Source organism: Thermobia domestica, chromosome 6 (genome assembly GCF_964235325.1).
Source record: "Thermobia domestica chromosome 6, izTheDome1.hap1.1, whole genome shotgun sequence".
NCBI lineage: Eukaryota > Metazoa > Arthropoda > Insecta > Zygentoma > Lepismatidae > Thermobia > Thermobia domestica.
The window spans coordinates 9,064,775-9,130,774 of record NC_137459.1 but is presented as its reverse complement, the minus strand read 5'-3'; the positions used below and the strand labels follow the sequence as shown (position 1 = coordinate 9,130,774).

Below are 66,000 nucleotides of genomic sequence, written 5' to 3'. Positions count from 1 at the left end.
AAACAGCATCAGAAGTGTCACTGTTTCTCTCATCGACCCCGAAAATTTTGGATTCACCATTAATATTGGTCATTTTTCATTGTTTTTAAAATTTCTCTCCCCCTCCCCTACTTTGCATCGTCAAAGTGAATAGCCTAAAGTAATCCCTGCCCCTAAACTCATGTATGTTGAAAATTTGATTGAGATCGGTCGGGTGGTTCAAGAGTTATTAGGTTTTATATATCTGTCCCCTCTCCTCGCCCTCCCCTAAGGTCTACCGTCAAAGTGATATGATAAAAACCACCCCAGGCCCGAACATGATCCATATTGAAAATCTGATTAACATCGGTCAAGTGATTAAAGCGTGATGGAGTCACAAACACAGTCACTTTTATTTTTATTCTTTTTACATATATCTCCCCCCTCTCACTCCCCTAGGTTGTACCGTGAAAGTGAAATAATAAAATGATCCCAGGCCAGAACCTTATCTATGTTGAAAGTTTGAATAAGATAAGTCTGGTGGCTCAAGAGTTGTTAAGTTTCATTTATTTTTATAGATTTATCCCCTCCCCTCCACTAAGTTTTACAGTTAAAGTGATATGATAAAAACCACATCAGGTCCGAACCTCATCTATGTTGAATTTTTTTTAAAGATCGGTCGGGTGGTTTAAGCGTGATGAAGTCACAAAAATAGTCACTTTTATTTTTACTTTTTTGACATATCTCCTTCTCCCCCTCCCCTTCGTTGTGATGTAAAAGTGAAATGAAGAAAACATTCCAGGCCCGAACCTTATCTATATTGAAAGTTTGATCTAGATCGGTTGGGTGGTTCAAGAGTTATTAATTCACAAACATAGTCACTTTTATTTTTATATTTATTGATTTTTGTATATTTCCCCCTTCACCCCCTCCCCGACGTTGCTCCGTCAAAGTCAAATGATAAAAATCATACCAGTCCCAAACTTCACCTACATTGAAAATTTGATCAAGATCGGTCGGGTGGTTTAAGAGTTATTAAGTTTTATTTAATTTTTTCTGTGTCCCCCTCCTCCCCCTTCCCTAAGTTATATTGTCAAAATGAATAGCTAAAAGCACTCCCAGGCCAGAACCGCATCTAGGTTGAAAATTTGATCGAGATCTGTCGGGCGGTACAAGAGATTGAGAGTCACAAACATAGTCACTTTCAATTTTATAATATAGATAAATGAAAACGAAATTATTATTTTAGCGAAATAATGAAAGTGAAATTAGTGAACTTTTTAGTGAAATGATGTTTAAAAAAATGATATCTGAAACCATACAGTAAAGGGAACGGAAACAATCATTGTGAAAAGTTCCTAAAAATTGCTTCAAACCTTACCATTGTTTTCCTCTTGCATGGTTCATACAATGTCACTTTAAGTCTACGTACTGGGAAAAATATATTAAACGCCAAGCGTAGAACCTCTTAGCTCCTTTCCCCTTTCTTGCTCGCAACACACACTATTTTTTCCCAGTAGGCGCTCTGAAGTCGTGTAAAGTGGACGCTCGTGCAGCTTCGGAAGTTTTCACCGAAGAACTTCTGCACCGAAATATGAAACCTTAAAATGCATTATACGACGTTACACACTGTTATTGCAAGTAAAACAGCAATAAGTACCGCTGTTACCGCTTACTTCAGAAGTGAGGCTGAGAGCCTTTTACGTACATTTTTGAGATAGCAAAATTGCTGTAAGGAAAAGTATTTGTTCTTAGCAGGTAAATAGAACTGCAATACTGCAAATCATTACATCAAAATTGTTTCAAGCGACTCAGAACAAACTTCAAGCTGCCGCTTACTACACTTTTGGCATGAAATATTGTAATAATCATATTCATACAACATTTATTTGCTCCAGGCACGAAAATAATTTGGTGTTTGAAACAATATAGACTACAAGTCAGTTTCTTCGTTTCATCGGAAACATTTATGCAGTAAATACAAACGACTGAGTGTTACATACGACATTTTTGCCTCCAGCAAGTCGAATTACACCCGTGTAAGCGACATAGCTATCTCGGCAACGGTTAAAGATAGAAACATGGCGATTAGACCATTCGATGCGTCTTAAAATTCTGAGCCAAAAACTGCAAAAAAAAAGTCAATTTCGAAAAAGATGTCGCTTACTGCGTTAATGACGGAAAGGGGCGATATATAGAAGTTGTATATATTTGCTACCTCACGGATGCAAATAGAGATGCGGTACGGATGCGATAATTTAAATCCGCGCAGACCTCTAACAATAACTGCAATGCATATAGGCCCTTCTCACTCTTTTTCTTTCTCTTCTTTGAACAGCAGGATTCTTGGAAAACTTGATTTTCATACTCTCGAAAATATAGACATTTTTAAACAATAAAGACGACGTTGGCGAACACGGCTTGTCTAGGAACTATTTAGTGACATATTTTATTTTGAAATAAAGTACATGAAAGGCAATTGTTGTTTGTTCCGAGAAAAAAAAATACAAACATCAAAAAACATTGTCGGAACCCTTTGAGGGGGTGGGGTGCGGACCCTGTCCCCCTTCCCTTTGCCACTGGAACCAAGCCATATCAGGGTATACATTCTGACGACGATCGATTGAGCTTAAGCTAATTGAGTGGCTAGGGTGCAGGTTCCTCCTTAGATACTAGGAACAGGATGTTTTGTCTAGTGTTTTAGAACCATAGACACCAGGAGTGATATTATTGTCTTCTGGTTTAAATTTAATGTTAACCTCAAAAGCAGGCAACCCACAAAAATGGAAAATACAACTTCCCTTTCCTTTCAAAGAAACAAACAAGTATTCCACTTACCTTTTACCATTCAGGTGAAGTATTTAAAGGTGATCATCGGTCCCTTCCTCATTTTATTTAATATTTTTCAAAATTAATTTAAAGTCAAGGAATAGACCTGCAATCGCTCTGCATCATTATTTAGTACAAAGACGACTGCGTGTCCATAAAAAGAAAAAAAGCAGTGGGGGAGGCTTCTGTCCCCCACTAATACACATATTTTTGACGGAAGAGAAAAAGCTGCCCGTTAAAGGAGATTTCACTACATTAATAGAAATTAACTCGAGGTGAATTCATTTGACATATACATTTCGAAGAACTGAGTAAACATTGACCACAAAGCAAATGAGTATATACTCAATTTTGAGCTTATACTTGCATACTTCATAAGTTTCAAGTACAAAATGAAATCTTTTAAGTTTTATGTTCCACGTTATGGCGGTTAGGCTAAAGGAGACGGTGATGATGAGAAATTAATGAACTGATTGAATGAAGAAAGTGGGAGGAAACACACGAGCACGGTGTTCGTCCATCACAAAGTCCACACGGCGCGAGCTGGGATCGAACCAGGAACTCCAAGCACCAGAGGTGAACGCTCTACCACTGAGCCATCGCACCTCCATTCAAGTAAAAACACGAAGAGCGTCGCTGCTGAAAGAGACGTTATACTCAAAATCAACTCAACTCAACTGATCGTTTCAAGGTGCTACGTTAGGACTGTACGCTGAGTGAGGTAACAGTTCAACATCTTCCAAGTTATGGGTTTCTTCTTGGGTGATACGAGACCTATGGCAGAAAGCATTTTTCTGCTGCACCAACAACAAATGTTTGCGATTGATTATATATATATGTATGTATTAGGGAGGGGGGTCGAAAATCTACATTTGTATTCCACATATTGTCTGGACTTTATTATGCTACCCTGAATAAGGGAATGCAAAAGAACAGTTGTGCGACCCCCCTAACCCTCGCACGGCATATCCCCTTAGGAGTTGAAATGGTGATGTTCAAAAAATAATAATTATTATAGTATACAACAGATGACAAATAGGGACATTGGACTTTAGATGATTTGCGATATATGTCAGTTTAGCTAGTAGTGTGTCAGCGAACATTGCATTGTGCTGCCATCAATTGGAATTACCGTAAATGATTGCAACCTATTGCTCGTTGTATTGTAGCAACGGTAAGCGACCCGTTAACATTTCTAAATTCTTGCTGTTACCATTGTAATGGATTACTTTATTATGTGATACAGTAAACCCTCGTTAACGCGAATTCCAAGGGACTGAAAAATCAGGAGTTCGTGTTAAAAAAAAAAATTCGTGTTAACCGGGGACCCAAATTTTATTATTCGAATACATTTTCTGTATACATACGCACTACAGTATACAGACTATACATACCACTACAGTATATTATGTGTGTCAGAAAACTAGTGATGGTATCGAGACGAGACTGAGTAGTCTCGGTCTCGTCTCGATTTCGAAAAGCACGTCTCGGTTCCAAACTCGAGACGAGACCAAGACTATTCTCCGTCTTGATACCATCCACAGAATGGTATCGAGACGAGACTGAGACAGCTTCGGTTTCATCTCGATTTCAAGAAGCACGGCTCGCTCTCAACAGAGTTGGCGTGGGTCAATGAAAACTTGACCCACGACCCACTCTGACCCACCACCCACGGTGACCCACTCTGACCCACCACCCACGGTGACCCACTCTGACCCACCACCCACGGCGACCCACTCTGACCCACCACCCACCGTGACTCACCATGAACCACTCTCATCCACTTTGACCTACTCTGACTCACCAAATCCATCGTCAGCAACTCTGAACACCATCCACGGCCTCTTCTGAACTGACTAAAGAGTTTACACTTGTAATAAAACAAGACTGTGAAATTGACACTAATCGGAGTTTAATTTCTAGTCAATCGCTTAAGCACCACTCTCTGATCTGACCTTTACGATATAAAATTGTAAAGTGTTTGTCAGTGAGGAAATTGAAACAGTTCGAGGGGGGGGGGGAATTAGTGTGTGCCTAAAATATACTTGTACTAAGAGAGTATTCTTGCAAGTGTTAATTTCTGAACGCATTCCACAAGAAACTTCTATTCGCAGGAAAATACCCCTGTACAATATGGAAAAGGTTATGGTTTCTCAGTTCACAGTATTTTTCTCACCAAAGACTTGAAAAATCAGTTGTTCATAGTTTATAAAGGTGCTCGGGAACCCTATGTGAGAGCATCTCCATAAAGTATGCTCATAATTGTAATTTGGGTAATCACTAAAACACCACGTTAAATTTAAGTTACAAATATGCATAATTGCAATTATTATGAATATTTATTCCAAAGTAGTTTACCTAAAGCAAAGAAGAGACTTACTAAAAAGTAGGTACAAAGTTGAATAACGCAAATAAGCCATTAGTAATACAAGTATACATTTTCCGTAACTCGTAATTTTCCACCTTAAAACAAATCTGAAATCGGATTTATTTCCTGTTGGTAACTTTTTGGCAGTAAATCATCCGCAGTGGAATGATGTCCATCCTTCAGCCAAGATATAACTAGCTCGTCTACTTTGAGCTTGTCTAGCGGTGGGTCGTTAACATTGATGAACAACAAGTTAGACAGTGTTTGAGCATTTAATCTATTTCTAATATAAGTCGTATGTAAATTCATAAGGGGAAATTCCCGTTCGTACTCTGTCGTGGAAATTGATTCTGCAACTTCTACCCGATTTCTGCAACTTCTCATCGACAATCTACTTGTTAGACTTAGTCGGATAACGATTTTTCTTGGTCAGTTTTGAAATACTCAGCAAGAAGTATCATCTCTCTATCACCATACAGCATCTTTTCCATATCGACCATGTCAGTTGACAATGTCGACCCATGTAGAACAGAAACTTCATCTACCACGCTTTTGATAAGGAATCTTGTGCATAAATTATCAATTAAAGCCTGATAAACTGATGATTTCTTATTTGTTTATAAATTTAATTTTTGTAATTACGCATGAAGGTTTGATACCATTACCAAGTTCCCTCTCCCGTCCACTAGCGGATCCAGAAGGATCGTTTGGGAGGAGCGGTTCGCTTTGTCGAAGATGAGCATAGCTTCAAGGTGACCAGTATTTAATTTGCAAGAATGGGACTCATATGAATCCGGGGCTAGAAGGGGTTGTGAAAATAAAATTCCCAGATTCCACTTTGGGACCCGTTTTTTTTTTTTTTTTTTTTTTTTTTTTTTTTTTTTGTAATGGGAGTATTTTTTCTGTAGATTTAAATTAAATACGTACTTCCGTTTCGGAGACGTGACGGTGTCATGATTCAGTTCACACACAGTCGCCGCAACATATGAGATGCACTGTCTGGCACAGTACTTGCACAAAAGAAAAACTGTATTGACGATATCATTCATTTTAACGAAAGAGTGTACAATTTGCTTTAATCATTTATATTTTGAGTAGCTTGCGGGACAGCAGTTAGAAAAATTAATACAAAATTAATCTATCTCTATATTTGTGTGGGGTCCACGAAACATAGTATGCTTACAACAACAATAAAATTACCTAGGTATATTATACTAGCCTTCGTCTAGGTGGGGCTCGCCCCAGATCCCCAATCTGCTCGACATACGGCCGTAGCAAATGTTCCTACGTGGTACTGTGGCACAATATTTCGCGTTCTTCCTTCTGCCTTTCATATAGAATTGGATTGATCTAAGACTGTCACGAAATTCAAACACCTCCTAAGGCATTTTAATGAACCAGCCCCACCTTTTTTCCTCTCTTCTACGTTAAGTGAAAAAAAAAAAAAAAAACGTTCAAATAAATGTTGAATTATTTTAAATGAAAAATCAAACTACCAACTTTCATGTTTCTAACCGCAAGGGATCCCGAGATATGGCATCTTATACTACTACTACTAATAATAATAGTAATAATAATCCCACCCCTTTTCTTCCCTTCTAAGTAAAATATTTAAAAAAATGCTGCTATACGTATTGAATTACCTAGTATTTTAAGTGGAAAGTCCATATACGAAATTTCATGTTTCTAACCTTCAAAGATTCTTAGACATTGATATCTTAATATAATATTTGCAATCGCCGCCACTTTTTCTTTCCATCTTTTTTTCTCCGTTTTACTATATCAAAAAAAAAAAAAAAAAAGTTGAAACGCGTGTCAAATTATTTTAAATGAGAAATCCAAATGCCAAATTTCAAGTCTCTAGTCTTAGCGGATTCGAAGAGATGGCCATGTTATTAAAGTAATTTCCACCCCATTCTCCCTTCCTTTCTTCGAATTAAAAAAAAAAAAAAAATCCTTCCTTAGTAATACCCTACCTAACAAATCTTATCTACTGTTCTAATTTCAAGTTTCTAGCTTAAGTGTTTGGCCTGTACGAAGTTACTCACTCAGGATTTCGTCTTTTATGTATGAATTACAATAACAAGCTTGTGTTATTTCTCAAGAAAAGATGAAATGCCATTTGAAGTCATAATAAATCCCTGGTCCCTTCCTAATGTTTCCGTGTTGAACCCCAAAAGTCACGGCTCTCTTTGTTGATCTAGTAGCTAGCGAACGTATCTTTGATCTTTGATGCAAGGGGTTCTGTGGTTTGATTCAAGATGAGTGAGCATCGAACGCACTACAGTGGTTCAGATCCAACTTTAAACTCTAGTCCTCGTTCTGTAAAGCATCGCTTTTGGCAAACGACGTAAATACATACAGGGTTTGTCCGGAAAGTAATAGGACTGAGTCGATTTAAAAAAAAAATATTGAGCCAATCGTTACAATTCTTTAAAAACTTTCAAAATAGGCTCAATCTGCGTCGATGCAGCGCTGCCAGCGCGATTTCCAAGCATTGAAGGCGTCACGGAAGTCATTCTCCGGAATAGCCTTGAGAGCCGCGGTGCAAGTTGCTTGGATCCCCTCTGTCGTCTCAAAATGTTTGCCTTTCATCGGGCGTTTAAGGCGAGGAAACAAAAAGAAGTCCGGGGGGCCACATCTGGGCTGTAGGGCGGCTGCGGAAGCGTTGGGATGCTGGCCTTGGACAGGTAGCTGTTCACAAGAAAGGCGGTGTGAGCCGGGGCGTTGTCGTGGTGCAGCTTCCAGTCGGCTCCGATGTCTGGTCGGACCCGATTGACCCTTCGTTTGAGTCTCTTGAGCACTTTCACGTAAAACTTGGCGTTGACGGTTTGTCCAGGAGGAACAAATTCATGGTGGACGATGCCTTTGATGTCAAAAAAGACAATGAGCACTTTGGATTTGCTCATTCTTCCCTTTCTTGGGCCAGGAGACGCCGGCGTGTGCCACTCGGAAGATTGCCTCTTTGTCTCGGGATCATACTCAAAGATCCATGATTCGTCACCTGTGATTACGTTATTCAAAAATTGGGGGTCACTTTCACACATGTTCAAATTTTCTTGGCACAATTCCACTCGCCGCAATTTCTGGTCGTCAGTGAGCACTTTTGGGACAATCTTCGCGCACACCTTGCGCATGTTCAAATGCTCCGTCACAATTTCATGAACCACAGTTTTTGGTAAATTTAACATCTAGGCAATTAAACGAATACTTAGTCGACGGTCTGAGTTCAAAACTTCGCGCACACGAGTCACATTGTCGGTGTTTGTCGAAGTCGAAGGTCTTCCAGCACGGTCTTGATCGGCGACCTCTTCCTGGCCCTCCGAAAAGGCCTTGTGCCACTGAAACACACCACTTCTTGCTAAAGCATCATCTGGGTAAACCTGCTTGATCATATCAAACGTCTCTGTCGCAGATTTACCGAGTTTAACACAGAATTTAATCGCGTACCTCTGCTCTAACGAACGCTGCATTTTCGGCTTGCACCACTCACAGAAACACGTCGCGCGAAAAAGCCTGTCCTGACTCTCCGTGTGCTCGGAGACAACTGACCAGCCGCAACTAGGAACGCCCGCTAACGGATCCAGTCGGTGCGCGCACGCTACGAAGTACAGTCATGGCGGAATAAAATCAGTCCTATTACTTTCCGGACAAACCCTGTATTAATCAATCAACCAACTGAAAAGTCTCAGTTTCAGAGAGCTTTCCGGTAAGGAGCGCTGAAGATTCTATATTTCTCTTTATTCAAGGTAAAGGTACTTGAAGTTTCAGGACCCGAATTCCATTCCCATATCCTTTTTCTAGGACACAATTTTAAAATATACGTTTTTAGTTCAGTGGGCCGTCCTACCCTCTTTCTTCACATCTGTTCGTCCAACGAATGAATCATATTCTCGCTTCTTTGGGGCTTATGGTGACCGCCCCAAGGAACTAGGGAGAAAAGTATTCACAATTCAAATATGTCTGTATTAAGTACTATTAAGTACCACACATTTTGATTAGACTCTGCTATGCTTGTCACACATATTGGATCGGTCGGGAAAAAGACCATGTTAGTATTTCCCAATGATAAATGCTGAAAGTTCAAACAACCCTTTGGAGGGGGCGGTCGCCCCCTCCGCCCTCCTCGTGGATCCGCCAGTGCCCCCGTCTAGAAAGCGAAAACGAACGAGGTTTCTGGAAAGTATTCAGAGGTGAATGGGAATTTCCCTCCTTCTTCTCCTTCAATTACCACATTGCTGTTTGCCATGTGCCAAATTACAATGAATTTCAATTAAATTATCATAGTATAATTAATTCCTTGTTGAACAATCAATACTTTTCAGTGGAAAAAGGGATCAAATTTCAATGTTCCAAATCAAAGTAAGTAGACCAACGTAAAGGAAAAAAAGCGTAAAATTTTCCATACAATTATGCGTAAAATCCAAACATCAAATTTCCGTGTAATTAAGCTTACAGTACAAATTTTATGCCTATTTTCCTCACAACTTTATGGGTTGATTGCCCTGTGCTGTGAGCGCTCCATATAATAAACATAAGCTTCAGCAATTATTATAGCAGAAAGCAATGGATATATGGAGCCAAGCACTGTATTTTTTGTTTCTGATTTTTTTTCTTAAATAACATCGATCGTTTTCGATCATTTTTACAAACCAACTCACTACCAATTTTACACATATAGAAAGTGACCCCCCCACCCACATAAAGGAGAATTTAAAAAAATGCTAGGACACATTCTGTTTATTTTCAATAAACAGTTAATACACTGAATTTCAGCTCCGTAAGTTTAACGGCTTGCGAGATACTTTTTTTTTTTTTTTTTGAAAAATTCGGATCCTCACTACCTCCTTAGGATATTATGCATTATAATAAAAGCAACATAACATCCGAATTTGGATTAAGGCCTAACTATATACCAAAGGAATTTCATTTGACTTTTCAATTTGACCGTGATGATCAGGCACACATAGTTACATTCATTTTTTTATAAATAATTTTATATTACCGTAATTCAAAAATGTATTTTTTCCAGTAGTTAGCTCTAAAAACCCACAGGTCTCGAAAGCAAGTTGTAGTGTAAGTCCTATTGCTATTATTACTGTGCCTGAAGTTCTTTTTTCACTTGGTTAGATATACTCACCTCAGGTAAGTAGACAGAAACAAGTGGAAAAGAAAAGGAAATGAAGGTCTTGAAAGTAAAACGGTGACAAATTTACCAGTCTTCAGAAGATACTCTCTACAACGCAGTGAGCAGAGAGGGTCGGTAGATCATACTGAGTCGGTGGGTCGCAGTGGGTGGTGGGTCACAGTGGGCCGCATGCTGTTGACCCACTGACCCACTCCAACTCTGGGTCTCAAACTCGAGACGAGATCGAGATCGAGACTAGTTTTGGTCTCTGTACCATCCTCTCAAAACTGAAAACACTACAGTAAGTTTATTATCCTATCTTCGAAGACTTAAAAAAAGTTTACATTGCTACTACGTGATTTAAAACAGGCTATTGTGAAAATGATGACTTGTATGCAAATATTTTACTAATGTATTGAAATCAATATAATTCAGTTGCTTGCAAATGTCTTACATGAAAACGTATCCTAAGGTTAGTAGCTTAGGCTGCGTTTTATGGTTCTCATCATTGAAGCCAATAAATAGGCGATATTAAAGAAATATTCTTTAGATTTATTGTATATTATCCGAATTGGACGCGCGGAAATGATTTAACTCGATCTTGACTAGTGTTGCCCACGAGAAGAGACGTCTTGTTAAGTTTGAAGAAGTCTTGTCTCGATTCTCAAAGGATTCTTTTTCACTTCGTTTCAAAAAAATTCATCTTGTTCAGTAATTTTATATTCTTGACTTTTAAAAGTAATCTTGGTCAATTTTCACATTTAGCAATAAGAAATTTAAATGCTTTATTGGGATAAGTGTTAAATAATTAGCATTAATTAAAGATACATATCGCCCAGGTTTCTTAACCAATGTTCATATCGAAATCAGAGATCTGTAGCTAGGGTTAGTTCGTCTTCGACCATTTTCAGCCCTCCTGAAATTTTTACTTCTTTGTTGGTTGTATATCAGATAACTTTGCTTCTATGTTATTTTTGGTCTTCGGGTAATGAATCATAAAGGATAAAAGAAATATATTGTATTACCAATGGTAATAAAATAAAACTGCCACGTATTACTCTAACTGTATGTGAATTCTTCTACAAGAGCAAGCGTTATCATATTACAAAATAAAAACTTGCAATAAAATATATCAATATTTTAATTAACGCAAAAATAAATAGGGAAATTATTTTTAAATAGGAAATTATGTAAAAACATGCAATTCTATGTTCTCCTATCCGTGAATACAAATATTTTGAACAAGAAAAAAATTTAATTGAACAGTAACCAACCACAAATTTTATAAGGTGCATGATCTACGCAAATAAGAGAATATTAAAAACTATGGAGTACTGTCTTCCCTGGAAAAGTGCTACTCCTGATGTAAGTCAGAATCGTCTGTTGACGAATCTGTTTTTTCCACCAAAACTCTACTTGAGTTGACTGAAGATTTCTGTAACTGTCTTCAATATCCTCCACGTCCCTTGTGTAATTTCTCCAATTGTCAACTCTAATTCTGTTGAATACACTATTTAATAAAGACGCCAGTTTTGGTACGGGTTCGCCTTTCATCTTTTGGGATGCTATCGTCCGTTTTAATTGTGACCACACCATTTCAATTGGGTTAAGTACGCAATGATATGGAGGTAATCTTAAAACAACATGCCCATATGATGCTGCTAGTTCGTCTAATTGCGTACCTTTTCTTTTTCCGTTCGCAGGCAGTTGTTCATCAATAATTTGGAGAACGGGTATTATCGGGACTTAACTAGATATGGCACTATTGTAGATTCACATATAATTAAGAATAGTTTCTTTTCTCCACGAAATATTAGGCTTCGGATTAATTACACGACTATGGGAAGAGGCATTATACAAATATATAGAAGATACCTCCTCTAAGCGTTTTAGTATGGAGTTTTCAAACTAATGCTCGAAAATTTCTGCGTTTATTGTCCTATGATAATCGACAGGAGGAGCATCATTTTCTTGAGAGTTATAAATGAACTATCCACAAAAGCAAATCGGCCACCAAAGTGCATAATAACGATCGTTTCCCCTTTTTTGTCCGAAGTTGCAACTGTGCAATTGTCAAGAGTCGTCGGACAAATTTTTGATTTGGCACGTGTTGCTATCGTACAAAGTTTCGTCTAGGTATACGTCACAGTATCTTGCGGAACGGTGTCTCTAAGTAATAACTTCATTGGACTCAGATTTCGCGCTTTTTCTTGGCACTGATTTTTACGAAAACCCCATACTATGTAATGTTCTGATGGAATAAGGAAATTCATACTGTCTCGGATGTCTTCACAAATCATCACGTTTGTAATTAAAAAAAAAAAAAAAAAAAAAAAAAATGGAAGGGAGAGTCCCCCAAGTTCCAGTACTGAGAAAATTAACAATATTTTCCAGCGTACCTCACTTTAGAATAGTGAAGCAATAGGAGATTGGTTTACATCGGATAACGTCTTTTTCAGTTGGTTTGTCGCTAGCAGCATGATATCCACTTTTTATCCACCTGAAGGCATACTTTTCTGCATTGAAAGATGTATTGTCTGGCCCATTAACGTTTATGGAAAGAAGAGATTCGAGAGTTTTTACTGATAAATGGTTTCTACCGTCAGTATGCTGTAAGTTTAAGTTGGAAAAGCCTCTCTTACACTCTGCAGAAGAAACTGAAAGCAATTCTATGAACAATTTTTCGGGAAGCAATTCGCGACAGTAAACATACTAAAATAAATAAATAAATAAATAATCGCTACTAAACCATGAAGTTGAATCATTGCACTTCAAAACAGTTTATGGTTAAGAAAGGGAAAAATATCTTCCCAGGCTGGGAAGACTGAATTAAATCTGAAGACAGGGAAGTCAAAGTTTAGAAGGGGGGAAATTTCCAGGCTTCCCTGGCTACAAATAAATCCCTGAACCATACTACCTACCTTAAGTTGTATATTGTAGCACCAAAGACTCTTGCAGGAATTGAGAATGAATATTTACCCTTTTAGAGGCATTTACACTCTTCGTTTTTATTTATTTATTTATTTATTTTTTATGTCTATCTGAAGGAAAGAGGATCCTTTTAAAAAATGAAACCTTCGTTAGTTCAGTTTAGAAATCTGGCAGCATTGACGCCTTCGCGAACCCCAGTGAAGTTTGCGGTTGCTAAGCTACAGGGGGTAGAGGAAAGTTTTTCCTCTTCCAGGAGAAATAGTCGTTTATCCATGGCCCCGAGATTACTTGGGATACATGCCTTTATGTGAGTCATATTTAGAAATAATACAAAACTTCAATATGTACAACGTAAAACTTAAAAAAAAAAAAAAAAAAAAAAAACTTCAATATGTACACACTAAAACAACGGGAGAGAACATACGGATCTTTTATTTTTACACAAATTACATGGTAAAATTGAGTGTCCCAACCTTGCTTTGAAGGTTCAATTGCACGTCCCGTCAGGTAAAACTCGCATAGCAAATAGCAGTATATTTACTGCAAAAAGGTAAGAACAAATATCCTCGCTAAGTCTCTTAATGGAGGATGAGTGGTTCCTACAATGCAATTGAAAGGATATCTGCTATAGATGTTTTTGGAATGTCGGAAACAGTATATAGGAACAGACTTAAAAATATATGTGATAATGAAAAAAAAATGAAATCTGTGAGTTTTACGTCCCACGGTTATGCCGGTTAGGCTAAAGGAGACGGTGATGATGAGAGATGAAAGAAATGGTGGAATGAAGAAAGTGGGAGAAAATGGGAGAATCCCGAGAAAACCCACACACACGGTGTTTGTCCACCACAAAGTTCACTTGGCGGGGGCTGGGATCGAACCCGAGACCCCAAGCACGAGAGGTGAACGCTCTACCATTGAGCCACCGCGGCCCCATGATAATGAAAATGTATAACCTTGTTATATAACTGTGAGTAAATGCATTTCTAAGGAACAACACTGTAACTGGGCCTAGAGCCTGTTGTGTTGAATAAATAAATAAATGTGTGCATTTTTGCGATACAGCTCAGTGCCTAAATTCGTGATGAAAAAGTACCGGGGCCCTTCCTGGTTACCATATATATATAATGTGTGTGTGTGTGCGTGCGGTTTAGTCAAATCTTGTAACTTAAATTCCAGGCACTTCCATATTAAATAGAGTTGGGAAAAGTTGTGCAAATACAAATCAAACAAATTTCATGACAACATAGTATTTTCACATTTTTTATGTGAATAATATCAAAATAGCTGAACTTACCTCTTATAAGACAATGGATGCAGTTAAGTCACAGTAGTTTCCATAAAGCTTCCTTCGATTTGTCTTCTTCTGCCTCCTGTCTTTTGCAATTTGAGAGGGTGGTGTTTCTTCCTTGGGATATCCAGCGCTTAACGTACGGGAAGGGATCCCAGTGTGACAATGGCGGACCATTAATATTTATTATCATTAAAGATGACACACTTTCAACCGATAGCGCTTTTCTAGTTGGCGTGACATTATTCATTACACTGAAACCCCGCTCACATTCAGCATTGCTGACTGGTATCGTTTGCACACACTGCATTAGTACCTTCCTTCCCCCCCCCCCAGACCTGTTAAAGTACGAATTTTATCAACATTATTTCAAATGCGGAGAAAGTTTAAAAAAAAGCAACGAGAAAAGATCCGGGGCTTAGTCCCGGCACCCAAAAAAGTACTGGGGCCGAGCCCCGGCTGAATTTAACCACTGATACAGCTTGACAGATGAACAAGATCCCGGTGCACGGGCCATTCAAAATTCCATCACACACTGAGCATCACTTCGGTTCAAACAAATTCCCGTCTTTCACCACAGGTGTTGCGTCCTGACATGGGTCCAACCACTGAGTACTGGTGTCTGAAGTCCGATAGTAAATCCACTTTTCGTCTGACGTCACAATTCGTCTAATGAAACGTTGATCCATTGCATTGTTCAACATTTCTTTAGATACTCCCACTCTTCGTTATACCTGCAAAGGAATAAGATCGTGCGGGACGATCCGGCATCGACTCGCTACATCAACCATCCCTTCTGCGATGTTTTTGGGACTTCCTATCACGCATTCCGGCAGGTGGCAGCAGGGAATACCACTGGGTATTTAAGCAAGGAACAGGATGCGAAGTCTATCTTTTGGCCACCACATGGGGGAACCAAAAAGAAGAAATGGGTTTGCCATGGGAGTAAGTGGGTGAAATGCATTGAGTGTAACTTAGAATAGTGTACTATTGAATTATTGAGTGATATATCAATTCTGGACATTATGCTATTATGCGATATCGTTGTAGCTGAAGAGGATATTGGACCATCGCGGGTTAATCTGTGTGGCTGAAGGACACATAAGTCTCAGAAAATAATCATATTCTAATTATACATATCTGTACAGTCTGTACGAGGACATCGTTTGTAACTAATCAATTTTAATAGACGTTACAAGCTAACACTTTTTGAAACCACTTTGTTGACACCATGCACCACATGTGTTACTGTGGCTACGTGCACCCTCCCATCTGTTCTTCGGCAAACGCCAGGGTGACATCTGTACACCTTGCCAACGCTAGCCAATGTCTTTTATATGTTCGATTTTGTAGTACCCATCTCGGCAGTCAACATATGGGTGCTGGTGCTCAGATTCGCCTCCACAGCTTGGCATACAACCTCCATGTTATTGGTAGAATGTCTTCTTGCACGTTCTTTTTCAGACAAATCATAGTCACCCCTTCGTCACACAGATATTTCCTGCTGATTCACAGGCTGTGTGTCTCAGTTGAAACTCATGCAGCAAATGTCCATGTTAACCACAAATATTTCTAGGGGTACGCAAAGTTCATATTCTGATATGGCGGGAAACTTATGGGGAAACCCTGGTATTAGATGACTATACGTCGTGGTCCCTCCATTATACTTATGACTGTATATCAACTATAAAATAATAAATCTGAGAATCCGGGAAGTGTTGACATTGAAAGATGGCGTGAAATATTCCCATGTGACTAATGTGTACATAACTACGTGTTTCTTAGAATTCCCTGATTTTACAGAAACGAAATCATGGAACGTAGTAGGAAAGATTGATTTTATTTTATTTAAGCGTTCCTTTCAGCAGAGAAGACATATGAGACATGGGCCTACAGCTTAACGTGGGATCCGAACCACATGAACTCCCGGCCGTAGCAGGAAAGAAACCAAACCAAAAAATCGCGTTTGTTTTGCAGTAATGTAATGAGTAAACTCTTCCTATCTGAAATTTTGTTAGGATGAAAAAATCTGCTAGGCAATACGTGTATTTTTTGAAGCACGAAAAAGTCAAAGATATATATATATATATATATCTGTGGCTTGGGTCTAAAAGGGCCAATGTCACTTTTTGGCAAAAATGAGATGATCGTCAAACTTTAACGCCTATAAATGGACATTTTCTTTTGCAAGAAAACCAAATGTTAATATGAATGGTATATATTCCAAGCTACTTCGTGTTGATATTTGCTCTTCTTGCACAAGAAAACATCCATTTATAAACGTTAAAATTGAAGAGTATCTCATTTTTGCCAAAAAGTGACATTGGTCCTTTTAGACCCAAGCGACAGATATATATTAATTTACCGAAAAGAAAGAAAAACATTGTTAAGTATAGATATGTAACAACACAAATAAATACTGCAAACATTGCAACAATATATGTTAAGGTAAGGAATTTCACTTAAAACTTATTAGTAATGTTGACAGAAAAGGAAAGTGAACGGAACGAAGTTTAGTCACACTTACCAGGTACATTCGCGAAGTGTCCCCTCAGGATTGGTGTAAAATTGATTCAAATGCTGTTTCCCGTGTTCCAATATGTATTGTACTAATTTTAAGGGCCCGTACCGGTAATTTGCATACTTATGGGCCTTTATATATGCGAAAATCAATCATACATTACTATAGCACTCGGTACACAATATTGCTTTTAGTTTCTTTAGATGTAACTAGACATGAATGTGGATATATGAAAAACAAATTGGACCTCTGACACATGTTATCCATCCCGGTCGCCATCTTGGATTCAACTTTCGGTTTTTCAAATGGGAATAGGTGCAAGCTATACATCAAATTGATGTATAATTTTCTCGGAAATTCACTGGTGTAGTGAATTTTATCATAGCTTGTACTGTTTGAAAGGTATTGCATGTTAATGATAGAACGTATACGCCTACGTCCTTCCGGAAAGCTCTTTCGGAAGGACATTTTACACAGCCGCCGTCTTGCCAGTCGTACCAACATGACTTTTTCTGCGCTACAACTGGAGTTCATGTTCTTTCCACCAGGAGAACCTTCTGTCCTGCTGAAGTACACAAAGTACTCTAATTTACAGATAAACATGATAGGACTTTTAGGACGCAACGTCCTGCCGGAAGGATGTTGTACGTTCTATCATTAAAGCCCTCCAGGCACTTTGCGAATAGACATTGCAGAGTAATATCACTTACTCTTATGTTTTTGATGTTGACAAATCAACTTCTAACTGGAAAAATACTGTAGGTATAAACAAATTCTTTACAACATTGGTGTCATAATCTTATTACATTTCTGTGAGTGGCTATTATTACTTCCATGTTATACTATAACAAGGACTATTGTATTATGGTCAAAATACCTAACGTAAATCCAGATCCGACCAGATTTGGTGAAGACCTACCATTTCCGTATTGACGTCAGTGTGTCTATATGTATGTACGTTCAGAGAATATTTCGTCAACGATAAATCACGTAAAAGATTACATATACACACGGGGCCCCGCACAGCTTTCTACTTGGTTCAATATCCGTGAAGTGCCTGACATTTAACATGCAATACCTTGCAAACGGTACAAGCTACGGTAAAACTCACTACACCAATGAATTTCCGAGAAAATTTTACATGAATTTGGTGTGTCACTTGGATCTATTCCCATTCGAAAAACCGAAAGTTGAATCCAATATGGTGGCCGGGGTGGGTAACATGTTTCAGAGAAGCAGTACTTGATCTAATTTGTTTTTCATATATCCACATTCATATCCAGTTACATCTAAAGAAACTAAAAGCAATTTTGTGTCCGATCGTTATTGTAGTGTATGATTGAATTCCGGATATATGAGGGCCCATAAATATGTAAATCACCGGTATGGACCGCTAAAATTAGTACAATACACATTGGGCCGCGGAGAACTTTGCATTTGAATCAATTTTACAGTAATTCCGAGGGACACTTCGCGAATGCACTTTTAAGAATTTTCAACATCAGAAGAGGGAATTTGAATAAATGATAAAAGTAGTTCTTCCATTACATTAAAAGCAACCATCGAAACTTCTATTTTAGACTCTAGATTCTTATACAATGAAGAAGTCATATATATATATATATATATATATATATATACATAATACAAACAGAATTTTATTACCCAGGTAGTTAGCACCCAGATTGATTTCAAACATTTGCAGCATTTCGCACAAGCTGTTTCAAGCTTGATCGATGTTCAATTTTCAAGGAATCATCAGTGCAGAGAATATTAAAACACAACCAACTCTTCTAGACAGAGAATGGAATGATAGTCATTAACCACTGACATATTCTATTACATCCCAACTCTCAAAAGTCCCCGAGAATACGGGAAATAAGTATTTAATTGTTTTCCTTTCTTTACATATATAAAAAAATCACATTTCGTGAAACCTGCCCATAAGAGCTTTACACACACAACTTTCTGTAGTTTACAGGTAGGAATATTCTGTACAAAAACAATTTGCATTGGTCATAGTTGAGTTTTCTTACTTTCCTGAATTAACAGTACCGTAATTAAACTATTAAATAACTGGTGTCTAGTTTACAAGTCACATACACTGGGAGTTAATACATATACGTACTGTATATGAAAAAAAAATAACCATTTTTAATACCAAATTATATAATACAGCATTTCACAATAAAATGTTCATTTATTCGATATGACTTGTAGAAAATGAAGCTGTGAAAACGGCGTTATATTTATGGCACGTAAGTATGGTTTTAACTCTTCAAGCAAAATGCAAAGAGTTCTCCTGCTTGAACAAAACGATGGAATGTAGAAAGATAACAATAAAAGTACAATTAAATTTGCTTTGAAACACACTTTTAACGTTGCGTACAAGATTTTATACAACTATAAATGAAAACCAAATTGACAAGGTAATACACGACTCTTATAAAAATTAGTTATGCAACAATTTCGACACTATGCAAGTGTCTTCATTCAGATAAATAAAAATGCTATATCATTTTTATAATTTCTGTAAGAATGTTAACATTTCAAATTCCAATTTGGACCTTTACCATCACACACACAAAATTCATTTTTTTCCCCGTTCTGTTCAAGTCATGCCTCACCATAGAATAGCAATCCGAAAAAAGACAGAAACCTACGACAAAATACTGCTTTAAAAATTCAACAATTCATTTAGAGAATGACTGAACACATGGTTTGTCCCAGTTGTTCAAAGTTTCAAGTTTGTATCAGAGATGGTTGAAAATAGTAACTTTAACAGCAATTCTTGATTCGCCTCAAATTCATGTTAAGTTGAGAAATACTTATTCAAGTTTTCACTAATTGCCGTTGAAACTTTACTGAAGTGCAATTTACTGGCCACATACAAAAACGGGAGTCCCAGCGAAAGTAACGACCCCAATGAACTATTTATGCTTAATTGTGCAATCCCATATTATTAGAGAACCCATTTTCGGTTTTAGTAGGGGGTCTGAACCCTTTATCACCATTACTCCCTTATCTGAGCTAGAATTTTTAAAATACAAAGGCGGAATACCTTCTTTGTCTCACTAAAGCCTTTCTTAATACCTAAGCATCAAAGCCTGATTGGATGCCGAGCTTTCAGACACATGATGGATTATTTTTTAATATGACTACGTCTGAGGGTTGAGAGCAGAACTGTACCAATTTGTCACTTAAAGAATCAAGGATTCACCTTTATCTACCATAAATTTTAAATTCGAAACTTTCGTATCTTAAAACCGTACGAAACGGGCTTCTACAGGGTGTCCAATATACAATGCAACCCGGAGTTTGGGATAGTAGAACTTTTGAACCTGAAGTGATACACAAATAATGGTTATACCAAAATAAAGCCTTGTTCATGCATATATTTTTAAACTAGGAAGCAACTATTGAAATACAGTAGGAATCACAGTGTGTTGCCAAGTGTAACCGAAGGTGTAAATCAATTTTTTTGCAAAACATATAAATTGACTCATAACTCATACGTATGGATGTTCTGTCGTTAATTTTCAGTTTGTTTAGTTGGAGTAGCTTGGAAACTATGGAGCAGAAAAAAGAATTTTTCATTTCCACCGATAACTAATCGGATGAGACCTCTGTAAGGGGGAACTAGGAAAATCGTAGTTTTCATAAATTAACACACTGAATTGGCAACCTTGCTGATGTTTCAGTGAATCAAAAGGTGTGTTAAGTATCTGTGTACATTATGCAATTCCTGAAAACAATTAAAAACAAACTTTGAAATTATCATGATAAAATTTTTACTTACATGCACTCGGCAACACTGCTATTCATTTCTATGGGGCTAGTTAAAGCAAGAGGTATACAAGAACAATTCTTGAACTATTCAAGACCTGGAAACGAACATTTGCAGTGCTATTGAGAACATTAACACGTCTAATCTTCGTAAAGTTGCTGCGAACCTGGTGAAACGTGTGAACCAATGTTTGAATCAAAACAGGGGACACTCCCAGCATCCGCTGTAGAGCTGGTAACTCATTTCTGATAGTAGCAGTGTTGCTGGGTTCATGTAAGTAAACGTTTTATCATGATAATTTCAAAGTTTGTTTTTCATTGTTTTCAGGAATTGCATAATGTAGACAGATCTTTAACACACCTTTTGATGCACGGAAACATTAGCAGGGTTGCCAATTCAGATTGTTAATTTATGAAAACTACGATTTCCCTAGTTCCCCCTCACGGAGGAATGAAAAATTTTTTTTCTGCTCCATAGTTTCCAAGCTACTCCAACTAAAACTGAAAATTAACGACAGAACATCCATACGTATCAGTTATGAGTCAATTTACATGTTTTTGCAAAAAACTTCAGTTACATCTGGCAACACTCTGTGGTTCCTGGTGTACTTCAATCGTTGCTTCCTAGTTTAAAAATATATGCATGAACAAGGCTTCATTTTGGTATAACCATTATTTGTGTATCACTTCAGGTTCAAAAGTTCTACTATCCCAAACTCCGGGTTGAGTTGTATATTGGACACCCTGTATAACCTGTCATAAATATCTTAGCTATATAGCATGGCATCAATTTCGGTCACGAATATAGTGGTCCACCCTTTCCACTTCTCAATCCCTAATCTAAACAGAAAATGCAATTATGCTTTAAGTACAAGTATCTCAGACAGACGTCATGTATTTGCGTAAAGCGTACTTTTTTTTTTTTTTTTTTGACGGGGGGACAACCCACAGTCACATATATGAGATTAGGACACAAGCTATTATTTAACATGGTTTTCTTCTAATCTTTTAAACATCACAGAAGGAATTAACATTTTCTAAATTTAAAGTGAATAATGTGCGTTTTAAGTCTAAAATTATGTCATCACGTGATAATGACATATTAAATTCCACCTCCATTGTTACAGAAAATTATATTAATAAATATAGTCCTACTTCATCTTAACAAGTGACCTTTTTCTGCCCCGAGTTATTTATTGATGGTCTTACTCTATGAACATCTGATTCTATGCGGTTATGAACGGAGATAGAAGGATGCGCCCATGAATGCATTTATTGTGCCTGAGAACTCAAAAGAGTGATACGCAACCTTACACACCCGCTGGAAGTAACTGATTATTGCTTCCAACGGAACAATGGAACTCCACGTGACGAGAGGTATCATTTTTTATTCCAGTCTGAGAAGAGGACAACTCCTGTTGAAACATGAAAGAATAGGGTCGATCATAGAGCTTTGATCTCTCCAGGTTATTCTTTCAGCAATGACAACCATGACACATGTATGGAAAGAAATAACTGAATGCACCTGTCTGCCTCTTCATTACCTGACTACTCCTTTGAGTAGAAAAAAATGTATCTCTGAGTCATGGCCCAAGAGAAAAAGGCAAAAAAAAAAAAAAAAAAAAAAAAAAAAAAAAAAAAAAAAAAAAAATCAGTATACGAGCTGCTGAAATGATGGTAATTTCAACTTTCCTATTGTCAAGTGTTCTTCTGCCGCTGTGGTACTTTGATTACACGGTCTTCGGCATTATAATGGAATTCTTTTACACGAGCATTCACTATCACTAAAATAAAAGAATCCAATAATACTTTAAGTCGAAGGCAAGCATCTAAGTTTTGAAATAACTTTGAGAGTTAACAAATAATATAATTAAAACTTACATTAATTATTTTCTTTATTAAAAAAAAAAATTCGTTAACAAACGACTGTTCTTTATTGCTACTTAAAAGTAAATTAATTATGCATATATATATATATATACACAAGTATATCAGTTGAATATTAGATAGTTTCTAACGTCTGACACTCGTGAACAACAAAAGTTACTTCAAAACGAATGGACTAGATAGAAATGCTTTCGATACATTTTCTACTTCGCAATTATGTTTTTAAACTAGCCTTTGGCTAGTCTTAATTATGCATATACCTGTAAACAGTTTCTTTTTACAATAATATGAATTAAAATAATTCGTATAAATAAACTAATAAGTGAAATTATTTTTTTAAAAAATATACATATCTTTTACACCTTATCTTTACCACCAGTGTCCATTAAGATGGCAATATGGAGTTCGTTTAATATACAGGAGATAATAACTAATTTCAACATATAAATATATTTTCGCTTTACGTCTATTATTTACTGAAGAATCCTCCATTAATAGTTCATATTACAATCATATCTACAATTAAATTGAACGATATTGATATTTTCTAAGCAAACTTAGTGTTTCTTTCAAAAGACACATGCTTGCAATCAAGTAAAACGGTATGCACTTTGTTATTATCATGTATGCTATGTATCATATATGTCATTATCATATATATATATATAAACGGAACAAGAGGTATAAGTACTGTATGTACAAATTATGCAAAATAATAGAAACGAAAGATAATACTTCCTTAATATTGCCGTAACTGTTCTTAATCAATTACCTACGATCGTTTTAAAATTAAGGCAAGTCATTTATTGTGTGCGGCGGATAATTCATTTTGACTTAAAAGTTATCGAATACACAAGCTTATCGGGAAACACGTTCTTTATTGTTTAGATGAGATGGAAATACCATTTTGAAACCTGCTACTTGCGGTGAAAACTCCAGAAATATGCAGAGAACATCAAAGATTAGACAGTCTAATTTTATGCCTAGTTCTAGCTAGGAGTTTAGGAAGTAAGTTATATTGTCTGATGAGCAAGGAAGCTGTTTATAATACTAACGAAGATTTATTTTTTTAAGTGATATTCTGAATTTGTAAGCAATGGTATACACATTAAATTCATATCTCGTTCGCTTGCGGAGAGCATTATTACACAAGAATGATTAAAAGATTGCGATCTTGGCCAAGAATTTGTCAGAGGTCTCAAAATTTTTGAACGGCCCCTAAATCAAGTTTTAGTATTGTCTACGGAATAAGCACATCATACTGAGTTAAGTGATAGTTTGGGTTTAGCTACATTATATGTAGTTCTCCGTACAAGAAAATCTTTAATTGAAATATACTGGATGTTTTGATCTAAAAACACAGTAAAGGTAATTGATAGGTTAAAAAAAGATAGCCTGGTTAGCTTGTCCTTTTGAAATCTTTGTTTTGATACAGCTGCCCGCAAAGCAACGAAATGTGAGGTTTATCTGTTATATTGCTCACAAGAAAGTTTCAACACACAAGACTGGAAGTGCACCTCAATTTCCTATTTCTAACTCCGAACCACAAATAGCTGCCATCAAATTAACTTTAATTTCACATATCATTTACAATTTTTAGAGAAAGCCATCACCTAAAACTTAAATAATTGTTAACAATTCACATGAAAGCATAACTTATGTAATGTGAGTTTTGTTCGATATATATCATATACATTGGTCCTGTTCTGCAGAATTAATCGCTGTACCATATTTTGTAGAACATATTCAAGAGACAGAATAGAATTTTGATTAAACACACGAAGAAATGAATATTAATTACTGCCAAAATAAATTGATCTGCCACACAACAACTACACAATATACCTATAACTATACATAAATAAATTTCTCTCTTTTAAAAATAAGAACAAATGAGAAACCGGTATTCTGCCTTACAGACAGGTTTCACTGAGCAATTCAATCAAAATAACTTAACAGAATCCCAGCATCCAACAGGTACAGATCAATTAAATAAAAAGTACAACAGAACAATTAAAGACCAAAATTCACGAGAAAAAAACAAATAGTTGTTGTTCACCTCCGAATGTTAAGGCACCAAATTAGAAGCAATTTTTCAACCTTTTTCTGAAATTTAATCCCACGAAGAACTTCTTCGCTTGTTTCTTCTTTTCGATGAACTTCTGTCCTCTTCATCGGTTGAATCACCATCATTGTGTTTCCGCCCTCGACGGTATCTTTCGTCCTTGCGACTTCTCTCACCTTCTCTATGTGGCTTTTCCTTATATTTATCTTTCGCTTTCCCTTGTTTACTATCCGTTTGACTCTTGCCTGACTCGGAACTTTTTTCACTCCTCTTTCGCCCATCGGAATCTACTTCCTCTTTCTTCGCTTTTTCCTCACTTTTCGGTTTGACCTTGGAAGCCTCCGCTTGCTTTTCACTGTTAGGAGTGGTGGGCTTCTCAGCTTCTTCCATTTTTACTTCGATCCTAAAGCTCGGAGGTAAAGCACTCCTAGCAACCCCAGCAGCAAGTCTCAGCTTCTCCTCTTCTCGCATGATTTCTTCAATCGCCAACACCTTTTTCTCTTCCTTCTTACGGCGCTTTTTTAATTCATCTGCCTCCTTATTTGCTGTATCCACTACGGGTTTCGTCACTTTTGTGGGTATCTTATTCTGCTTAGCCATTGAAAAGGAAAGCAGTCGTTTCTTGGCCTGAAGCTTTCCTAACAGTACAGTCTTCGTTGGTATCACTGGTTCAGGCTCTGTAGCAGTGGGTTGTAGATCCTCTGAGGAGCTCTCTTTCTCTGCTTCGGGCTCCGTTTTCACTTCACTTGTTCCTCCCTCTTGATCGTTGCAGACACTTTCATCAACGTTACTTCCCATGGTAGGGGTGGTTGAAGAATCTGTTCCTTGTTCAACTATAGTTTGATTATTTTCTTCTGACTGATCTGTAGCCGAAGACTGGATTTGAGGCTGCTGCGTATTTGAGTCTGTCACACTGTCATACGGAGGTACACTTTGGAATGCCGACGGGGGCTGCAACACAGGTGGATGAGTACTAAGATTGGGTCCACCGGGAAACGCTAGTATAGACTCAGTTGAAGTAGCTGGGCTATGAGAAGACTCGAAGCTTTGCGTTGAAGATGGCGTAGGGACTCCACGATCTCCAAGCATGTCAGAGAAATTTACAGGCGGAGGAGGCCTCATAAGAAAATCTTGATTCAATGGATGCTTCCCTAAATTGGGAGGGTATGGAGGGAAGCTGGGTAACGGAGGTGGCGGCCTAGATAAGTCAGGATGAAACGGCATCACTCTGGGCCGAAAGTTCCTCTCTTGTGGGAAAAAATTTGGAGGTGGCTTTGAAAAGTCTATGGAATTAACATTGAACCGCGGTGGGTTCACCAATGGCGGTGGCAATAATGGTGGTGGCGGCGGTGGTGGTGGTAGAGGCGGCGGAGGTGATGTTTGACACAACAGTGGCGGCGGAGGAGGAGGGGGACAAAGAGGCATCACTTTCGCTGGCGATTGGGAAGCCGATTCACTTAACTCAGACACTGTCCCAACGAATGGTTGGATACTAGGTCTCTCTAACACACTATCATTCAACCCCACTCTCTTATTTTGTGCCTCTTTACTTTCATCCATTAATGGACACAACTTGTTTTCAGATGCCACTTCGTACTCCGCCATTAGTACATCCGATGGAGTGTATTCATTGCCATGTAACGGCTGGGTCACACCGGACGAAACATCACTACTAACACTTCCTTGATTTGAATGAATGGTCTCTTTATCATTGCCTGGACGATTCGTCAAACGCATAAGTTCTACTCTCATATCTACATCTTTCGAGGGTAGGCCTATATCTCCATCTGTAGATTCTGTAGATTCTGTGGATTGCACACTTTCTCTCATGTCCACATCCTTACACAGAACAGTATGTCGCATGTCAACATCTTTATATTCAGTGTTCCCCCTAAAATCTTCGTCCTCATATGCACGATTGCATTTATCCATCTCTTCCTGCTTTCTTGTTCCTTCATCTTCTGGGAATGATGCCGATTCACTTTCTTCATCAGACGCGTAATGTTTGTAAGAGTCTTGCACGTTTGTAACTCGAAACTCGCGGTCTTTATTGTTCCTAAACACTGTCAATTCCTCATCATCCGCACTAGAAACACTTTGAACTACACCACTGACAGTATTTGATTCCTTGTATCCAGATAAATGTAAGTGTATTTGACTAGCATTTCTGGCATTATTCAATGAATTGGTGGAATTGGAGAACACGTCATCACGATTCTCTGAAGCACAATCAACATTTTGGTTTTTCCGAAAGCTGTCATTTGGATGGTATTCACGACTAGAATCAATTTTGGGTAGTCTATCACGTGGCAAAGGAGAAAAGCGTGATTCATGTCCAGTATAGTGCTTGAAAGAACTACCAGACACATTTGTACGAGAAGAAGACGTGTTACCTACACTTTTAACTTGAGCAGAATTTCTAGAATCGCCATAATATTCTGAAGGGTCACTAAAAGAGCGTGAAACTCTTTGAGAGTCGGGCGAATCGTTCTGATTGGAATATTGAGGAGCATTATACTGTCCATAGCGATTGGAAAATGCGGATCCCTTGTTTGACTGAGCTGACTGTCTACTAAAAGAGAGATTCCGTTTTGGGGATGAATGTGTGTCCCCAAAACTTTGTCCATGATCATGCTCCACTTGTTGATAATTATCGTGGTACCTTTGAGCACGAGGCAAATTGGCTCCGGACCACGATACGCTACTTTTGCGCCACGGCTGAGAAGGCGAATCTTGAGGCTTTCTACGAAAGAAAAGCGCGTTACAGTCTTCACGAGAGTTGGCTTCTAATGTATTACGATTTGGATTCCAGTAATCACTTTGATCTCCGTAGTTTGACGTATCACGATTCCATCCCCTACCAGTGATTTCACGACGCACTGTACTCTCATTCTTATACTCATTAACATCAGGGACTGACTGCATATCATTCGAACCTTCCTTCATTGGTCTTTCAGTCCAAGCAGTGTCCTTCATTTCATCACACGCAAAAGATGCCATCCCACCTGGAAAGAGAAACGATCGGTATTAGAATTCCTTCTAAATCAAGAGAGTACACTACAATGTTATTTATAAGAATAATAATAAGCATGAAATAGAAAATTAATATGTAGTACAATTCTATTCGGGGGAAGAAAGTGTATTTCTTAAGAGAGAAACTAGCACACTTTTAAATATTTTGGGCAAAGTCAGTAGTAAAGCTTTTCTATTTCAACTGTGTCCCTTCTAGCGCTGCTGTCGATGTGTTTTCCTATACCTCGCTTCAACGAGGAAGGACAAGTTGCTGCGACCAAGATCTTTCAATTGTTGGATGCAGAAGCGTTGCCACAATGAATTATTTTACAAACTTCGCTGTGCTCTGTCTTGTTAGCCATTCTAAGTAGCCTACGATCTTCACTCGTCAAGATCAAGCGACTGAATGACAAATTGGCAACACAGCTGACGTCATTCACTTCCTTTCCCTACGCAAAAGGCGGGTTTCATCCGTCAGAGGTAGCGGGCGTGGGGCCGAAGTATGTTTCGCATATTTTCCGAGGGGACACCTGAGACAGATAGGCTCTAGTACTATGAACATGTTAACAATAATCATGTAAAGTTGTATGAAGATAATTTTAAATTTTTTACAGGTGATTTCAAATAACTGTAACGGAAAATTATGGTTCAGTCAAACGGAAACTTGATTGACAAATAGCGCACAATTGCTCTGAAAGATTGCAACAATGATACACATGGTTTCAAAGCCGACCAATAAATAACAAACACTAAGTTGAAACGCTACACGAGGGTGGAGCAGTAGTGTTAAAATGCCGCCACTGTTTGTAAAGCTCCAGAAATAAGCAGCAATCTGTCATAGAACCTTTCTACTTTATTCGCACATCAACTGGAGTGACAGGCATCCATCACCATTCTTTTATGAATTTCGACAGAACTGATTCTTTCTCATCCTCTATAGTGCATTTTGCCATTGGTGTCGCTAGTTTTACACCACTGCTCCATAGCACGAGTTTCTCGCATTAAGAATTTGAAAATTTCGCGTTTTGTTTTTCATAATTCGCGTTTTGTCACATTTTCCAAATAAAGTTTCGCATTTTGTAGCTTTTGCGGAAAAGGCAACAGACAGGACGATGACAAGACAGGCAATGTGTGTTATGCGGTTGACCTTGAGTAGCAGAAACCAGAAGGTGTCTGCAATGATGCCATTGGGTAGCTCATTAAAACGCCCCCTCCCCATCCACCTAAGATAGTGATAGCTAAGGCACAACATGTTCTCTATAGCCATGTCGGAATCACCCAAAATGCACTTTTCATGCACATTCTACCGTTCCGTCAGCGGAAAACTGGCGTTTTAAAATTAATGAAAACGTATTTTTAAAATTTCGTATCTTGTTGGAAATTTCGCGAAAAATGCCAATTTCGAGTTTTATCGCGCAACGGAAACCAATGAAAATACACATAGAGTATCATAAAACGTCAAGAAACTGAAAATTACTCAATTCTGACATTTTTCGTTTTTTAGCGCATTGCAAAAAGCTCGTGCCTCTAGCCACAGCATTAAAATATACACTCAAATATTACAATAATCCTCGATGCTGAAACGAGACATAACTGCAAATCATCCATCGTCAACAATAATTATAAAATTACCATAAAACAAACATACAACAAGAAATGCACGACTGCTAAGTAAGTTTCCACTCATTTCTGAAAACAGTGCTGCTAACTAGTGACTAAACATAGAAGTATCCCCTTAGTAAATATATATTGATGAAATGAGGTCATGAATAAATTAGTCTAATTAAGAAAATTTACACATTTTGTTGTAAAGGTTTTAATACCGGGACAATTAGCATCTTAAAGGTAACAGACCGGAACCACGGGTTACGTAACAGGATTCCCACAGATTTTTGTGAACTGTTTTCCCTGACAAAAGTACGCTTATTTTTTCCACACTTTTTCGCAACCCTATTAGTTCAGTTAGATACTTCAACTAAAGGTAGGGCACGAAATTCACTGTTGATGCAAAGGCTGATACATAAGAGATCCGAAGTCATAGGCCGAGCAAACGCGGGAGTCTGGGGGCGGAGTCCCCAGATAGCCAAAGGCTAGTACGTGCACACAATGAAGTCGGTTAATTACGATATCAGCCTAGCTCCGATGAATATCACTTGATTCTAATGAAATTTATATGAAATAACCGCCAGAGCATACTTTTTCAAACAAAAAGTAAATCAACATAATTGGTGCACCTTTATCGAGATTACGAGTGATTATACACACAATTATGGTATGAACGCTGTCAGATATTGAGGTCTAGATCCGGAGACTTTTGTTAAATTCTCATGAAATATGTGTGGAACCACTGGGAAAGAACACGCTTAAAATAAAGAAATAAATAAAACATTAAAATAGGTGCACATGCGTCGAAGAGTTTGCTTGAACATATGCATAATCTTAACTATACATAAAACTACATGAGCTGGCATAAATTAAAAGGGTACTTCCGATTGACGTGGTAAGTTGAAATTTGGCATGATCGTAGCTTTCCAAGACTAACCGACAGGAAAATTGCCAAAAGCGAATACTTTTTATTTTTAGGGGGTCTAAAGGAAGGACGAATAATTTCCCCATGTTATTTAAATGGGTGTTCTTTTGACCTATAATCTCATGTTTTAGGTACTTGGAATTGGAATAAAAACTTGAAATTCGGTATGCTTGTACGTTTTCGTTAGCGTTAACTAAGTAAATAAGTAAAAGTAAAAATTTCCAACTGTAGAGTGGTTCTATGGAGAACTGAAAAACCTTTTCCATGTTATTTATATGGGACACCTTTTACACCCACAAATTATTGGGCACTTCCTCTTTTTGGGACTAACCGACAGGAAAATTGCCAAAAGTGAATTGTTTTAATTTTTGGGGTGTCTAAAGGGGAGATGAAGAAATTCCCCATGTTATTTAAATGGGCCTTTTTTTTTTTAGACCTATAATTTCATACTTTAGGTACTTGGAATTGAAAAAAAAAAAAAAAAACTCAAAGTCGGTATACTTGTACGTTTTCGTTAGCGTTAATTAAGTAAAAATAAAACTTTCCAACTGTAGAGTGGTTTTATGGGGAACTGAAAAATCTTTCCCACGTTATTTATGAGACATCTTCTACACCCCAAAATGTTTAGGCATTTTCGGCAGAATTAGAATGATGAAATTTCGCATGATTGTAGCCTTCCGGGACTAACCTACAGGAAAATTGCTGATTTAAGAGGTGCGAGGTCGTAGGCCGAGTAAACGTGAGGGTCAGGGGGCGAAGCCCCCAGCTGTGCCAAATTCAGGAAATGTAATTAAAGAGCAAATGCATAAAATTCACTCTTGATGCAAAGGCTGATAGATAAGAGATGCGAAGCCGTAGGCCGAGCAAACGAGGGGGTCTAGTCTATATAAAATTGAAAATCATTATGTTTGTGATTCTAAATCTCCTGAACCGCCCGAACGATCTCGATCAAATTTGTAACATAGATGAGGTTTGAGGCTGGGCTGGTTTTAGGCTATTCACTTTGATTGTAGAACTGACGGGGCGGGGGAGGAGGTATAGAAAAATAAATAAAACTTAACTCCTGGACCACTCGACCGATATTGATCAAATCTTCAACATAGATGAGGTTCAGACCTGGGATCGTTTCGTGATTTAAGTATGACGGAGGAACGTAGGGGAGGAGAAATATAAAAATCAATTTATATAAGACAAAGTGACTTTTTTGTAACTTAATAACTCTTGAACTCTTCGACCGATCTCAATCAAATTATCAAGATACATGAGGTTCGGATCTGGAAACATTTTTGTAATTTCACTTTAACGGTAGATCCTAGGGGAGAGGAGGGGGACGTATAAATAACAACTAATAAAACCTAATAACTTTTGAACCACCCAACCAATATCGATCAAATTCTTAACATATATGAGAATCGGGCCTTGGGTGCTTTTTATCGTTTCACTTGAACGAGCCAACCTAGGGGAGGGATATATATATATATATATATATATATATATATATACCCAAGGGGAGGGGGAGAGAAATTTAAAAATAATAAAAAATGACCGATATTAATGTTGAATACATAGTTTTCGGGGTCGATGAGAGAAACAGTGATACCTCTGATGCTGTTTTAATCCAAGTTCAACCCTGATAGTTGGGAGGGGGAGGGGATAAACATTTAAAAATTTTCGAAAATGACTAATTTAATGTAGAATCCATAGTAGCTGAGATTAACAGTGACATTTCCGATCCGGTTTAAATCCAAAATCAGCCCCGCCACTTGGGGAAGGGGGAGAAAGAAATATATAAAAATGGTCGAAAATTGCCACTATCAGTGTCGAATTTATAGTTTTCTGGGTCGCTTAGGTGAACAGTGATACTTTCGATACCGTTTAAATTCAAATTCCACCTCGCAACTTGGGGGAGGGGAGGAAGAGATACTTAAAGATGATCGAAAATGACCGATATTAGTGATGAATCCACATTTTTCAGGGTAGCTGAGATGAACGGTGACACTTCCAATGCCATGGTCCGCAACATAGGGGAGGGCGATATATATATATGATGGAAAATGACCAATATTAATGTCGAATCCATGGTTTCCGGGGTCGCCGAGATGATCAATGATCTTTCCGATGCCATTAAAAACGAGAACGGCATATTTCACGGGTACTAAACACATGAGATACGAAGTTGTGCATTTAAATTTTCATTTCAACCCAGCGAAGCGGGTAATATATGCTAGTCTATATGTATAAAAATTAAAGTCACTATGTGACTTTGTACTGTTTGGACGACCCGACCGATCTCGATGAAAATTTCCACATAGATAAGGTTCGGGCGTGGGATGGTTTTCATCATTTCACTTTGACGGCGCAACTTTGGAAAGGGGGAGAGGGGAGGTATATATCAAAATGATCGAAAATGGCCGATATTGTTGCCAAATCCATAATTTTGGGGGTTGCTGAGATGAACAGTGATACTTACGATGTCGTTTAAATCCAAATTTAGTCCTTTATGTCCAAAATAAAACTATTCTCCCCGTGCGAAGAACGGGTATTCTCCTAGTATATATAAGCGGTTAGCGTACGCGCCTTTGGCGTGGGAGATCCGGGTTCGATTCCCGGCGGGAGCTCATGATTCCACGTTAATCAGTAGGTTCACGTTTCATATAGCCTCGCTGCTGAACGGGACGTTAAACTCAAAATCAACTCAACTCTCCTAGTATATATGTAAACTAACCTAGTTTTTATAAAGCATGTTAAAGAAAAGGTACGTACTCAGCTCAGAAGGTCAGAGACGCCACACTGTCTACATTAAGGAATTCAAGATGCTGTAGCTCAACTGATTTCGGAGTTAAGGGATTTAGGATTTAGATTTCTGGGCTTTCGGCATCTGAGGCCATTTAGCCCTTCACGATTTGAGAGATGACGTCCCTCGGCGAACACGCAATCCGGGGAAAAGGAAGGAAGAAAGGATTGGGGAAGGAAGGAAGCGGCCTTCGACCTATACGTTAGGTACCACCCCGGCATTTACCTGGTGTGAATGAGGAAAACCCAGGAAAACTTCATTCAGGGTGGCTGGCCTGAAAAAGCATGTTACACTTTTTCGACCGAGTGACTCCACCAGGAATCGAACCCGGGACCGTGATTTCAGAGTTAAGTACCTAACCATAAATCATGGCATAACACACCTTGATCTAATAACTTTATGCATCTGTAACCTATTATTCTATATTGTTGCATTGATTGATCTCTAAATCGCAAAAAAACCTTATTACTTTTTAAAGTTGCTTTTATCATCGAGAACGACTCTTTTGTTTCCCTGACATTATAACGACTCTATAGAAAAGCGTCGTCAACCTGGTCCGTCTGGTAAAATATAAGTTACGAAGCGATAATAACTTTTCTTTATGCAAGAATCAACTCAGATATTCAAAGATTATTAGTCTCACCTTTATTGCTTGATATGTCTTAAATATTCTTTTTAAGACCGTAAAATACATAAATTCACTTGACTAGGTCAACACATAACATGTACATAGCCACAACTATCCCATAATAATCTCCTACATATCTTAAAAACATTCTTCTTTTCTGTTAATTTAAAATGAACATTCTACTAAGTATATTACATATTTATGAGCACTTTTTGCCCACGGTACAGGTAAATATTATACAAACTAAAGTATTTCGTTATAGAAAATGTCGCCCGACAAAGGGACTGAATATAAAAGTCATGAGTAGACTTGGCTTTTATATTCAAGAACCACTGGTCTGATTAGATTAATGTTCGTACATTACATATGTTCTTTATATTTTGATCACACCTCGTATATAAATTAACCCTCATATATATATAAAATATTAGTTATTATCATTCACATAAATACATTTACAATAAATCTTTGATTTCATTAATATTTCTCTTTTATTACATTATTATTTATTCTTTATCATTAAAAACATCGTCGCTTAGAAATATAATTAACGAGGGTGAAACACAAATTATCAAGATTACTAGTTTCGATCATTATTACAAACGATGATGTGACAAATAATATTTATTCTTTTCGGGCGCATTGTATAACAAATAAGTTAGATGTTGTAATTGTAATGTATACATAGTAGCACTAAGATGTCATAAATAATGAAGAATTTCATTCAAGGTAGTTATTGAATAATGGATTTTATAGAATGGATCTTATTCTTAACATAATCTTTGACAATTAAACACAAATCAATCTGATATAAAGTAATTTTTTTGCCTTTAACTAATTATAAATTGAATTATGATTCTTCACATTAATAAGAAAGAATAAAAATTAAACATGACCTACGTTTGAATAATCAAATGGAAGTAAATAAATTTATTTTACAGAAACAAAAGACACCTTTTTGTTATTAAATAAACACATTTTTCATTATTATTGTTATTTTTCATTCTTATTTATTTGATCAAGAATGTTGGGTGCTACTAACTTTTTAACTAGATGCATTTCAAATATTTATAACCATCGTTTTCATTATTAATATTAACACAAACTTTAAAACGAAAATTCACAAGAATCTATAACCAACATGGGTTTAACCTAATTTCGTTAACGGTAATCATGTTACATTCGCACTGGCATATGAATCTAATAAAGTGCATTGTACCGCACAATCGTGGTTAGGTTCTACATTAGGTTGTACATGTCTTTCATCGTGATTTGAATTTGGATACGAAGTACCATCTCGTGAACAATGATTATGTCTATACATAGGATTGATAGCATCTCTAGGATTTCGACATGTATTTCTATTATTTTTGTGTCTACTTCGGTTGATTAGGTTAGGCGGATTCCTTACATAGCCTTGTCTATTTTGTTCATTTTGATTGCTAGAGTATACTCGTCTTAGGTTCGGTTCATTATTATTCACACTTCGGATATTCAAATTCCGAACAGGGACCAAATGATCAGAATTATTCTTATTTTTACCCATTCCTGATTGTGTTAGATTCATAGCATGGTATTGAGTTTCGTAGCATTGTACAAGCATTAATAAATGACTGAAACTCATACACTGTGTGGAAAATAAGATCTGCTGTAATTTAAATGGAAGCAAATTGCGAATCGATGCAATTATTCTTGATTCCGATTGCAAGGGATTAACAACCTTTAATTCATTATAGACATTTATAACAAACTCTACAATAGATTTGTGCAATCGAGGATTGAAATGTTGATTTCTAAGAGTGGCATCTCTGTTTGCCAGCAAAAAGTCATTTTCGTAATTCGCGATCAATGCCGCTTTAAATTCCTCATATGTACTAATGTGATCACGTATTGCCTTAAACCATAAGGAACAAGGTGGGAGTAATACATGGGGTATTAATTTCATGTATTGTGATCGGTCGATAGACATTATATTACATTCGTCTTGGAATTTCTCTAAGAAAGAACTAGCATTTTCATTGCACTTACCACTAAATTTACTCATGGCTTTGATTTCGCTCATCTTGACACTTAGCTTTACCTTTCTTTTCTCACTCCTTGTTCTTGTGGTGTGATTGTTCCGGTCCGTAGCGTGCTGTGTCATGATACCATTTATATTTCGTTCATCAGTGATCTTCGGACAATTTTCCTCTAATATAATATCCTCCTCAGATTCCGGCGAAGGCGTATTTATATCCGGTGATTGGGGAAACTCGAAGCGATAACTGCCCAGATTATTGCGATAAATGGTGTCTCTAGCCTGTAACGTTTTAATTTCTTCCTGCATAGTAGCCAACTGGATCTTTTGATGTTTAACGGAAGATTCTATTAACGTTAAATCCTTTTTTACAGCACAGATTTCATGATTTTGATGATCGTGCTTTTCTTGACACTCATCGGCTAACCTTTTTAATTTCTCTTCAAACTGCGAGGATATGTCGTTCATCACCTGGACGATTGTTTGTTTCGTATCGTCTGATTTCAGTTCTATCCGTTCTATTCGTTTACTTAATTCTTCATACTGCTTGCTAGCTTCATTAAATTTCAGTTCTATCTTCTTTTCCATGGTCTGGTTAGCTTCATAGAACTTCAGTTCTATCTTCTGTTCCATGGTCTGGTTAGCTTCATAGAACTTCTGTTCCATGTTTGTGTTAGATTCATTGAGCTTCTGTTCCATGGTTTGTTTTATCTCAGTCGTCATTTGCATAATTTGTCGCTGCACAGCTAACAAAAGTCGATCCTCAGATGACAAACTTGGTGTTGCACTAATTTCACCTGGATTACTGGTATTAGATTCCTGTTGCACTATTTCACTATCCATTTTTCTTTTGATGACCTTACCGCTTCGTAATACGGTTAAGTTCGTATTCATAAATGGTAATATCCAAGTAAATTCAGCCCTACTTTCCTTCTTCGGGAACTGAATTTTCAAAAGATCCCGGGTTTGGTAAACCAAATTTTTATAACGACTCTATAGAAAAGCGTCGTCAACCTGGTCCGTCTGGTAAAATATAAGTTACGAAGCGATAATAACTTTTCTTTATGCAAGAATCAACTCAGATATTCAAAGATTATTAGTCTCACCTTTATTGCTTGATATGTCTTAAATATTCTTTTTAAGACCGTAAAATACATAAATTCACTTGACTAGGTCAACACATAACATGTACATAGCCACAACTATCCCATAATAATCTCCTACATATCTTAAAAACATTCTTCTTTTCTGTTAATTTAAAATGAACATTCTACTAAGTATATTACATATTTATGAGCACTTTTTGCCCACGGTACAGGTAAATATTATACAAACTAAAGTATTTCGTTATAACATTCCCCCATTTTCTACGTCTGTGGGGATCTTGCATAAACTAAACAAGAAGGTGAACCGAACTCAAAAACTCCCGTGATGCCAAGCTGTGGAACACAGCTTCTGTTGTTGAGGCGAGCTCAGTCAACAAGTATTGCGAGCTTCATTTTTTAGACGATTGGCTACTTTTCCACGAAATTTCGTTCAGATTCGGCCAGTACTTGCTGAAAAATACAGTAATACATACACATCAGGGTGGAAAAAAATAGTTTTTTTTTAAAATCATTTTTGTTGATTTTTTTGATTTAAATCAAATCTTTCTCCTTGTATAATATAAGTCGCGAACTGAAGAAAAAGCGTTAGGAATTAGTATTAAATACTAATTATGCCATTTAAGTGAAAGTATTGGGGTTGAATTTTGAATTATCCTTAATCATTAACCTATATCAATCCCAAAAATTGTTTCTTAACCCTTTTAAATTATAGCTCTTTTTAAGAGTAAATTATAGACTTTCAGTCAAGCAGCTACAGCATCATCCCTATTTATCCTAGGATCATGGTACATATATCACTCTCTAGAATAGAACAGCTTTTGAAACGGTAACATTCCCATTTCCCTATCACGTCCCTGAAGCGGGAAATTTTGAGAACAATAGTCATTTTTTCTTTTTCTTTTTCTTTCTTTCTTTTTCTTTTTTTTTTTTTTGATATCCTCTGGATTCCCCTGTATTAACGCACAGATCTCAAAATCAACTGGGAAATACTAAGGGGTATACTAAATGTGTGTACAAAATTGCAAGCTTCTATCTTGAGTAGTAAGGGTGAGGAAACTATTTAACAATGAGCTAAGAACATTCAAACAATGCGCCAAATGACCCGGATGTAATATAAAAATTTCCTCATCTCTGTTTATCTTAGGATCATGATTTGTACATTATTCTCTTCAGAATAAAACAAATTTTCAAACGGTACCCTTCAAATGTCTCCATATTGTATCCGGGGCAGGCAAATCACGAAAAAAGGAATTTTCTGTTAAAAATCTTTCACTTTTTTAAAAATTTTTACCTCTGTGGACCCCTCCCCCTGTTTTAAGGCAGATATCTGAAACAAATCTGAAAAATACTGAGGGATGCACTGAGTAAATGTGCAAAATTTCAATCTTGTAGGTGGAAAACTAAGCCCGCGAAAAATAATATTCCCCAAATACAGGATCTCAAGTAACAGTTTCCTGAGACATCCCTATTTATCCTAGGAGCATAGTACGTATATCATTTTCTTCGGAATAGAATAGCCTTTCAATCGGTACTATTCATATGTCTCCATCTGAGGCGGGAAGATCACGAAAAAAGCTATTTTGTGTTAAAAAATATCCTTTTTAAAAACATTTTTGCCCCTCTCGACCCCGCTGTTTCCACGCAGAGATATGAAAACATCTGAAAATTATTAAGGGGTGCACTGACCGAGTGTGCAAAATTTCAGTCTTCTGAATGCAAAATGTAACCCGCCAAAAAATAGTAATAATACGCATAACAAAAAATATCTTTTTAAATTTATGACGTCATCACACACTATGCCTCAACGCAGAAAGGTGTGAAAGCATATGTAACTTGTTCTAAAATGCCTCCAGTCTTGAAGAAAACTAAGTAAAAAGCCTTATTGGTACTTTTTTAATCGAATAATGAAGATTCTACCCTATCATATAAAAATAGGTGATACAATTTAAAAGGTTAAGCATTAACGAAAAAGTACAGCAACATTTATCAAAATGACACTTTATTTCACAAAAGTTACTGATATTTGGCAGGGGCCTATTTTTAAAAACTCAGAACTAGCTTGCGGCATGAAATACATAAATTTCACCTAAAGTTATAAAATTAACAAAAAAGATAGCATCCCTCTAAATACGCCCTATTATCTGGGAACAAACAAACAGACACGCACAAAAAAGAATTTTCGTCTTAAATGTCGATGGTGATTTCCCTGTTGGAATAGTTAACGATTTTAAAACCCAAACCCAATGTTACGAAAAGAAGAAAACAGGATTGCTCCGTTACCTGTTCAAAACGAGATTTTCCCTAATCATCCTCTGCATGACACTTGTTTTCATACTATACTGTACACTTCAGTCTCATTGTATTATGATTATTAACTTCCATAATCGAAATAACAGAACAGAAACGAGATTTTACTTATTTTCACTTTAAATTAATTTATTTCGGAATTTGATTTAAATCAACGATTTTTATTTTAAAAATCAAGTGATTTAAATCAGACTGATTTAAATCAATCCACCCTGATACACATACACCTAGAGTGAAAATATAAGCTCCAGTAAGATTGTGCTGAGAGCTAAAAAAGAGACTAAAGTCACTTTATATACGCCTTCAATTTCCAAAACTTTGAAATTAGCTTTGTCTACGTTAAATATTGTAAACCAACACGATGTCAGTGCATTTGAAATCATCAAATTATAGATTAAAAGGTTGTTGACAAACTTCATTTTAAAAAATTTTGTACACAAAGTTGTGCTAGTATTTAGAGCACTGTAAACAAGCATTAATTTATTTTTTAGGCGTTCAGTTTTGTTTTCAGCGGCCGTTTTCTATAGGCGCCTAACCCAATTTTACAAAAGTTTGCAGTAAACGTAGTAGTTTTGTTATGGTTGAAGACAGTCATTTCAAACAAAAACCAGTTGAAAGAGAATTAAATTTTATGCGCAGTGCACATTTAAGCCTACTACACTACAAATAAGTTTGTGGTGGACAAGATGTTATTCGTGGGTTTTCGCGAGGTACTCCCACTTTCTCATTCCATAGTTCATCCGTCATCATTCACTTCTCTTAATCATCGACTCCCTTAGCATAAAAGGGCATGATCGTGGGGGCGTTAAACTGACATATTTAATTTCATTGACAAAAATTTAAAAAAGACAACGAATTTAGTCACCAACCGTCATTAATTGATTTTAATTTAACCATGGTGAAAAACCATTGGCGGCATGGAAACCATGGAGAAAAGTGTGAGTTTGCAACCCTTGTGAGTATGTGACTGTAAATGTGCTCCAGTTTAAATGACGTGATTCAATGGTTTTTCCGCATGCGAGAGGAAACTGATGTATCTGCATTGACAAGTAAGTACCAGTGTTATCGACAAATCTAGTATACAGTCATTTTATTTCACTGGTCATTATAAAATCCACTTATCAGTTTGCGTGATACTCTAGCATCGAATGTAAACAAACTGTTCAGAATTGATAACTCACTCTTGGTAATTTTCACAAGTGCGTAGTACCAGGTCATATGCAAGCAAAAACTTTGAATTCAAGTAGTAACAATAAAAAATGGTGAAAAATACGTATTACATAATTTGCATATTTACCAATATTAAAAAAAAAAGTTAGTTTCTTACTCCCTGTCAGAAAACCAATCATTTAAATAAAAGAAGAATTTGGGAGCACATTATTCGGGTGCACATAGTTTTTGTTTCTTTTTCTTCTTTTTTCTCTTGAGTGGTACATCATGGGAATCTGCGGTAAATGTTCGAAATCAGTGTTTAGACTAGATGTAAATTCAAAAATTCAGTGTAAGGAGTGCAGCAATATTTATCACAGTGCTTGTGTTGACTTGAAGGAAGATGATGTGAAATTTCTTAAACCCTCAGATAATGTATGGCGATGTAAAGATTGTGAGAAGGCCCGACGGAAATGGATGTCTGGTGACAGTTCTGTGGATAAGGCTGAAAAACTCCCCACTTTGTCTGAAGCACACAATTTGTTACTATCAATCAAAAAGGAAGTCGACAAAATTAAAGGCTCTAATAAAAGACTGGAGGATAAGTTAGGTGCTTCCTTAAACACCATCCATGAAAAACTTGATGAGAATTGTAACCTCATCAAATATCAAACTGAGGAATTGAATAAATGCATGAATACAATTGACGAATTAAAGAATCAAAATCTATCGTTAAAAAAACAAATTGACAAATTAAAAGTTCAAGTAGATGAATTGGACCAGTATAGTAGAAGGAACACAATTGAAATACAAGGTATACCTGTCTTACCAAATGAAGATGTTAATAATATAATTATGAGAGTAGGTACAGCATTGAACATAAGTGTTACTAATGATATGATAGATGTATGTCATGGGTTGAAGAAATCTCCCAGCCAACCAGAACCAAGTATTATTGTTAGATTTGTTAGGAGATCAGATAAGGATAAATTTATTGCAAAAAGAAAAGTGAAAAGAAATCTCAGTTGCATGGATCTGGGTCTGTCAGTGGGTGGGACTATTTATGTCAACCAGTGTTTAACATTACACCATAGAATAATCTTTAGTGATGCCAGGAAGGTTAAGAGAGAGAGGAACTTCGCTTTGCTCTGGGTTGACTATGCGGGTAATATCAAATTAAGGAAAAAGGCTGATGATTCCTTTATATATACTCTCACTACTATTGATGAGGTCAGAAGTTTAACGTAAAATATGAACAACAATGATCAGACGTTATTTTTAAATTATCAAAATGTTAGGGGTATTCGAACCAAATTACATAAACTGTACACAGGTATTGCAGCCACTAATTTAGACATAATACTTTTGACCGAAACTTGGCTGTGTGACGGTATATATAATAAGGAATTTATTGATGAAAGATATAATGTATTTAGAAATGATAGAATTCACAAAGATGGAGGAGGTGCACTTATAGCAATTTTAAAGAACTATAGTGTTACTGAAATTCCAATTGCTATAAATTATGTTGAAGCATTATGTATAAAAGTTAAAATAGCAACTAAATATATTTATGTCATTGTTGTATACTTTCTACCGAATACTAAAGTGGAAAAATATCTTGAATTCTTTGAAAAAATTGAAGAAATAGATGATATACAATTTTATAATATTATTATAGTTGGTGATTTTAATATTCCTTCAGTTATAGACTGCTCGTTTGATTTGTTAGATGGTGAGGTTATCTAAGTCCTTCGAAAACTTTGTCTCACTTCATAATTTAAGATCAATGAACTCAGTAAGGAATGCATATGGTAAATCTCTTGACTTAGTTCTCTCTAGTGTTGAGTTGGAAGTTAACGTACCTAGAAATATGTATCCCTTATTAGAAGAAAATAAACATCATCCCTCATTACATTGTCAGCTGTACCTTAATAACATTATTTCGCGTATTAATCATACTACTAGTATTGTATATAATTTTAGTAAAGCTAATTTCCTTAATTTATATAGTTATTTAAGGCAACAAAGCTGGTCAGAGTTACTTGCTATAAAAGATGTTAATCTAGCAGTGAATTACTTTCATAATATTTTAAATGTTATTATCGATAGTAATGTGTCCAACAAGAAACTATTCAAAAAGCATCGTCACACCTGCTGGTTTACGCAGGAAATTGTTAGTATACTTAAAGAAAAAATACTATAGAAATCATATGCATGTTTCAGTTGATAATTTGAATAAATTTAAGGAGCTACGAAAACGAGCTAAAACTCTTGTTAATAGGGCTTACGAACTTTATATAAGGAAATCAGAAAACGACTTAAGGAGAAACCCTAAATGCTTTTGGAATTACCTTAAAAAAAGTAATAATTTAGAAGTCAGTCATATCATATATAACAATCAAATACTTACTTCTGATTCTGCCATTGCCAATAATTTTGTCAATATTTCAAATTATAATGGGTATTATTTTCCCATCTTAAATGTTCCTAACTGTCTAGTGATAAATTCCATTACTGAACAAGATTGTGTGAATGCCATTAAAAAGTTAAAATCATCTAAATCCTCTGGTCCTGGCTTAATTCCTTCGTACATTGATAAGAAATGTGGGAAAGTTTTGAAGATACCTCTATGTCACATCTATAATCTCATATTAAAAACTTCTCTCTATCCTGATGTTTGGAAAATTTGCAAAGTCCGTCCTATATTAAAGAAGGGAAATCCTACAGCAATAGAAAATTACAGACCAATCTCATTAATTTCTACAATAGCTAAAGTTTTTGAACACATCCTTTATAATAAAATTTTTAATCATGTTAAACCATATATATCAATTTATCAACATGGTTTTTATCCCAGGAGATCAACAGTTACAAATCTTGTTACTTTCGTTCAGTATATATCAGAGTCCCTCAATCATAATCATTCAGTTGATACAATTTACACAGATTTTTCAAAAGCTTTCGACAAATTGGATCACGATCACGATATATTAATTATGAAGTTGTCTACTTTTGGATTTTCAGAACAATTGCTTCGATTGATTTAATCTTACCTAAAAGATAGAAAACAATATGTGGTGTTCAATAATCAAAGATCTACTTTATTTGATGTTTACTCAGGCTGTTATCACTGGAGTCTTAAAAATAAACTGCATTTCAATATCAATAAATGTACTGCAATAACCTCTTCAAGAAAAAATAATCCCATTTATTTTGATTATAAGATTAATAACTTAAATATCAAAAGATGCCAAGAGGTAAGTGATTCGGGAATTATCATTAATAATAGGATGTCTTTTAATGTACATATTGAGAAAGTATGTAATGAGGCTTTTAAGCTTTTAGGATTTGTAATGAGGAACACCAGAGACTTCCACAATGTTCATACTTCAATAACTGTATTTAATACCCTTGTTAGAAGTAGACTTGATTATGCTTCTATTATAAAAACTATATTAACAAGGTTGAAAGTAGCTAAAATAAATTTTTGAGATATCTGTATTATAAGGTTTTTAATATTAATTCTTAAGAAGCAAAGGTATCGTACAAAACTCTTCTGAATATTTTTGGTTGTGGTTCATTGGCAACTAGACACGAGCGCTCTCAGCTAATTTTCCTCTACAAATTAGTGAACGGAATTGTCGACAGTTCAGAGTGTCTAAAGTTATTGAATTTTAATAAATGATAAGAATAATAATAATAAAAAAAAAAGAAAAGAAATCGATTACCTTTTATCTGCAACAGGTCTCAAACTATGGCACATTTAAACTCACCTATTACGAGAGTTTGTCGATTATACAACAAGCTGATACAGGAGAATGCCGAGTTAGATTTTGCTATGCCTTATTCAGTCTATGTAAAAACTCTTAAAATATAATTTTTGATTAAGAGAGATTTTCAATTCGAACGTGACACTGATTATGGTATTTTGAAATTAAAAGAGTATTTCTATTAAATGAAAACATTTCTGCTTCTTGACAGAAATCTTATTTCAACATTTATATTTTGGATATTTATATTTTTGTTATGTTCTGTTTGTTTATCTTTCATTTTTTATCACGAAGGGCTGATTTTATAGTCTTTACTAGGTTCTATTTGTATATTTGCATTTCTTATTGGAGCAATTAATACAAATATATCTCTTACTTGTGTTTTCTCATGTTTGTGATGTTAATTGCATGTTTATTTTTTCTTTTTGTTGTGTGTTTCAATATTTATAAAGCTTGTAATTATGTAAGCCTATTGTAAATGGGAATATTCTTTTCCTGTAATAGGTGTCCAATAAATAAATAAATAAATAAATGCAATTTCAATTTAACAACCGCTGAGAGAAAATGAAATATTTAAGTTTTACGTCGCACGATTATGACAGCTAGGCTAAGAGACGGTGATGATGAGAAATGAATGAAATGGTGGAATGAAGGAAGTGGGAGGAAACGGGAAAACCCACACACACGGTGTTTGTCCACCACAAAGTTCATTTGGCACGAGCTGGGATCGAATCAAGGATCTCAGGAACCAGAGGTGAACGCTCTACCACTGAGCCACCGCGGCCCACTTAATTGCGGAGAATTATAATTTGTAGGGCTGAAATATTAATGGCAGGGACAAGGTTTTCAGTTACCGGACAAGGGAGTGATGGCTGTGGCAATACACTGTTCCTATATATTAGAGTATTGTCTATTTCGTACTCATCGTGTCAAATTACTTTCCTAGATGCGGGTAACATTAGGTAATTAAAAGTTTGTGGATGCAAAAATATGTACTTTACCGCATCGATAAATAAAGGATGACTAGGGAAAATGTTTCATGCTTTGATACTGACTTAATATTAAAACGTTGACTGCCAGAGCGAAATTGGGTAAGGTGCATCGCGGTGCCATTTTTATTGGAGGAAAATATGTATCAAAATGATCAAATAATTTCTAAGAAAAGAAAAAAAAAAAACTATCAGAAGCCGGAAACCAAGGATGCCGAACATTTTTGTGAGACCGGAAAATTTATTTCACCATTTAAAACTTATGTGCTTGTGCGTCACCGGTGATTCACACGGCTTCAAAAACAAGGATGAGAAGCCCATGAATCACATATAATTGCATATGGCTCCGCAAAGTACACCCACTGTGAATCACCGGTGATGCACGTGGCGGTTAACGTGTTAATCTGAACAGTTTATAAGACCTGTCTATTATAGTAAAGCAATTTGAATTGTATAGGTGGTTTAAGTGTCTTGTCACCCCGTGTAATAACGTTAGAAATGTCATGTGAATGAGTTGTAATCCTCTGCGTTTTCAAGCAGCGTTTTTTTTCTTTTCTTAAATAATAATAATAATAATAATAATAATAATAATAATAATAATAATAATAATAATAATAATAATATTCTCTCTTGCTATTTTAGATGCCTGGAACGAGCTCCTACAGTTTCAAAGAGAGGCTGATTGCAAGTGTGTGGCCATTGAACGTTTGCGTTCTCGTAAGATCATGCAGAATGTGCGCCGTGACTTACTCACAATTTGGCACCCCAGCCCCTTCGAAGAGGGCAACGCTGCGTTGGAAATACAAACTGTTTCTGATGGGATCAATAAAGGACAAACCGAACTTCCACCTGAAGGGACACGTGTGCTACGACCACCAAAGAAATCACTGTGAAAACTGATTTCGAGCTAGAAATTCTAAAACCACAATGGTGTGAAACATGACAAAGGGTCTTCAACTGAAATCTATTACGCCAATATTTGTCAACGAGCGAATTGATAATGAAATGAACTAAAGACACGTACATGTGGATGGTTACCTGATGTGTTTCAGACAATTCCGCAAGACGAAAAGCTGTCTTCATCCGATGAACTTGCAATTTACCGAACTGGACGGCTATTTACACTTACTTCTAAAGCAAAGAAAAGCCATACTCTTGCAAAGAACTTGATCACAACCATCCGCATGTTATGATCTGAGCCGCGATGTCGGGTAAGAACCTGATATGCCCCTGTTAACCAGCACTCACACCTCACAATGTTAAGGAAGTGGTTTGTTTCACATTCTAAGAAGTTGAATGTCGATCTGAATGATTGCTGGTTTCAACACGATGGTGCACCATCTCACTATGACATTATTTTGATCGATAAATAGGGCGTGGGTAACAAGCAACTTTCTGTAGAGTAATATCAAAGAAATATTCTCAAGAGCGATCCAGACAACCTAACAGCCCGACAGCCTTTGCAACGATTCATAAAACATTATGCAGGACATGGTACTACATACTTTTGTGTCATGCAAATGATGGTTAGGCCAATTAATTAATTAATAATTACTTTAAATGTGAAGATACAAGCTATTTGAGTGAGACGAAGGAAGTCACATTCAACAATGGCTGGATAAAAAGCCATGGCAACATTGTTATCATTCCTATTTGGTTTTATGCACAGTGTTCCTTAAACGTAACTCTCTTCCATCTCTATCACCTTCTGCCACACGTGTGAAAGACATTGTATTATGTCAGCGTGGTTGATGGCTTTCCATGTGTCGTAGTGCTTCCCGTGAAGTGGTTCCTTCATTTTGGCGAAAAGGTCGCACGAGCTCATGTTAGGTCAATACGCAGGATGCTCCAGGACCTCCACACTGCCACCGATGCAGGAGTTCCATCACAGTGTTAGCCGTATGACACCGTGCATTGTCACGAAGGATGATGGGTACCGTGTCCAAACGTACCATCACTTTCTCCAGAGTGTCGGACGAAGAACTTGGAGTAGTAAGTTACCCTGACGGCCTGCCCATGTGGCATGGCATGTTGCAGGATGATCCCACGGATCATAAGCCACAATAAATATAACTTTCATACCACCACTGTGCACAGGGCGCACGTTCTTTGGGCGAGAAGAACAAGGATGTTTCCATTCATTAGACTGTTGCTTCAACCGTAATTCACATGACCGAACCCAGGTTTCGTCCATAGTGACAATCCCCCCCCCCCCCCGAAAAATCTTCATCCTCCCTCTGGTAGCAGCTCAGCAATCTTGCGGAACCTAACAATGTCGTGAATAATGTTTAAGCACTGTTTTGTGACACATACCTACCTTCACGGCTAATTCGCGAGGAGTCCATCGGCGTTCTGCATGAAGCAGGGAGGTAAGGAGCTGCTCTGTGTTGTTATCGGTCGACCTGCCTTCACGTAACACTTTTACTCATCGCGTCGCCGTACGATATGGCAACGGCGCATTACGACATGCTTCAACAAGTTCCTGAAAACATTGTTGTGCACTGCGCCCACATTCTACTCCAATCTTAATCCACGCTTCTTCGTCTTTCCGAAATGTATTATTGTGGCGCTCCTCCTCTTATTATAGGTTTTAAACCGAACTGCACTAGTGATCTTTTCCGAGTTATTGTACCTTTTCCAAACTCAACTTTTCTCTTCTGTTGATGTCAACACTGTTCAACGGACCCTTCTAGACTTGGAGTCAGTGTAAACAGTTCTTGTCAATATTTAAAGCATACTAAACGTTAGTATCTCACTCCTTGTATGCTTCAACGGCGTTTGCGTTTTAACATATGTTTCATGTTATTTCTCGAAAAGTTTGCAACACTGATCTGCGTTTACCATCTCTTTTGTCATTGTTGCTTCCAATCATGATATCCAATTTAGGTCATTTGATTTACAAAAACATAACTTTCTCGTGGATTGGCAACACTGTTCATCCAATGATGTTCGTCAATACACGGGCAGGTGTTCTCCCTTCTCTAGTTGCTTCGTGGAAAGTTTCGTTTCTCTGTCTCTTTTGGTTTCTCCGTTATCATGGTTGGACATTCTAAATTATAAAGTGGAAACGTCATTTCATGACTGTTAAGTCGGCACGAGTTAACGCTCTCGTATGGAGTTGCTACTTCACTAATGCGTGTTTACAGTCTCACACAATACATTGCGCGGGTGTATGTATCGTAACACGAAATTACCCTATTTAAGGGATATCCGAATATAAATATAGAGGTTGTTTCACAACATCGATAACTTCAGGGAGGTGATTCTTGCAACACCACGATAAGACAAAAAGTACAGACCAACCTGGGTGCAGGAATGTTTCCTTTCGGAGTTATAGGCAGCCGAAAATATGAAAAAAATTAACTTTAAAGGTCCATAGCCCCAATACTACGGGACCTACCGTAGTAGGGTCAAGACTTCATTTAGGAATTAGTACGTGCCCTATCCAAATATCCACGTTTCAGACTCCTAAGGTACTCACGCGACCATTTTTATAGAGGTAGTTGGTGAATACTTCAAATTAAATGTCCGTAGCCAAATTCCCTCTATAAAAATTGTTACATTATGATAAAGATTTCGATAAAATAAAATTCAAAAACAATTCCTTCCTCAGAAGCATAAACTTACTTGACTGACAGAGTCTTATTTATTTTTCACCGACCAAATTAGCTACTTGATCTAGTGGCTAGAAAGCATGCCTTTGATGCATGTTGTCCCGGGGTTCGATTCCTGGTTGGAGAGAAATGAATGTCGTCTTATTTAGTCTCAATGCTGAAATGGGAGTCTAAACTCCAACATCATATTAGGTATTTCAGAAACTTGAAATCACAATAAAAATCCTTTAAATATAACAATTAATACGAAATAATAATTACTCCAGAAGACTCAAAACCAGTCATACAACATTTATGAACAATACAATTGGAATAATATTTCCGAAATTATAGAACAATTACGTAAAACCAAATTTGAATCATCTTAGGTTCTGAATGTACGGTTATTTCTCGACATATCTCTACACTAAATTCACATTTCGAAGTTCAAACTAACATTACACAGTCAGCAGTGCTAATCATAAATACTGCTAACAAACATGCACATATACAAAAAAAAAAAAAAAATCCTATCTTCCGAAATGTAATACAATTGTAAATGAGTGAAGTCTCATTAATTGTCAATCAACAGTTCATTATTTACAGATGGAACAATTAGATAAATCCGGAAGCACACGTTATACATTCAAAAATACAAATCCGGAAGCACAGGCTTACCACTTAGAAAACCAAACACGCATCTTGTGCTCTGATGGTTTATAACTAAGCTGTGAATAGAGTGGAATTCTCAAGATGAACATAAATTCCAGTTAATAACTTATTTAAAATCATTGACCTCAAAGAAAATACACGTTCCATCTGTACCAGAAGACTGTTAAAATTGACTTAAGTATTCAGTTATTTTTAACTTTACGGAGTACTGTACAGCAAAACTCATCCCTTCTATTACTAACAACAATGGTTTTGTATATGCTGTTACTTTCAGCGATCTTGGCACTGGGAAACACTTACAACATGGTCTTCATTCAATCTACAACAGAAATTATTGTATAAAATTGGTCACTATGATCAACCAAGAATGATTCAATTCAAGACACAACAAATGTGCTATCACTATCAAGTTCCCAATTTGCGAAAAAAAAAAAAGTTTAATATTCAACGGTGGATAAGTCCACTTTTTTGTCCTCAATTAATCACGGTAAAACAAGAACTAAAGAATGAAATACAACAGACATTTAAATGCCTCTACAATTCCTAACGTTCAATATTATTTTTGTTTACGAAAGATTTGAAAATCCAAGTAATAACGTTTGAGAAACTAAATGAAGGGTACAGGGGAAAAACACGCTGCTAAGTCACATTTGGTAAATGTTTCAGGACAGCGGTTTTAAAGCATGGACAAAGTGAGTTCTTCCTTATAAGGAATTTCTGAACTTTGACTAAATTCAAGATTACTTTTACTGCAATTAGTTAATACAGTATACTAGTTTGTGACAAAAGATATGTTTGAATATCGAACTAGACACACTCATGAGTTTTATGTTCTGGTGGCGTAACGTTTACTAATTAGACATTGCTAATAGCTTTTCAATAGTTACTACAATTTGCATAATATTCACTTACCGCTCAGACATTACATATCTTTCCTTCTAGGTGAAATGGACAGTCACCATTATTGAATTCTAATCCGCTACCACAGAGTCTGCATATATAACTGCGAAAATACAAAAATTAACGTACTTAATATTTCAAAATAACGACCATAACAAGACGACTTAACACTTTAACGTTAAGACCGGTCTCTGAGAACAGCACCTCTACTTTCAGTATTAGGGTTGGTAACACTGAAGCGCGCGAGAGAGCTGAAACCCACAGTACCTTCCTGCCCCCTAGCGCCCAATATTCGAAACATGTTCTCTGTCAGTTCGCTTTTGTGGTTTGTTTGCGTCGAGTGGATATTTTAAAGTCTCCTGGTCTCACTGATCGGTCTTTATGTTTTGGTGATACTGATCAGTCATACCGGTCTTTACTGTAACGTTTTTTTATTTTTGAAAACTTTCTTTTTTTTTTTTTTTTTTTTTTTAATAAGTGATTGAGAGACTATAAACAATGGATGAACCACCAACCTCTAGAGGTCCGTGTAGAAGGTCTGGACAGAGATCAGAAGGTGAAAACCGTGGAAAAGGAAGATTTGCTGTTATAAGCACAAGTGAAGCAGATTATATTCAGCGTATTCAAGATTTGGATTTTCAAACAGTGAGGTATCCGACAATGACGACATTGTTGAAGAAGATGACTCAGATGTCGACCCAGATTACGTTTTGCCTAATGAAAAAAGGATCTACTAGTGACAATGAAGACAGAAGTGGTGACGAAGTGTTGCTTGAAGATGAACTAAAAGAATATGAACCTATAAATCAACAAGAGTTACCAGAGTTTTTGTTTGGTAGATTACGAAAAAAAGAATATGGTCCGCCTTACGAGCGTATATGCGGACAACTAAAGAGCCTCCCAGAGCAGTCAAAACTCCAGCTCGAAATATTGTAAAGGGAGGTATACCTGGTCTTGCTGCTTCTGCAAGAGCACTGGGAGCAAATCCCAAACCAATTGATGTTTGGAATTTATTGTTTGATAAAGATATGATTGAGCTAATCGTTGCCTTTACAAACCAAAAACTAGCAAAAGTAAGAAACAGAGTTGTCTAACTACAGAGACACAGATGCTACAGAAATAAATGCCTATATTGGTTTGTTTCTTTTGCCAAGCATTTTCAAAACAAGTAATGAAAAAATGGAGTCTTTGTTTTCAAAAGATGTAACAAACTGACAATTTTTTTTCCCCTCAACTTTATCTCTCACACACTATAAGGTTTTGACTGCCTGTTTACGTTTTGATGATGCTGATACTAGGTTGGAACGCAAAGGTACAGATAAGGCTGCTGCAATACGCGAGTTATTTACCATGTTTATTCCCAACTCTCAGGAAGCATACACCTTGTCAGAGTACTTAACGGTTGATGAGATGCTGGTTTCATTTCGGGGTAGATGTGGTTTTAAAGCGTACCTGCCAAAAAAAACTGAAAACTATGGAGTAAAGATCATGTGTCTGTCTGATGCTAAGACGTTCTATTTGTACAATGCCTACATTTATACTGGTGCTGGTGTTGGGGTTACAGAACAGGAGCAGAACATTCTCATAAAACCGACACAATCCGTAATTCGACTGTGCAGACCCATTGAACACACAAATAGGAACATTACCGCTGATAATTACTTCAGCTCAATAGAGACTGTAGATGAGCTAAACAAGAGAGGGCTGACTTACGTAGACACAATGAAAAAGGACAAGTTGGTGATTCCAAGAGAATTTCTTCCAGACAGTAAAAGGCTTGTAGATTTTTCTATTCATGCCTTCAATGATCAGACGAATCTTGTATCTTTTGCCAAGAAGAAAAACACGGCTGTTGTGTTGATATCATCGCAGCATCAGGCTGCAGAGTTAAATTCAGACAACGGCAAACCTGAAATCATTTGCTTTTATAACGAGACGAAATGTGGCGTCGATTTGCTCGATATGAAATGTGCCATTTATAGCTCAAACAGAAGAACAAGGAGGTGGCCTTTAGCCCTTTTTAAACGATTGTTGAATGTGAGCAGCGTGAATTCCTTTTTGTTTTCAAGCTATAAGGACTCATCTCTGTGTGAACAGGTTCGAGTGTTTGAAGAGTTTGGCTTTGGATCTGATAATACCTCACATGCGATCATGTCTGAAAATCCCACAACTTTCACGTGACATCAAGGATTTATCATGAAAGCACTTCGTGAAGAACAAGAAGAAAGTGTGCACCCTGGAGTTCCTGATGATAAACTGTCAAAAAGAAAAACGTGCAGCAAATATTCTTATGTGAAGGAAAGAAAGACTGCATACAAGTGCATAAGGCGCTGCAAACCAATATGTCTCGAGTGCTGCCGAAAAGTGTGCATTGATTGTGCGTTTAAAGAGGATACAGATGCAAAAGAGAGCTAGGACATGTGAGTATATCCTATAGCTAATAAACATAAGTATCTTGAAGACTAAAGCATATATTTTTACTTTAGAAACATTTTAATGATTTTTTTTTTTTAATTTGCGTAGGTTTATGAGACAAATAATTTATAAGTTTTATGTATTTAAACTTATAAACGGAATAAAACTTCCTTCTGTTTATAAAACGTTGTTGTTATGCCTATCTTGGGGTTTATACAGAGTAAAACCTACAACTGTAGCAAACAAACCTAAAATACCCAGAACTGGTCTCTGAGACAGGTCTTTACTTTAACGTAAGAAAATTCGTCTTTACCTAAAAGTGTTAAATAATAAATTTTCAATTATTTTGTAAATTGACAAATGATTACGCTATTTACGCATGTATAACGCGAGCAACATAATTAAATTCAAGAAATTACTTTCTTGATCGTAGAGCGAATAGCACAACACAATGAGTCACCTGTTACTGTGTAGCGTTCTCACCTTTTAATATCCGTGTTTATACTCAGTCGCTTAATGCAAACAGATGTGATTTCACGCAGATGTTAAAAATACTTCATGTATAACACAGACCATGTATTTTAAGCTAATATTTAAGAAATAAAGAAAAAAGTACTCGTTACACACGCGTAGATACGATATATAAAAACACTCACTTGTATATCGTTTATGTTAAGAAACGAGACAATAGTCTACTAAAGAGATCAGAGATAAAAATGAATTACTTTGCTCCTCTGATTTTCAATTCAGACAGTTGTTTCCACGTTGATCAATGGAGATTTCTGGATCTCGTAAAGATCGAAAAAGTATGGATAAATAAATTTTATTCACAAATGTACACACGACTAGTGTTCGCCTGTTTGTTCTCAACATGCACATGCAATTAGACACTTAAGTTAGTCTCATTGTACAGGCACCAGCGAGCATACAAGTTCACTTACCGGTATTGTTACTGTATTTACATTGGTCCACTCGTTCCAAAGTTAGTAGGCAAAAAACTTAAATGGCACGGAGGAAAAGAAGATTTGCAGGATTTTTCCAACGGGGAGGGGGAAAGGGACAGGAAAAGACCAACACACAGACACATTTATTAACAAAATATAGGTAAAAATACGAATCTATTAAATACAATGGTAACGTTTTGTCAGTAAGTAAACATGACGTGTGTATATTGAAAAACTGAAGCCCCGCCAGATTAAAATTTGGGTTCGTGCTTGCAAGTAATTAAAAACAAACTTCTATCTGCACAACAGTCCTTACAAGTTATCCTAAATCGAAAATCCAGGGCAGGGTAATTTTACCCCTTGCCTCACCTTGCTGGCGACTATACGGCCTAGTTCAAAGTTAACCCAGTCAATAGAAATCTTGAAGCAACTCCGTATAGAAAATTTACTTTGCAGAGTCCCGTTTTGAGATGAAAAAAATAAATAAATCGGAAATAATATTGGTGTTGTACAACTGCTAGGAGGTTAGGAACTGGAAATACAAACTAGTTAATGGCAACGTGGATCATGAGTGTTCTTATCATAATGTAGTATTTTGTTATGTATTGCTTGTTTATTACGACAACGTAACCTTTAAGTTACAATGTACAGGGAATATACACTGTCGGTTCGAAGAAAAGACGTAATAGTGAAGATACAACGATCTTACTTTGTATTTCCAGATATGACACACACGATTCCCTGTTCCCGTTTACTGCTCTGATCACAAGTGATTTCAGTATGTGAAGAATCACGTAAACAAATCACAGTAGTCGGAGCAGTGAATCGGAACAAGACTATCCACTAGATAAGTCACTACTGACTGATAAAGAACTAATGCTCATACCACAAGTAAGAAGTGCCCACACTTGAATAAATCTTAAATTGCGCTTTTATACTGAATCCAAAGAAACTACTTTAAAACATATCCGGCGATGGGGACACGAGAAAAGTGACACCAAATTAGCGATCTTTTTTTATTTACAGGGACCGACTAACAGATCTCCAATATTTAGAGAGGGCGCTATGTGAGTTGTGGCGGGGATACGGAGGCGGAGCAGACATAGATTGATAGCGGTATACGTGGCGCGATGAGCGTCGTGCGTTTGTTGAGGAGTATATTCGTAATGGTGGTTCTGTTATTACTACTCAGCGGGTTCGCATTCGGCTCGGACTTGGCCGACATCCCAATGGCAGAATTTTCTTTGTCTTTCTGCGATGGCCTTTTTGTAAGTCACAAATTTTCTGCAGGAATTCCAAAACAAAAAAATCAAGGTGATACTATCGTTTTTATTACAGCGTTACATGAAGCATGGTAAACAGTTTTCGGCGGTATCCCTAGTTCGAGTTACAACATGTAAAGTTTATATATATATATATATATATATATATATATATATATATATATATATATATATATATATTTGAAAGGATTTTGCTAAAAGAAGCAGATTTAAGATATTTATGATACGATACGGTATTTTGTAATGAGGGCAGCTTTAAGATTTTTTTTAACATATATTGATGGGGATCCATATAAGATAATGTATGTAAGCTGGTCTGTTGTTCCAATGTCATCAGTAAGTCCATCCTTTGCTGCTGGCCTTTTCTCCATGACCCCAGCTTTCACATATAGCCTCAGACAGTGGTATACTCAATACATCATTAGCTTTACTGCAACAGAGTATTTGTCTGGGAAATCAGTTACTGCAACTTTAAGAAGAGTCTTCAATTCAAAAACACTTTCCTTCATTTCTTGAGCTGGTTACCAAGTCCTGCATGCATTTAATTTAAAGCTTGTATTCAAAAAATAACCTATCCTGATCTATATGTATCAAAAAATGAAATGGGAATATACTCACAAACTCAAAGTAGTTTGAAGAAGATAGAAAGTCTTTCTCTGCTTGCTCAATAAAAACGTTACTTCTTGGAAAAGTTAAAATTAGGCTTTACGCGACGTAAAAATCAGTTCAAACTATATTTATGGGAGTCGTCCGTGCATTTAAGACATCTACACATAGCAGACATATTTTTATACTTTTCTGTTGGGTATTCTTTTCTTCTGGCAATTTTTCTGCGATCACATCGCAGATCGCGGCATGTTCTTCTATGCGGGTCGACATGATTGTATTCCGGATAGAAAAACTATTCAAGTTTGTCCGGATAGAAAACTAATCAAGTTTGTCCGGATAGAAAAAAAAACATTCAAGTTTGTCCGGATAGAAAAAAAAACAAATTTGTCCGGATAGAAAAACTATTCAAGTTTGGGTATCAAACTTTAGAGCAACAGGTTCTGCGCTGAGAGAAAAAAAAAAAAAAACTCTCCTGGCTTAGCAGTTTAAGTGCTGAAAGCATTGGAGATTGGCCAGGCGATATTTTCCCTCAATACAGTATAAAAAGTGCAAGTGGAAATGTATCGAAACGTAAGCACTTTTACCATTGCATAAGCAGTAGTTTAAAGATAGCAACTTTCAAAGTCATTTTTTTCTTGATCCTATAGACGGATATACTTAAAGATACCTTCATTCGACATACCATCTTCAAGTCGGTATAAAATGAGCAAATACACAATTATCCAAGTTTGGGCACTTTTTACTAGGGACATGAACGTTCTTTCTTTACAAAATATACATATCCTCCAGAATATAGATGCATTTTTGGAATAGTTTACAAGAAAAGAAAAGTAAACCAATCATAATTTTAATACTGAAAGCTAATGTTCCAAATATCATTCTAATTACCTAGACGATAACACAATTATTACGATCCAACGAGGACAAAAACACACTAATTCTTTGTTAATTAGAAATACAAATTAAGGAATGTATCCTACCTAAAAATTGGAATTCGTCATATCCATCCATGTATTTATCATATTCATATTTTAAAATATCAACATGCAAGCAGAAATTCTGCAGTTAAGCTATTTGTTGACAGCATTAAAAAAAAAAAAAAAAAAAAAAAAGAGAGAGATTTGAATATTGTATTTTACAAATAAATCATCTCCTCTTATATCTACGCAGATACTTAGTTCATATGAAAAATTGTTTTGGTAACTTGTCCCTGACAGAATACTCACACAAAAATAATTAACAAGTAACCTGAAGAACCTGAAGCTAAGATGTTTACTTATGATTATTGATTTATATGTTGCCACACGAGACCCAATGAACTTTACTATCAAATATCATAAATGAACCAATCATTTGGAGGACCTACACAAGAGCAGAGCAAACGAACAGATTAACGAATTATACCGTATCTTACATAAATGAAATGTTGTAAACATTTTTTTTTTTTTAAACTTTAATGCCCCATGCTTATGCCCTTAGCTAAAAGAGATTAAATGGAAGTAAGTTGTTATTATCCGGTGCTCTCCCACCAGGATCTAACCAAAGATTCATGCATTAGCCAAATAAATTTACGTGATAACAACAACCTAAACTGTTTGATTCCAAAAAGAAGCATAAATTGAATTAATAGAGCTGTATGTGCTATACATTATAATAGAACCAGGTAATTTATTTATTATTTAAAATATTAACTCCTCTGTCCTCTGCTATTTTCGGTAGTAACTTCTTAAAATTCTAAATTGGACATATTGTAAGGATCTTCCATCATATGGAACTATCCATGTAGATTTATAACACTCTCCCAAAATATTAAAACAACATTATATTTCGTATAGCAGAAGCTTTCGATAAATATATGTTTACAGTTCCACAGGAAAGGAGATCCTTACAATCTGCTGAGTTCACCGAATTCAAGAAGTTACTAAAGAAACTCGGAGGGAACACTGAAATTATAAAACATTCATCAGGAAATACAAGGTAACACTGAAGATGTTGGATTGAAGGTGAAAAATTAGTAATAAGATGCAGTTATACAGGAACACAGCTTAAGACAAACCTGAAAATCATGACGGCTGTGATGTCTCATGGGGACGTCCCCATCGAGGCTTTAGATTATTCCGAGGCTTTAGATTTATCTTACTCGCTCATTTAGTTCGTCAAAAAAAAACTCAGTAAGTTACTATTCTCAACTCTGAGGTGACACGGGGGCAATGACTCGGTTGCACAATGCTTACGTTTGATGTGTGCGGTCCCTGATTCGATCCCCGCACAAGTAATTTTGTGGTAAACAAGATGATATCCGTGGGCTTTCTCACGGTACTCCCACTTTCTCATTCCACTAATTCTTCCATCATCATTCACTTGCCTTAGTCATCCATCTCTCTTAGCCTAAATGACATTCGTAGGACATTAAACCGAAATATTTTTGTGAGGTGACCCATGGTAAATACACTCAACTACAAATGAGATAGGGGGGCCCGGTGGCTAAGTGGTAATGTTCACCTCTGGGGCATGGGGGGTCTAGGTTCGATCTCAGCTCGCGCCAAGTGAGCTTTGTGGTGGACGAACACCATGTGTGTGTGTGTGTATGTTTCCTCGGGGTTCTGCCGTTTCCTCCCACTTTCTTCATTCCACCAATTCATTCATTTCTCATTATCATCGTCTCCTTTAGCTTAATCGGCATAACCATAGGACGTAAAACTCAAATATTTCATTTCATTTCAAATGACATAAGGCGAAGCTTATTACAACGGGATTACCCTAACACATTACAAGTGTCAGTTCATAGAACACAAGCTGATGACGATTTATAAAGTAATAGAAATTGATTTGGATAATTGGGATAGTGGCTCAGGAAAAGAAAAGAAAACATTTGTCAATCTAACGGTCGTGATGACTTTCAGTGCTCTTCACAGCAAGACTAGAAGAAATAATGCATGTACGATACGGTCATGCGATTAACTTATTTAATCTTTAAGCTAATTATATTTAATGGATAGAATAGGGGGTCTACGAAATAGAAAAAAAAAATCTTTCAGATTAACGTCTTATGAACATGTCCTTTCGGGCAATGGAAACGACGATTAAAGCAAGTGAATGACGATGGAAGAACTAGTCGAATCAAAAAGTGGGAGGAAACAGAAGTGCACGAAAAAACTCACGGACACACTATGAAATACAAACATGGTATATTTTCATACATCAGTAAAATTATGTTGACATCAATGTACAGTCAGAAACAAAATTTCTTATAGTTCCAATTTGCTTATGCTTAATATTGTTTCTGACTGTACCTTCTTCATTTCAAAGCAGCTTTAAAAAAACATGTCAACGTTACATCACGGCATATTTAGGGATTAGACAACATCTAAATACGCATAATTATATGAACATTTTCCAATGATCGATTGAACCCACTGATTTTGACTTTAGCAGCTCATTTAGCAGTGCGGCTATATGAAACGTGGGTCCACAGCTTAACGAGGGGATCCAAACTACCGTACTCGAGCCTTCCGTGCCAAAGCCGCGTGCGGTATCCACATAGGAAAAAAATCGTTTCTTCTGTTTATGATATATGAGAAGGAAATGCAGCACTGTTTACTTCCTAATATGCGTTTCAACGCATGAATTACGGAACAATGAGTAAACTGACGAAAGTGGTGACTCTCATAAGAACCAGCCTGTGCTCACTAGATTTGTTCTTAATATTGTGTTCAATATGTGACTAAGAAAAAAAACAGGGCCGTACTCTAGTGGCTAAAGCGTTGGACTCATATCCGAGTGGTCCCGGGTTCGATTCCCGGCCGGTGCTTCCCAATTTTCGACTTCCACCCAGCGTCGTGAGGTAAAACCGGGGAGCCACGTGAATAAAAGACGTGATGGTCACTAGGTCTACAAAGCTCCCAACGCGGCGCACTGACCACGCGTTCACTGCCAGGCAGGACGTAGTTCCATCAGTCGCTAACAGATGGCGTGGAGCGGCTCAGGCCCACAAAGCGGGCTGTTATGCCAAGTGATTGGGTTTGCTGGCACCAAACTGAGACAGATGAAAATATATTATTCCTGAACTAAACTTTCTGAATATTTTTCTTCAGTAAACCTCGAGAAACTAAACAAATGGTGATCTTTCAATCCCCTAAAATACTCTATTGCTTCTTTTCGGTACATTCTACTTTACATTCTAATTATATATATGCAGCTACTCCATAAGGTAATTGTAAATAATAACAAAGGCAGAACAGTGAAAATATATGATAAAGTTATGTAATTATTTTCACATCGATTCTACTAAATTCTTCAGGAATAAAGGAATATCAGTAAAAAATATTCACGACTTGGAGATATCAACTTTTATGTCCCCTCTTTGCGTGCTACTAATTCATGGTAAACAATATTGCACTCGTCCGTTTCATAGTTTTTTATTATTATTATTATTATTATTATTATTATTTTTTTTTTTTACCATTAAGTAGTTCCAGTTCCAATCATATCAATTCGTTAATCAGTGCATTTGCTTCTAATCCGTGTTAACCGCTGAAAAATGATAGGCCATAGCTATTAAACATTTAATTTACTGATTGCTCAAAAGACTGCAAAGATTTACAAAACGATCCTATATCATCATTTAACAATCAATCGCAACATTAAATTTGTTAATGAAAAACACTACATAACCTATATGGCGACGCCAAAACATGAATTCACAACTATATCAACAGCGAAACTTTGTCAATACTCTGAAAGTAAGAAAGGAAGTAAATAATTTTGTACAGATTGATAATATGCATGAAAATTGATATGCCATAAAAACGACTATTCATGAAAAAAGAAACTCAACCTGTGCTTGGTGGCCACACTACAAGCAAGGAATCAATCTAATCTGGCTCAGAATAGGGTGAAGCTCTCTGACGGCCGTGCGTCCATAGGAAGCTGGCATGACGCGACGCTGGGTATGCGCAAAAACAATCATTCATGCGAAAAACACGCACCATCTAGTGTTTCGTGGTCACTACAAACAAAAATTGCATATATTTTCTTTGTGCAGACTCCTTGTATCTGGAAAATTAACACTTCTTTCTTTGAACAATTTAAACGTTCCGGCAGACTCCCGAGTAGTTTTGTTACTGTGTATTGTGCAACAGTCCTGTGCGGATAGCGTGCTTCTTGCATGCACATCCATCGTTGTTCTCTGTGTATTTTCGCATTTTACAGGGTTTTTGTATATACATGAGCGAAATACGATGAATTTGGGCTAATTTCGAGATAAGAAACTTCGCAGAAAAGCGAGAAAGTTCTAGAACGCAGGTTCCTCATAGAGGTTAGTTTCTTTCAGTAACACAGCTCAATATTTAACTCACACAGTATTGCCAAGCGAGCGATAGCGAGTGAAGCCCAGTTTGAAGACCTATAGGGCACATTGTTTTTGTATCTTTATTACACCTCAATGGAGAGGGGGACCTGCCCAACAAAGCTAATGTGAGTACTCACACATATTAAGAAAAATGAAAATTGGTAGAATAATAGAAATGTTTTTATATGCACAACCTTTATACTCTAAAGGTAAATGCAGCTTTCTTACATTGTACAAAAATTCAACGCCAGTCAAAGTTAACAATTTATCTACTTCTCTTCCATGTGCACTCGCTCATTTTAACTGTGAAATTACTATCTCTATAATCCACACATCTCGTGAAACTGTACCACTGTTACCAGGACAGACTACACTACAGGCATATCATGTAGAGAACAGACTGTCTTTTAGAACACTTCCTTTCAGCCTTGAAGTTGCAGTCAGATTAGACTTAATTCGGATTAAGTTCCAAAGTTAATCGTCCGTTTCTAGCAAAATTTTGAAAATTTGACTGGAAGAAATGGGCAAGGTTCTAGAACACAAGTCTCCCTTCCCACTTAGCTGTAATAAAGACAAAAAACAACGTGCCCTGCGGTGCTCTAACCCGCCTTCACTCTCTGACGCACGCTCGGAAATACTATGTGAATTAAATATTTGGTACATAAAAGAACCAACATAGCTATTAACCTCTATGGGGGGACGTGTGTTCTAGAACCTTCCCGAAGAAATGGATAATTCCCTCGTTTGTGTGCCTGATAATATGCAAGGAGAATGGAAGTTGTGTTTATTTATTTTTATATAAGCGGTTCTAAACATGGAACTATTTGGCAAGCGGAGGAAACTACTTCGCGCAATACTGCCTCATGATTGGATTGTGAAAAAGCAATGAGCATTTGTATCGTGTACATGCTGCATTTGGTATTCTTACGCAGAGACGAGAAATTATACCCTATTAATTTTAGCAAAATGGGTTTACACCTCCCTTGATGTGCACTGTGTGCAGAAAAAGTGACTTTGGGTATCTTTCAGTTTCTCTCCCAATCTTGCAAATATAAGATCTTCACTGTTACTTACTGCACAAAACATAGCTGAGCGAGAACGGGGTTAGAAGCCCGGCAGGGCTCGTTTAAGTATTGGTCCCTATGAATGCTTTGCATAAAGTGCACTCTTCCTTAAGCTAACCCGACCCGACCTTACCTCACTCTACTCTACCCTATCCTACTGTATTATAACCTTTTAAAGCGGTTCTAAAAATTCATGATCTTTAAAGTTTTCCTAGCTGTCATTACGCTTTTTGACCAAAAGCAGATGGACGACCAACTTCGGAATAAATTCCTTTAATTAATTTGCTTTTTCATTTAAACAGTTCTGGGATGGCATTCAGCATCTCCTCCAACTCGTTTCATGGTTCGAGCTCCTTCGTGGCTAAGCGGTTAGCGTACGCGCCTTTGGCGCGGGAGACCCGGGTTGGATTCCCGGCGGGAGCTCATATGGTTCGGATTCCACGTTAATCAGTAGGTCCACGTCTCATATAGCCTCGCTGCTGAACGGGACGTAAAACTCAAAATCAATCAATCGTTTCATGGTTCCAGAATCGAGTACCTTGTTTATGTCTAAAATGTGATAAAGGTAGAAGTACAAGGGCCCTGGAGACTCCCTTCGCTAGCTGTACTTAGCTCAGCTAAATTTTGTAAAGTAAGTAACACACTGTAAATCTTATATGTGCAGGATTGGGGGAGAGGTAATAGTTAAGAACAGCTACTTCTCATCTCCCGTGCACGAGGATACATCTTACTGTTGCACTACCTAAACACCCTAAGTACAAGGGCAAGAACTCAGTCTATTACCTACTTTTTAACATCCTAGATAGTCAATGAATAATTCCTGAAAGTATGGCGTTTCTCGTCCTTCCCTAAATGGGAAGTACGGCTCCTTAAGTACAACCGGTGGGGATACTAAATATCAGCCACAGTTCTGTTCCAAAACTGAATGTGTTCTTCTGGAGAATATGCGTACTTTGTACTTTTGCCGGTACTTGCCTATTGAATTAGCTTATTCCGATTCACCATTCTAATTACTGCGATTCTTGACGTATTCAAATCACTTGTAAACGGAACACTAAACCGTGCCTGCCATAAACTATAAGTATTAAATGTTAAAAATCAATTAGGGCTAAGATCCGAAAAGATCATTCAAGTAGTAGAATGTTTATTACATTGCTTATGATATGTTTCCTAGAATGTGCTGTGCACCGATATCACAAACGTCAGATTAATAACGCTAAGACTCAGATTCAGTATTTGTACGTATACTCTTTCTTATTTTTCATGTGATTCACTATATTACGGTCTTTATAACTTAGCTCATGCCTTGTGAAAACAGAATTGCCCATACAAGAATGTCCAATTTTACTTCTACTCTCAAGCGTACATATAGTTTTTTATGTATTTTGTTAGGAAGCGTATAAAAGTACCGTTCATAACTTGCACCGATTTTTTACATAGGACTGGCCAGCCATATATGTTTACGCTGAAACAGGATTGTAACCCATGCACGTAAAGAAAAAATCAATTAATTTTATTGCTGAAGGTGTTAAAAACGTAAACACACACCTTACTACATCCGAACTATTCTTACTTGCTTTGTATGACAGTTATTCACCTGTCGCAACCTCGTACATAAAAGCATCAAATTCCGGAAGTAGCCACACGACATCTACACATACACCCTACAAAATTTGTAATGTTGTCATAACATTTACATACTATGCATATAAAGTGATATTTCGCAACACAATAATTAACTTACAAATATGTATTAAATCTTTGTACTTCAAGCTCCACTTCCTGCAACATTCCCACTTGATCACATCAGACATAACATACAAACATAAACATAGCTATACGAGAAACTGTGTAAACACTTACGCACGAATCCTTTAGCCTGAAAGCAGAAAGAAAGGACAAAAATACTACGATAAGATTCATTATATCCTCTTTTTTTTACAACTTTTGTTGTATTTACAATATATTTGTAACGTTTAGTATTACTAAAACAAGTATCTCCAGAAACAAGAGGAAAAAGTAATGAACATGAGAGATACCGAATATAAATATATACTGACCTTCTAATACTACATTTCCACTACGCCGTTTCTAAATTCATTTTAGTTTCGCACCGCACCGTAGCAACAACCATTTACAGCGATACTATAATTAATCTGTACCCATTTTATCAACATTGATCAGAGGCGCAATAATTAAACAGATAACTTAGATATAATTAAAAGAAAGAACGTTGTTATTGACTCGTTGTCATGAGTAAGATTATTGTTTTATGATGGGTAGGACATGTTGGTATTATCAAGATCATTATTTGCTATGATTGCTGCTGACATTTTATGTACGTATACTACAGAGGAATAAATCGAAGATTTTTGGATGCAATTCATGTTTATGGTCAGTAAATTAGTAGTTGATATGTTTACTATAATAACGTAATAACTTAAAAGATACGTAAAGCGAATCAGGGCTAAAACGAAGTGATATCGTTTTATCTGGTGCCGAAGACACGGGACCATACTATTTAGTTCCGAAGAATAGTAAGAACTGAGTTTATGTGCATAAGTACATATACCTTTTTATGAGTTTCACTATTTTAAGAAGCGGGAAGAGAATACAAAGAATTGTTAATATGCAGGATTCTGAGATTGAAGAAGTACCCAGTGTTTCAAACGAAACCATATCTGGAAATGCAACAGCTGTGTCTGAACATTCCTATTCTAACCTTATTGATATGTTTAGTCGACTACTTGATGAAAAACTAGAACAGAAATTTGATCAACAAGATGAAAAGCTAGAACAGAAATTTGATCAACAACAAAAATTGTACGATGATAAGTTAGAACAGATACTAGTGCAGCATAAATCTCTTGCAGATAAAGTACAAGGTGTGCAAGAAAATTTTGATCGCTTGCAATACAGTTTGAAAGAAAATTTGCAAGTATTAGCTAATGAAGTTACCGTCAAAATTACAAATGATATGACGCGAGAACTTGATACTAGGTTTCAACAATTTAGTAACAAATGGCAAGATAGACAGGATCAACTAGCTCTAGAAACAGAGTCGATAAAGAAAGCCGTTGAAGCGGTGGAATCGACGACAGCCCAACAAAAAAATCAGATAGTGAATATTACTGCCCAGGTTAATTCACATAGCATACTGATATCCAACTTACAAGAGGGAATCAGATCGTTACAAGAGAGGGAATGTGGCTACAATGATCTTATGTATAAGGAGGCTTTGGGTACTCCCAATCAACAGGAAATATTGCATCATCAACAGGAAGCATTGCATCACCGCCCGAGAAATCCATTAATAGAAACTGACGGGATATTTTCTTCTAAGAGTTCTGTTGATGATGGTTTAGTTGTGGAAGATCACAGTAGGCGATTCCAAAGTCCAGATCGCAAAAGAAGAAGGCAGATACATGAGAGCGAAAGGGTTCCAGACCATTATCAACGCCAACAAAATCATAATCATAGTAAAATAAACGTTAAGGTCAGTGAAATTAAGGCCATGACTAAATTCAGCGGTAAGTGTGACGAAACCGCAAGCTCGTTCTTAGAGAAGTTTGAAGCAGAGTGTGAAATTATGGGTGTGGATCAATCTAAATTTATGAAGTTGTTACCACATCTGTTACTTCCCCCTTGCTCCTTGTGGTTTAAAGCTATTCGCGATCATGTCAAATCCTACGAAGAATTTAAACGGGCCCTGTTGGCTAATTACGAAAATGATTTCTTGTTAGCTAACCGTGATGCGATGGTGCGAACCCGACACTATTCACCTCGGGTCGATAAATCTCTTACAGATTTTACGATTAATGCCTATAATGAACTTAAACTTGTCAATCCGTTTCAGCCCGAATCCAGAATAATCGCTTCCGTACGCATTTTATTGCCATATAAATTACAACAGATACTGTTGTCTGCTCAATGCGTAAACTTCAATCATCTGATAATTTTAGTTCAGAACTTCGAGAATCAATTCCCGAACCCTAGCGGAAGTAATCGTAATCCACCCAATCCAATTCCTGTCAGAAACCTGAATATAACTAGTGAAAATATCGAAAACCTTCGCAGCGATGAGAGGTCACGTGATAATAC

At 36.7% G+C, this 66,000-nt stretch overlaps 2 protein-coding genes across 5 annotated transcripts; one reads left to right on the top strand and one right to left on the bottom strand.

Moving 5' to 3' along the window:
- Window positions 1-20,164: 20,164 nt before the first annotated feature.
- On the bottom strand, window positions 20,165-63,979 carry LOC145687839 (uncharacterized). 4 transcript variants are annotated; one of them, XM_081761298.1, is made up of 3 exons: window positions 63,960-63,979; window positions 50,247-50,337; window positions 20,165-27,769 (listed from the first exon to the last, which is right to left on the bottom strand). In XM_081761298.1, exon 3 carries the CDS (start codon window positions 27,762-27,764, stop codon window positions 24,813-24,815), a length of 2,952 nt encoding a protein of 983 aa, XP_081617424.1. In that variant the 5' UTR covers window positions 27,765-27,769; window positions 50,247-50,337; window positions 63,960-63,979; the 3' UTR covers window positions 20,165-24,812. The 4 variants fall into 4 exon arrangements, with proteins under 4 accessions (XP_081617424.1, XP_081617422.1, XP_081617421.1 ...); XM_081761296.1 differs by lacking the exon at window positions 63,960-63,979 and adding an exon at window positions 63,763-63,942; XM_081761295.1 differs by lacking the exon at window positions 63,960-63,979 and adding an exon at window positions 63,644-63,761.
- Window positions 40,596-41,555, top strand: LOC145687112 (uncharacterized). The gene has a single exon (XM_081760570.1). It carries the CDS (start codon window positions 40,596-40,598, stop codon window positions 41,553-41,555), a length of 960 nt encoding a protein of 319 aa, XP_081616696.1.
- Window positions 63,980-66,000: the final 2,021 nt, after the last annotated feature.

Excerpts from the sequence above, each read along its gene's own strand:
- LOC145687112 (XM_081760570.1), top strand. The coding sequence starts at position 40,596 with ATGGGAATCTGCGGTAAATGTTCGAAATCAGTGTTTAGACTAGATGTA.
- LOC145687839 (XM_081761298.1), bottom strand. The coding sequence starts at position 27,764 with ATGGCATCTTTTGCGTGTGATGAAATGAAGGACACTGCTTGGACTGAA.